Below are 67,376 nucleotides of genomic sequence, written 5' to 3'. Positions count from 1 at the left end.
TAATGCGTATCGACATACTGGAGAATATCCCCCTCATTTAACTTGGCAGAAAATATTACGCTGTTGTTAACAGCCTTGAGGCAGTAAGTTCCATTCATAAGCTCATCTGTCACCTTCCAAGGGGTGAGGACGCTGAGACTCTGAAGTATTTTTGCTCAATGGGTTTTTGAATGAGGCGGAAGAATTTTTGTTCATTTGTTTGTTTGGTGCAGGAGACTCAAGAACATGTGCTGTGCTTGTTGGTGCATGCCAATTTCACCATTGTTCCCCCCCCCCAAGGATGCTGTCTCCCCACACAACCTAAGGTGATAGGAAACTCGATAGCCAGCAGACTGCTTGGGGACTGGCGAGATCAATGCGTTGAGAAGGCAGATGGCATCCCCACGGTGCCAACAACTGGGCCGCGGACTGCCAGTGCTCTCAAGCTGCCTCTTTTTCTCTCCTTGCTCAAGCTTTTTCAAACTCTTGCACTGAATCCTTTTCCAAGCAATCTTCTCAGCAATAGCTGTATTTCCAGCCCTGAGTACCCGGAGCTGTAATAAACAGGGATATCTTCCAGCCCTCTGATCGCATCCAGCATGAAAGCCACACGAACACTAATTGACTCCCTGTGTACTACTTCTGGATGCTTTACATGGGCTGTGATGAACTTACAGGCTTGTTTGGCACCATCCAGATGAAGCAAGTGCACTGCCAGTTGTGCCTCCGGACATCTTTTGCCAGCAGATAATTAAACCTGTGCAAGATGGTCCTGGCGAATAACGATACTCACCTGACCTAGCAGGAGACACAGGTTACGTTTGTTGCAAGATTCATGAACTTTTCAACCTGCTCAGATTCTCCCTGAATAACATCTGAACGTCTCACAAGCAAGAGTGCTTTACCTATGCTGCCACTGGCCAAATGAGGAAGAGGTGATTCATCAACACGTGAACTGATTTAGCACAGGGTGCTAAGTGATGGTGGGACCAGGAAATGAATCTAGCTCGAGTGATGCCTATTAACTACTAACCTCTCTAAATCTGTGTGCACGCAGTCATTGACTACATTTTAGGAGCTTTGCCTCAAAATCAAGTGAAACTGGCAATTTGTCAGCATTTCAGGGTAAAATCAGGTGCTGTTTGTCCTTAGGCCCCATCGGTTAGTCACCCAATAGGACTTTATCATCACTTAAGGACTGTAAATTCCTTACACACAATGTCCCATAAGCAAGGAGGATGGAAAGAGATGGATTTCCCATTGCTGTGACGTACATTTCTGCCAGCCCCTCTGGCAGCTCGGGGGTATTTGAAGAGCTGAAAGCTTCTTTAGATCAATGGGAGCCAAGGACAGGCAGTGGTCATGAAGGCTGCAGTGATTTTAATATGGTGTTATGAAGAGGGAAAGAGAAAGGTGCCTTTCTGCCTCAGCTGAAGGGAGGGTGGGAAAAGTCGGCTCTCTCCTTCCCTAAACGAACCCATCTGCAACACTTCCAGTTTGAATCCAAATACTGTCTGAGGTTTGGGATTCAGCAGCAAACTAGCTCTGAGTCCTTAATCCCAGCGCCTGATGTCTGGGGGTGTTGGGATTTGGAGCTAATTAATTCAGCCACCTGTAATTTTCACTCAGATGTTCTGTCTGCCTCTTTCTTAGATATATCATATGGTTTGGAAGCTGCAGACAATGCTGGCTCTGAATCCTAATCCCTCGTATGTTGTTTTTTTTTTCAATCTTTCCTTCTTTTTTTTTAATGCTTTTTCTAGTTTCTTTTCTTCCATCTTTTTCCCGCAGCCATCTCCCTCTTCTGGTGCCCATTCAAAAATGGAAAACCCCAAATATCTGACATGCAGTGGGTGCTCTGGCTCTGCCCTGTGGGTTCCCTGCAGGGCTGCCTGCACAGCGTCCGGCCCGCTCGCCTGCTTTCATCGAAGCACAAAACATTCAGCGCTGGCCGCTCCTGTTGGGAACAAGACTTCAGGTGATAAATGTTGCAAGATCCAGAAAGCCCAGGAGTGCTGTCCTGATTTCTCTCCCTTGGCAGGAAAAGGATGGAAGAAGAATGAAAAGATAATTAGTTTGGAGTTTTCAGAAATGAAATGGAAAGGTTAGTTCATTGCCTTCTAATGCCAAGTGAGAGCTTGGGCTTAAACTACCCAGGCTGCAAGATTCTGCAGCCAGGGAATGTGTCTTCTTGCTTGCTCACAAAATACCCCCTGCTCTTTTGTTCCTGTAAAAATAATGGCTTGCAACAACTAAAGCTGGAGTCAGTTTTCCCACATCTGTAGAGCCTGGAGCTGCTATTTTTTTATGGCTGCTTTTCATGTTCCATCATTGCCAAGCGAGCCCAGGGGCCCGGCTCTGCTGGGGGCTGCAGAGAGCAGCAGGAGGCAGCAGCCTGCTCGCCCAGCTCTGTGCTGCAGCACAGGGAGGTTGCACAGAGAGATGGAAGATGTCAGAGCAACAAGGAGAAAGGGTGATTGGTTTGGTTCCTTTTCCATCCAGCCTTAGGTGCCTAATAGAGATGCGCTAAACTGATCAATGGCACAAGGCTCATCCTCTGCCCAGCTACAGTTAGTTTTAGTCGGTCTGAATTCCCAGATCTAATGCTTTTACCTGGATTTTATAAGGAAAAAGGATTAGGCTTTGTGGTGTTTCCTAGCTCAATCCCTGTTTTCCCATGCTGTTAAAGATGTCTGCTGATAAAACTTCTCCCAACCCATATTTGTCATTTCACTTTGCATAAGCTTGCATCAAACTTAACGTTGTACAGCTGCAACCTTCACATGGTTTGGAGGTCTGTGTTGCAAAGAATCCTCATTGCTCCTGCCTGATTTCAGGTGTGCCCGGTGGAGTGAGCTGTATGCAAACCCCTCCATTTCCCGCTGTCTTAGCAAACAGAGCCTTATATTCTTGTTTCATGCAATCAGGCAGCAGAGCTATAGTGTCTGGCGCTGGCAGCTGCTCATTAACATTGCCATCCATGCTTGGATCTGTCTTGAGGACTCAGGTGGGGCACTTTGATACCAGCCCTATCAGACTGCTAATGAACATCACCCCTATTTCTTGCAGAAATCTTTCTTTGGAGGGCACGGAGTTGAACCAGGTGGCCTCAACTGAAGGTCAAGGGACATCTGCAGTGGTGGCAGCAAATAGGCCAAAAGGACCCTGGAGCTCATGGGCCACTGCTGTTTGAATGAGATAAAGTTCTAACTATTTAACATTCTTGGGTGTGAAATTAGAATGATCACTTAATCTCCTTAATCTCTGACTACAGGTCCAGCATGGGAATATGGATCTTAATTGGTATTTCCTTATCAATACACTCAAGTTGAGGGATTAAGGATAAGGCTCTTAATGCAACCTGAATTTTTGGAAGATGTCTCTGATTTTAGTGTGATCAAAGAAGCATCGCTGGGGAGGAGTGACGGAACACGAGCGTCAGTTCTCGATGTGCATGTTCTGTGCCCATGCTGTTGGTCACCTGCACACCCAATGTACAGGCAAAATGTCCCAAGGAATCAGTAACACGGGCAGGTAGGAAATGCAAATACAGTGTGGCTTCATCTCCAGGCAGTTTTTCAGGCATTTTATTGGCATGACAGTGCTCTAAACGATGTCCCATAAAAAGATCCGTCACCACGTGCATAAATGCACAAAGGGTTCCTGTTGATGGCTCTATTTTTATTTGTTATTTGAAGCTAAGGGCACGGTTCAAAACTTTGCTGAACAGTAATGATAAGATGGATCCCTTTAATGCATACCAAAACGTGCACTACAACCACACATGGCATCTCCTGTGTCTTCTCCTTAATACAGCATCATGAATTACTGTGCTAACGCCAAACTCTTGCCATCCCATCCAGCAAGGAGCAGCAGGTGTAGTCACCACCAGCTGCTGGCTCTGCCAGGGTGACCTGAAGCAAAAACAGGACGTGGGGATTGCTGTATTTTCCTCCAATTAAGTGCAAACTCAGGGCTCCTTGGAGTACATTAGTGAACAGGAATGTCCTCTGTGCGACACTGCCTGCCAGCACGCATCCGTGTCCATCTTCATTTGCAGTGAAAGGTGGAATTTGTATCTTCTGTGGTAGGGAATGGGCAAAGAGGAGAGCAATAACCAAATCTGCAGTTCTCTGCTGTTGTGGGAGCTCTGCAGATTTGTTCCCTCCCTGTCACCTCCAAGTTGCTTTTCTCCCTTCATTATGTCAGCTATAACAGCATATCTCAGCCCTCCTTCCCCGCTGCCCCTGTTCCCTGGAGCTTTTCCTGCGAGGTTTGTGTATTTCATTCTTTCTTAACTGCATTTATGTCCTCTGCCTGACCATCAGCCCTAGCAGCTGAAGGGATGCGAGGATACAGCCACACATTTCCATTGCCTTGTGCTTTCCTTCGCTAAAGACTCTGGTTCCCAGCACGTCCCTGCAGACCCCACTCGTAGCCACGAGTTAAATTCATAAATTCCTCATAGTCTTTGCTGAGCCTGAGCTGGTGCAGGAGCAGGGGCAGCCGTGCAGCGAGGAGGAGCCAACCCTATCTGTTCTGTAATCATCCCTTTGCAAACGAGAGCTGCACACACAGCCCCAAGAGCAGAGGCGATAAGGCGAGAACCCCCACTTGTTTTCATTTTTCATCACTGTCAAGCAGGAAGATCCCAAGATCTCTTGTGTCAGAGCACATCCGCGCTCTGGGATGTGTCTTCTCTCTGAAACACGTGGTGGTGAAGGCAGAGCCGTACCCAGCGTGTGACTTGCGTTGTGCCCTGCATCCCCGTGCACCAGCCCCTGTGTCCTGCAGGACCATTGCACACAGATTTACAGCAGCACTCCCACCCTGCAGCCGGCAGCAGAGATGTGCTTTCTTCCTCAGCTGAAAGATTAGAAAGAGAAGGGGTTATTTTATCCCTAGGACGCAGAGTGTTGGACAGATGGGAATGGGGACACACGGAGGGACATGAGTGTGTATATTAACAATGTCATTCATTAAGTGAAAGGCAAATTGGGAAAAGCTCTTAACTCCCAAGGCCAAGCAGTATCAAGCAGGTGGCTTGCAAGGGCTTTTGTTGAGTTTATTTATTAAAAATAGATATACTGAGCCAGGAGAAGAGCTGTTCAAACAAAAAACAGCCTCTTTTTCCATACCCTTGTGACTGCCCTAGTGTTTGTCAGATGCTGCTATTTCATTGCCCTCCAAATTATTTACCCTTTTAAATTTTGGATGCAGCAAGAATTTGGAGACCAAAGTCCCCACACAGCGGAGAGCCTCTTGTAGCCAGCCAAAACAAAGCACAGCGTGCTACACATCTAATTGCCAGCAAGATAAAAAAGGAGTTATTTGCACGGATATGCCATCAGTATTCACAAGCACCCGAGCTCGTGCTTCTCAGTGGGGACCATGCCTTGCAGAGAGCTCCAGACATTTCCATCCAGGGAAGCAAGGATCCTATGCAACCCAGGCACCAACGCTGCTCTTGGCAGCACCGTGTCGAGCATCCCGAAATTGCCCTGCTGCTTCGTCCTCCGTGCCCAGCATAACACGATGCTTAATTAAATATCCCATTTTCTCTTCCATGGAACATTGCGGGAATAAATGGAACCCTTGGCCTGGATGAGCAGCCATTCTGTCTGTGGTTATTAGCAGCGGAACGAGCTCACTGCGCCGCAGCCGGGCAGTTGGGTGGCTGCTGTAATGCAGCTGGCATAGCCAGGGTGCAGGGCTGGGCTGGTGGGTGACACACTGACACCCAGTACCGACACGAGCAGTGATGGGCTGTGGTATAGAGGAGCAGTGCTGGGCTCAGCCTGCTTTAAATCGGCTTTTCTTCACCATGTGGCACAACATCATCTCCTGCCCTTACAAACCTGGTGGAGAGCTCTGTGCTTTCAGAGCAGTGCCAGCACCGCAGGGACGTGCACACGGAGCCACGAGTGGCTGCAGGCAGTTCAGGGCACAGCCAGGACGCTGGGGTGCTCCTGGCGGAGCAGTGCGCTTCAGGAGGCTGCACTTAATTAAAACTGCAAGCTGGAACAATTAGCTGGGGCTGAAAATTTCCTACAGCCTCAGCTGTGTCTAACGGGTGTTTTCTAATCTCCCTATTTATCTTATTGTCAACCTCGCTATCAATTAAAACAATTTTCCAGACTTTGATGGGTCCATTCGGAAACGACTCAGATAACAATAGAATCATTTAACTTTTCTTTTGTGAAGCTTAATTTGCCTGCACCTTCTTATCAATGCTCGCCAGTATTAGGAGCAGTTTGTGCTCTGCTCTCCGGGCCGGCGTGTGGCAGAGGATGCGGCTCAGTACCAGCACACCAAGGGCACAAGCATCACTGTGGCGGTCTGCAGGAGCCGTGGTAGCTCCCAGTCGTGCTGACAGTTGCCATCAGCTGAGGAGCAACATGCAGTAGTCTGAGGCCAGGGAACAGCTGAGGTACAGAGCCTTTGAAGTCTGGAAATTGGTTTTCTTCAAAAAGAAAAAAGCTTCCTATCAGCTTGCAGCCGCAGCCACGGGCAGCGGTGGCTTTCTCCCGCAGTCACAGTTCAAATCCAGAGTGAGAGTTAAGGAACAACTGGTGCGTGATGCTTAGTCACAAGGCAGACATAGGTCCATTTTTTGCTGGTCAGGCAAGGGGCACCTAATTGAATTGGCACCGCCGAGAAGCTGCAGTGCCAGTTCAGGGAGTCACAAATTTCCACTGACGCAAGGAGGAACCGCACAGTAACTCAACGTAAGCCATGCAGCCTCTGCCCATGTGTCCCCATGTCCGTGTGTCCCCATGTCCCCATGCCCCTATTTCCCCATGTCCCCATGTCCTCATGTCCCTGTCTAGCTGCCCAGCGGGGAGCAGCTCTCCCTGTGTGCATTGCAGCAAGGCTGGCAGTGCTGGTGCACGTGGCTTTATTCCTGTAATCCAATGCAGACCCTGTTCTTTCAGGCTGCTTCACACAAGGAGCCGGGCAGGCGGAACAAAGCCGCGGTGCCTGCTGCCCTCAGGCAGTGCCCAGAGCTGTGCTGCAGGACAGCAGCTCTGCTGGGGCCGTCCGCTTCCACCTCAGCGTTTGATTCAATCACTGCGAATAAACTGCAGGAAGAGCTGACCTTCGCAGTGACCCCTCCTGCACAAAGCTCGCCTTCCAGCTGAGGGCTGCATTTTTGTTTTTAGCATGAGTTTTAAGCACTCTAATTAAATCAGGGAGCTGGTTTAATAATCCTGGTTGGCTCAGGCAGCTGAAGCCGTTCGTTCACAGTTGCTTTATTAATGCAGCAGTAATCTCCAGGTTGGGAGTTCACCTCCTTGTTCGTTCAGCCAAGTCTTTGGGAATGGGGATAAATGCAAAGGCAGCAGCTCCGCTCCGGCTCTGGGTGTGCTCTGGTTGGGAAGGAGCAGCAGCACCGTGCTCAGAGCTGAAGCACGTGCCCAGTGAGGATGGAGCAAGGGAACTGCACTGGCAGTTTCCATCAGATTTCTACATGAACCCATTTTGTATTTCCACATCACCCGGCAGAGTCCAGCTCCATTAAGTCATGAATCTGAGCTCCTGGGCATCCACTATAGTTAATAAATCTGTTGTCACCTGTTGATGGCTTAAAGCAAGCTTAGCAAAACCCTGACTGTGTTCTGAGTTGGAAATCACACTGTTCCATAAGTCACAAGTTCATGGCTCTGCCTATCGAACATCCTCTGCGCGGCCTGGATTCGAATTTATCATGGAATCCTCCCTGTAAAACTGATGTACTCATCCCGTGACTGATGCTGTTTGCACTGCCTGGGGTGTAACCCGGGAACCACGCGATTCCCACTGACAGCTCCACACATTAACACTGGCACGAGCAAGAGGAGAATCGGTCCCCTGTGTACGTTCAAGGCGCAGAATGAAATGTGCTTCAAAACGCTGCATAACGCACAAGCTGGCAAGCATTCGCGCCGGTTTTATTTCTCTTAGTTCCCTAAACTATATAAAAGCTTGGAGATATGAAAAGAAGAAATACGCATTGCTCAATCTGTGGAAAATATAGAAAAAAATGACTTGGAGGCAGATATATTTTCTCAGATGAGGCTGCTGCTTTCTTAGTGAAATATCTGACATCTCGAGTGCTGCAGAGCACCGCTGCGTTGGCACGGGAGGAGCTGCCGTGATTTACGGCAGCCAATGGCGCGGCCTTTACTGAACCTCGGATCAATCCCTAAGGAGGAAAACAGAGAAGTTGGGAAAGTTGAGGTGTTTTGCTGCGCGTGTGTATTCGGTGAGGAGAACTTCCACAACACGGATAAAGAAAAGCACTGAAATGAAGCAAAGATGAGTAATTGACGATCGTAACTGTGATTATAAGGTGTGATTACAATTAGCTGCACAAGAGCGTTAATCATGAAAATAATTACACGTCAGCTTTTTCCAAAAGAAAAGGGAATGTAATGAAGTGGCCCAAATAGGTGACAAAAACATCCCAGAGGAGTGCAGCGATGGAAGGGAGGAAGGAATGGGGATGCTCAGGGGATGCATCCAGAGGGTATTTGGCAGTGCCTCCGGAGTAAGAGAAGCGGGGAGTCAAGCTCCTAGCTCTAATAACGGGGTGCTTGGGTTGACTGAACCAGGTCTAACACCACTAGAGAACAGGGAGAAAGGGAAACTCAGGGATACAGCAGCTGGACCTGTGCTGGGTTGGGGCTGTCTTTATTCCTTTGTGAACAGCATCTAGGTCCGACCTCTCGTGCTGCCTCTCTTCTCCAGGACTCACTACCAGAGGGCTCTGCTGGCGTTGCACCACAAAATGGGGCTCGAGGCAGACCCCCAGTTTCAGAGACATTTATGCAGCATCTCCTCTCCCGCAGGTTAGCTCAAGCTGGCCGTGCCGGGAGCTTTCTTCGCTCCTTCTCCCCTTTCCCTGCAGCACTTACTCACGGCTCCGGCTGCTGTTGTGGGAATCAAACATTGCAGCCTCCAGTGCGGGTCGTTGTGCCACAGGATATCTGTCAGAAAAACAGCCGCCCATTCTCTTACACACACATCGTGAATTATAAAAAGCTCTCTTCGGGGAGCGCGGGTGGCAGGTCCTGTAATTTATCTTGCATGAAATGAGCTTGTTTGAATGGACTGGAAAAGCCAAGCCATTAATTTAGAATAGCTTCTGGACTCTGCAGAGCTGCAATTCCGTTCTGCATATCCACTGCGGTAAAAATTATGGGATTTTAATACCGTTTCCTTCACTTTCTTCCATTTTGTCCTGCTGCAGGTTCAGCACTGCTGCTCTGAGCGTGCATTGCTGAGCACTTCCTCACCCCACCGCCACGTGTGAGCAATGGAGTGAGTTTGTTCAGCGTAAATCCTCTTCTTTAAACTCATTAAAGTGTGCCGAGCCTCTGTGAGAATCATTTGACAAACTCCCCTGAGTGGCAAAGTAGTGTTTATTACGATTATTATTACTATTATTATTTTTCTCTCAGCTCCATCTGTAATGTAAACACCATTATGTTTTAATTATCTGTTTGAAAAAGAGATTTAGAAGCGAATCTCGCAGGAACCCGGCCAGCATGCACAATGGGATCCCCCTGAGAGCTGCCTGCTGGGTGAGCAGAGGTGGCAGTGATGCTCCAAAGGGAACAGCTCAGCATCACAGCCACCTGCACCACCACCCTGCCCCACGGCAGTGGGTCTGAGCGCTCCAGAAGCATGCTTTATTCCTCTCAGTGCGTTCTCAGCATTAGGGGAAGGAAAGTGCTGGAAAAAAAAAACCACCTCTCTCCACTTTTTGTCAAGAGATTGCCAGCCATCCAGCAAAGCAGGGACTCCAAGGAGCAGCATCCTGGTTGCCATGGTGCCCGGCCTCGGCCCAGTGGTACCCAGCGGGAGCTCCGCAGCTGCACGTCGCCAGCTCTGCCGGTCTGCAGCTCCGCTTCTCCTCCCTCCTCAGCAGCCCTGCCCTGCAACAGCAGCAGGGAGCTCTGCGCTCTGCAGGTTTTCTCCTGCACCAAGGACCGTGTTTCAACGGGCAGCGTTTGGTTTGGAGGGGGACATTTGGACTCACCCCAGCAAAGGAAATGGGAAGGGTGATTCGGTAAAAGAGGTGACCAGCGGGCAAGCAAATGAATTCATGAAGACACTGCCGAGAGAAGAGGCACGCGTGGGGAACGAAGTCAGACCAAAACCAAGACAGAAACAAATTGTTGCGAAACCTGAAAAACATTTCTCTCGCTTCTTAAGCCCGAACTAAACTCGGCTTGGTGACCCCTTTTTCACAGCCTTGCATCAGGACAAACCCACTTGCCAATCCTCCTCCGCAGTGCAATCGCGCCGCTGTTTAATGTTCTGCATTTTCCATGATCGCTAATCTGAGGTGAAGGGCAGAGCGCAGGCTGCTCCCGGCCCCTTCCCAGCAGCGCGTTCCCGCAGCCTGCACAGCCCTCACCCTGCCCTCTGCTGATGCTGATTGCAGCGCCCAGCAATGCACGGCTGCAAACCTCTCCTTCCTGCACTGCAGAGACCTCAGCTGTCCCCCAGGAGAAGCGCTGTAACGTCGTGGGATGGCTTCAAAACCAAAGGGATCCTGGAGATCCGGCACAGAGATCCTCCTGCGCTCTGCAAACCCAGGGTTCCTCTGGGAGGAACGAGGCTGAGAAGACGTGAGATGAGAATATTAACACCCCGGGGTTACCAAATACAAAAAAATTGATTTTTAATAACTCTAACCATCTCTTCAGCTTTCATTAGTTCCTTCTTTGGCTTTATGGTGCTGGGCATGAAGAATATGAGGATTTGAAGAATTAACTGAGTTAATGAGGGCTGATTATTAATGTTCAGAGCTCAATAAAAGAGGGAGAGAGAGAAATAAAACACAAAAAATGAGCTGAAAATACGGGCAATCTTTCATTCCCCCAAAATGAGATACACTGAATTATTGCTATACTTAAGGCTGAAGCACCGAAGGAATGGAAATAAATACCACCCGTTAGCTATCGAAGGACCTGTGAAATTCGCTGCAAGCAGATGTCCAAGTCAGAGGAAGAGGGTGATAATTAGGAAGCAGCACCAAGGAATGCTGCTGAGGCTTCAGGCTGCCCCTTTGGGGCCAGCACACAGAGCCCTGAGCACTGCAAGCAGCTCAGTCCAGTGACAACGACAGCACAGACCTCACAAACAGAAATCCCTGCCTTCCTCCAGCCCAGTGCCCTCACCAGCCTCACCCTCACCAGAAAAGCAAAGCACTTCACTATCTGCATAGAAAGAAATACAGAACCGACTGTCATTGCGCCTTCGCCCTGGGTGGGATCGTCCAGGATTGTCAGGGCTAATGGTAATTGATGTTTCCTTTCACACCTGCTCTCTTTCCTGCTTTATTAAGCCTCTGCAAACACCGCTGTCTCTGGGGAAGCAGTGGGAGTGGAGGAGGAAACCTGTGGAAGAGAACAATTCCGGTTGTTCAGCGCAGCGCTTTGCTAAATTGCATTCAGCCTCTTTTGCAGAGTAATAAAGTGTTGTCTGAAAGGCGGCATGGAGTTTTAATTTTCTCTTTGTCAGTGGATGCTGTAATCACGTAATTAACAAAGAGCAGGAGATAGTCATTTAAAGCAAGCCAAGGAAGCCAGCACACGGAGCAGATGCTTGGGGGAGTGAACAACTTCTATTTGCGCTCTTCCAGAACTGGAGACCTTTTTTAGTTCTTAAAAGACAGAGGAATCACGTTTGGATAACAGCAATGGTTACAAGGAGGAGCGTGCTTTGTTCTGCTGTTTATCCCCTTAAACTTCCCAGTTCCATTCCCCTGCATTGCCCCACTGCAGCAGTGGGTGCTCTATGGGGGGGTCCTCACATCTGAGGTCTCCCCCAACCTCCAGGTTTCTCCCACCCCAGCACTCTTCACTGTATCTATCTGTATTCGTTGGGAGGTGTCTTAGGGTGAGGGGATGTCATCTATCTGCAGGGAAAACTTTCACCCTTAGCAGCCGTTGACCAAAAAAAGACAGTCTGGAGGAAGAGAGGTGCTGGTTTTTATGCAGGAAAAGCCTCCTGAAATCTGGGAACCCAGTAAACAATTACAGCAGTGGAAGGATAGTGGAGATTTAGAGATGCAAGAGCGCTGACAAAGGCTAAGCCTGACCCATTTATCTCCCAGCCCCTCTCAGAATATTTAGCAGGAGCAAAGAAGCACCTCGCAAAATTGGAACCGGTGAATTTCAGCGATGGCCTCCTCTGTTCTGGCTTTTTAATTTCACATCCTGGGGATACTCTCCTCCCTATCCCCAAACGTGGAGTCCTCTTCATCTCCAGAGATACATCACCTGCCTGTCTGCACCTCCACCCTGCTGAACAGGAAAGCTTTTACTTAATGGACATTGCAGCTTTGCTACTTTTAATTAGGAAGAGATTCCAGCCCCCAGGCTGCAGGCAGGGAATGCAGACGGTGGGAGCACTTGGGGCTCGGGGAGTTGGTTTGTGGACCAAAGTGAACTCAGTGAAATATCGCACATCCCAGCGCTGTTCCTCCCGGTGTTTGCTGCTGTGAAGCTCCTTTGATTATCAGACTCCTTTTAAAAGTACTTGTTTGCTTTATACCTCATTAACCGAGAAAGAAATTGCCCAGCAGAGGCCATAATTTTATGGTCCTGACCTGTGAATGCTCTGTACTTATATGGCTTTGAGGAAACCATCAAGGTTTGCAGCAGTATTTATGGTATGATGGTGTTTACAGGCCCCAGCTGAGAACAAGACCTACAGCGCCAGGTCCTGCACAGAAGTTGTGAAGGACATTGCGTGAGGTTCAAGCTCGTGTCTTAAAGCTGAGGGAGTAGGGGGGCTGTGGGGCTGCAGGGCAACACAGGGCTGGGGGACAGAGTGGGTCTGATGCTGCTAACAGGGCCATGGGTATCACGGAGCCATGGGTACCACAGAGCCTGCCCATGAGTGTCAAACAGAGCTGAATGGAGTACCTCATCAAGGCTTCGATGTCTCCTGGGATTTAACAGGGAGCAGCATCCAGATTATACGAAGGTTTGAAACTGAGACCATCAGTGGAACGGCCCCTACAGTCGATGCCTCCCAGTGCCTCATGTAGCGTTTTTGGTGCAGGGCCAAGAAACAGACAGAGACCTCCAACATCTCATTTTTTTCCCCATAAGATCACATCTGTGCAAAATTGATGCCAGGTTTATACACAAGCACGAATGCACAGGCTCACTGGAGCAAGTCCCAGTTCAATAGAAGGGATGCAATTTCTGTGTGCCACACGCAGACCCTGTTCAGGTTCTTTCCATGGCCATCGCAGCCTGCAGTCACTCTTCCAGAGGAGGAAAAGGAACCATCCCCAGCAGCCCCACGTGAGCAGCAGTGCAGAGCCCATGGCTGCCTGCAGCAGTCATCCCTAGCAGCTCCCCAGACTCCTTTTGCACTTCTCTGCTGCAATTCCAAATCAGTCCCCGAGCTGTGGCAGTTTATGAGGGCTTATGCAGCTTATCCTCTGGAACAGACACGGAGGGATAGGAGTCACTTTTCCATAAACTCCATTTTGTTTTTCACTCTATACCCTCCCTGATCATTCTGCCTTTTTAGTTTTTCATCGTCACAGCTCGTCCCACCAGGCTGGAGCCCAGTCTGCACTTCTGTATCACCCTGGTGTGTTCACAGCTCTGCTACTTCCCACAAATGCCGGGCTCTGTATTGTGCCTGGGAAGGGAAATCCTTATGTGCATTCACTTCTGTTACCACAATAGGCGATGGAGCGGCCCTGCTGGAGCTGCCAGGCACCAGGGGATTGTTCAGTACCTGTCCCTTGGGTACCTTGGAGGGATCAACAGCCCTCTGAAAACACAAAGCTGCAGGGAAGGATGCTCATGCAGCTCCTGGAGAACGAGGAGCCCTGTTAATGGATCACTCCCCTGCCAGGGCACGTGTCAGATTCGGCCAAAGCCAATCAGCGCAAGTGGGAGCGCGGGTTGTGCAGGAGCAGCAGATCCCACTGAAAGCCAGTGATATCAGCAGAAAGATTCCTGGGGACTGCAGCAGAAATTGGTCTCAGGTGGAGATGAGGGGTGGAATCACGGAATGGTTTGCCTCGGCCCCACTGGTTCCTTCCAATGCTGCCCAACAGGCGGCCCCAGCTCCGCTCCACGCCTGCACGAGCAAACGTGGGACAGGTTCTTCTGCAGCCAAAGGGTCACGCTCAGATGTAAAACTCGAGTAATGAATTGTTTCCAGATGCACAGCCAGGTCAAGGGAAGGAGTCAGCAGTCCCTGGGCAGTTTTATGATCTAATTTAATTTCTCTACTGTGTCAGTCTGTGGCTCATATAGTCTCTGACATATGGACTTGGCCAAAACCTAGAAATAGGAGTATGTGGGTGGCTGAATAACTCTGGATGAGACAGGAATATAGACTCCATCAGCAGAATGAAATCATCAGCCCATTATTGGTTTGAATTACTTACCTGTACTCACCTACAGTCAGAACTCAGGCTGATATATATCAGCTGAGGATCCTTCCTCATGGCAGCATTATCAGCAGAGAAGAAACTCCTTACAAATGTGCATTAATCATCCGGGAGACGGCATTTGCAGCTCCACGCACAGCTGAATTTTGCCCTGAGCTGTGTCAGCCTGGTCTCCATTTCCAATGGGAGCTGCATCAGCACCGCTGAAGGTAGAATTCATGCCAGCATGGTTCGGAGCAGTGAAACAGATCAAGGTCTAAATACATCCAGGGCCTTCTCTCCTTGCATTCATTTACAAAATTGTGCAAGACACGCCTGCAGTTTGTTTGACACCCCCCTCTGCCTCCAGATGCATGAAGAACGATTCCAGGCTTTGTGCTGAGGGCTAAACCCCCCAGCAAACAGCTGCATGAGGCCACACAAGCAGCAGGGGGGGAGGAACTCAGCTGCGTGATGGCTGCTGAGGTCACAGAACACCACAAAAGCTGTAATTTTCCCACAATTGATTTCCTAAAGATAACTTGTGGTCTGCGTCCAGCAAAGGCTAATTTAAAACGAGAAAGATGAGTCTTTCCAACACACCTTGATTGGCAATTGTGATAAATTCCTATAATTACTATTGACTGCGCAGAGGGTTTTCATTTGTTAAAGATGTTGCTGAAATGACAGCCCAGAAACGGAATAAAACGGGTGAAGGAGAAAGTTGCACAAAGTGCAGAGTTTCCCAAGTAAATCTGCAATGAGCCACTGATGTTCCCTCTCCCTCCCTCCAGCACCTCACTGCTCGTGGTCAGACACTGCTCACTGATGTTGTTCTCTCCTGTTTTCTGGCCAAGTAGTTCTTAACGTGGCCATTCATTGCACAATCCTTTCCAGAGAACACAGAGAAATGCACTTAAATCACATGGGTTTTAGTCATAGGAAAAAAAAAACATTTACAAATGTGAACTATTTCGCAAGTTCCTTTGGTTTCTACCGAGCGCTGGGAAATGAGTGTCATCCAGAAATTTTTCCATCCTCTTGTTTAAGTCACAAGTTTAGCAACGCCGTGATACGTGCGGCAACCTCGCGCTTTGATTTCTGACCCTTCAAGCTGCTCTTGTGTCATGGTTTCAAGCTTTTGTGTTTCCCTTTCTCCCTTCTTAAGAAACCCGGAGGGGTTGGATAGCTTCCTTCTGAAAAGCAAGCTACGTGCTCGTATCCGCTAATTGTTTTCAAGGGAAAAACACTTCGTAAGTCACAGACAGACTGCATCTGTGACACCAATCCTCAAAAGCAAAGAGGAATTGCATTGGCCATGCATACAGCAGCCCCTCAGAGTTATAAATTCTCATTCCCTAAATTTGGCCAGCTGTGTGGGTGTGCAAAGCTCAGCCAGCAGCCGCGTTTCTTGGGGTCAAGAATCACAGAATCATAGAATCACCGAGGTTGGAAAAGACCTACAAGGTGATCCAGTCCAACCGTCCACCTGCTGCCAATAGTTCTCACTAAACCTTGCCCCTCAGCACAACGTCTGAATGTTCCTCCAACACCTCCAGGGTCGGTGACTCCACCACCTCCCTGGGCAGCCCATTCCAAGAAGTGAGTGAACACAAAGCAACAGAAAGGGAAAAGAACAGCAGGTAAAATGAGCACCTTGTAGGATCCCTGCTCATCACTGCCATGACGGCTTGGCTCGCGCACTTTGCTTTCGGGCCTTTTCCCTCCTTGGAGACAGAACACTTAATGATAAAATACCACCTTCGTTAAAGCAGAACTAATATTTAACAGCTGCAAAGCAACCCGCTCACACCGCAGTCTGCTTCTTCAGCAGAGGAGGAAGGGGAAATGTCAAGGGCATGGCAGGTGCTGCAGTTTCCTCCCTGCTCGTGTTTGATGGCCGGCTGATGGGTCGCTGCGTGGGCAAAATGCAGACCCAGTGCTGCATGCATGTGCACAGCTCTGTGCTGCGTGCAAGTCCCAGCGGGCAGCAGCCCTGGGAATACTGGCACTGCAGGAGGACACATCAGCAGATGGATGAGCCAATGGAGGAACGGAAAATCCGGGTGCTTCCTGCAGAAATATGTGACAAAACGCTGGGAACATTTCAAGGAGAAAAGTCACTGCAGTTTTGTGTTCTGTGAGAGCTTTGTGGGCAGAGGAAAAGGGAACTTCTGGCACTGATGGACATTCCTGAACCAGCTCTGCTGGGACCAGGCTGGAGCTCAGCATGGGAATTTCAGTGCCTGGGTTGTGTTCTCAGTGAGTGCCCAGCACTAAGGCCTCCATGCTAAGGAAGGAAAGCTTCCTTTCCCTCTCAGGCCTCTGTTTGACATTCCAAATATCTCCTTCAGCTTCTCACTTGTTTTGGTGAAAATCATGGAAAGAGAGTGGGAAATGGGTCCCGAATCTGCACAGGGAGAGGCACATCCCAGAGCAGTTCCCTATGGTTTGCCACTGCTTTTGGGCAACTGCATCATCCAAGATTCTTCTTCACCCTTCTCTTCTTTCCCAGCACAGCCCTATGGGTCCCAGCAGAGTTGCTCTGTGGATGTCCTATTTTAGGGAACAGCACGATTTGACGTGTGGCTGCTGACAATACTTTGCTAACATTCCCACTGTTCCTAAGTAATTATGACAGTTCTGCATTATAGTCAGACATGTTATTGGCTCATCTCCTCCTCTGGAATTCCAGGAGCATATACACGTCTTCCACATCCACTCTGCATTCCGGCCAAACCATTGCTGCCATTGCAAGAGTAACTGGGGGAGGAGGGAGGTGAGGGAGCAGGAAAAGAAAGAGCTTCTCCAAATCCTTCAGCTCTTCACTTGGACACCATGAGTGAGATATTTAAATACGTTGCCGTGGAAACAATCAAAGAGGGGGTCTTTGTGCATGTGCGAGTGTGTGTGTTTTAGTAATCCCAAAGGGGGTATTTAATTGGAATCAACCACAGCTTTTTAACTGTGTTTTAAATTGGAGAGAAATAAAAAGAAGAAGCTGCCAGAAAAGGAACATTAAATAAAAGGGGGAAAAAAAAAAAAAAAAAAGAGCCCACATGAAACAAGATGGGGGGAGAAAGGGAAATCAAAAGAATAAATTTACTGTAACCGGCGAAGGATTCATTAGGGTTACAACAAAGCTCAGTTCAATTTCCCTCCTATTGACATTAACGAGTTTGATGTAGGTCTGGCCTGAAAGGCAGCGGGGGAGGCTCCCTCCCCCTCCCTGCCTGCTCCTGGGGGCCGAGCAGCTGTCTGGAAATCACTGCACATGGGGGAATGGGGATTCTGCTCTTCCTCCAACCACACAGCACCGAGCGCTGCCCCGGGGCCTCCTGCTCCCCCCCCCCCTGCAGCTCTCGTCCCCCCAGGTCCCTGATGTGGATGTGCCCTTCTACTGCCGATGATTCTGAGATGTTATTTATTACTACCCCTGGCTCGAATGCGCTGGGCTATTACCAGGGTTATTTTTGGTGCCAGCAACAGCCCCTCTGGGCTCGTAATTAGCCATCATCACTGTTAGCGTTAGCGCTGGAGATGCTATTTGAGCTAAAGGACGTTGTTAGTCCAAGAGCAAGTGCGCTGTGAGTAAACATGCTCCAAGAGAGGCCTGGGAGCACTGGAAAGACTGATCCTGAACTACGGGCAGTGGCAGAGGGAGCCCGCTGGTGGTAAGGGAGAGCGTGGTAGGGAGCGGATGAGATCTTATCTCAAAGAGCTGAACTTCATGGTCCAGAAGGTCTTTTCCCATCTCTTGCTCCTGTGTTTTATGCTTTTTGTATTAAAATGAGGTGTCAGCAGGTCGGAATTACAACGCACCGCGCACCCACTCGGGCACACGCAGAGCAGGAGCCGGTTCCCAACCCTTGTGTAGAAAGACGAGATTACATTTGAGATGAATTCTGCACGGACCGCGGTGCCAGGGCCTGCAATGAGGGAAGGGGCAGCAATCCCTGCGCCGAGATCAGGCTCTGCTGGGAGCCAGCCCACAGATGGAGAGTGCAGAGAGGGGCCTCACTCAGGGCCCACTTGGGCTGTTATATTTGGGCACAGCACATTTTACCGCTCTCAAGAGAGGAAACGGGAGAACGCTGCTCAGTCCCACTGCCTTATGAAAGGACTCAGAGCGCAAGTGACAGGAGAAATTACACATTTTGTCATGATTGCTAATCGCCTATTGCATTCATCAGTGCGGCTGTTAGAACCGGGAACCCAAGGGAGGGCAGGCTGCTCCCAGCTCAGGTGCAGAAACCTCTGCTCAATTCTCCCTCCTTTCACCATATCATGGAATCATAGAATGGCTTGGGTTGGAAGGGACCTTTAAGATCATCTAGTTCCATAACACTGAACTCCTTCTCTGGCCTTTCCCATCACTCCCCCCCACTCTTGGCAACTCTTGGCACCTTCCTTGAAGAAGAATAGAAGAAAGAAAACGTATCACTGCAATAGATTTTCCCCACTGGAGCGTACATTAAATGCAAGGCTTTGCTCTGGACCAACCCCATGGTTGGTCATTAACGCACCTCGAGTCAGCAGCATAAAACAATCCTCATAAGTGCTACCATGAAAAATGGTGGCAGAGATCAGAAGTGATCAGAATGCAGACGGGAGCTGCAGCTCTTGGCGTAAAAATGATTAATGAAAAATCCCCAGCACCCTCTCTTCTCTTTGCAGGAGAGGAAGCGAGCGAACTTGACAAGAACAACGGCTCCTCGTGTGAGGAGGATAATAGCAGGAATGATATGTCTCCAGGAGATTCCCAAGGCCTTGTGCACACATAATAAATTGCCCTTGTCACTTTTGGGAAACTTATGAAGAAAGATCGCCAGAGCCAGCAGAAGCAATGAGGGTGAAGAACAAAAGCTGCAGCCCAGCAGAGCCCAGCCTTGCTGGGAGACGCCCCGGCTCTGCTCACCCTTTGCCTCCATTTGCTCAGCGAAGTGGTTTCGAGTGAACAGAAGGAGTGGGGTCTCATGGCCCACAAAGCACCCATCAGTGTGTGGCGGCAGTGACACCAGGGAAGGGGCTGCAGCGTGCAGAGCTGTGGCTGCTAAACCCTGTGCTGGAGAGAGCAGGGGAAGTGCTGCCAGCGTGGCCCTGTGGATGCAGGCAGGGGGCCAACAAGGATGCTGAGCAGAGGTACTTCTTTTCTATCCTCTCCTGGCTGCTTGTATGGAAATTCTCAGGGGCAAGCACTATCTCCCACTGTACGTGTGTATGGCAGCTCAGAATTGTGATCCTGTGAGTCCAAGAGCCAACTGTCAGACCTTATCAACATGTGCTTGCACGAGGACCCCGGTGAGGCACGGAGAAACTCAAAGACGGGGGTGACAGTGGGAAATCTGCTTTCATTTCCTGCTCAGCCTCGAGCTTCCGTGTGACATCGTAAATCACTGGAAGAAAGGAACATGAAGATTGATGGACTTTGTGATGCTCGGCTGGTACTGCCCAGAGCACACAGGGACTGTCTCCCTGCTCCTGGTACATAGCAGGAGAGGCCATGGAGCAGAGATGGGCTCCCTCAGGCAGCAGCTCCAAAGTGAGATAGCTTCCCTCTGAGAGTCATCTGGTACGATTTAGGACCTGCAGATGATCTGTGTGTATTTCTCCCTTAGTGGCTCAGTGTCTGTATGTTAATGATGGGATGGCAGCACTCGCTGGTGGCCGCATTTCCCACGGGCATCCATCTGAACACCTGCTGCAGGTGACTCAGCTGCCCCCCACTGCAACTCAGCTGTGCAGATATTTCCCTGAATGCCTTCCAGGTGCACAGAGCAGATAAAGGCCGGTGCTGCAGCACTGCCTGCCTGCTGGATTTCTGCCCCAGCTCCAGGAGGGGGTAAAATACCCCTTGGCACAATGGAGATGGCCACGGTCAAACAGATGCTACTCATTCTGCTTTGTTGCTCCACGGAGGAAAAATGGAGGGGAAAGGCTTTTGCTGAAGCACCGGCTCTCCCAGGTGTGCATGGGGAGATAACAGCCTGCCGAGGAGGGTTAACTCTGCTGTCAGCAAAACGCGTGGTGTGAAGATGGAGGAAGAGCTTCGTTGCACCTCGTGCCTCTGGGCAGCATAAATCACCTGGAGCCGTGGCAGAGCAGTGTCCCCCACCAGGATGGCTTCACCCAGACACAGCTGCTTACCTGCTGTCACATCCTATTCAGCACTGGCTCTGCCCTCTGCTCCCATGCTCAGCCCGATGCTTGCAGGGTGTCTGCCTTGCTGTGTGCAGCGCTGCAATAACAGCAGCTGGGAGCAGCGGCATTGGTTTGGCCTTTCGTGCTTCAGCGTGATGATAAATAGCTGCCTCTATGGGAGAGTGCTTTGAGTCCCCGGGTCTCATATCTGGCGGTAGAAATTTTCTTCCTGCTCATCTGTTGAAGGCTTCTGGATCATTGGATGCTGTGCCCAGGGCAAAAACCGTGCAATACAACAGGGGCCTGGGATTTCCTGCTCCACTGCTGTGAATAACTGTGAGTTCCTTCCCCGCTTGCACTCAGAAACTTCCCGTGGGGCAGGGTCCCCAGGGAAGCCCCACAAACACCCCCGGGGGTTCACATTCAAACCTTCATGGATTTCACAGCCCGTTAAATGCCCAATCCCTCGGCACTTCCCAGCTCCTCCTGCAGGACCAACAGCTGCGGTGTTGGGCAAGGAATGTATATCCCACAGGAGAAGGGCAGAGGGGGAAAGAGTGAAATATCCTCATCAGAAACACTCTGGAAAAGGAAAGCTAAGGCATGGGAGCGTGTGCAGGAGGCCTGGCTTCAGGGCTGCTTTCCTTCAGCTCCCCACGTGTCTGTGCAACACTCAGTGTACAGAAGTGTGTGCTTTAATTTTCTATCCTGGTTCTGAGCATATTTTTCCATTATTTTCTGCCTTGCCTATGCAAGACAGAACTCGGGATAGATTTAGATACCTGCATTCTATGACTGTACATTTCCAGATGCCACGGGACACTGATTTCATTTGGGTTTCTAATTTATTTGACAATACTATGGAATAATTAGAATTATTAAAGCCAAAACACCCTTTGCTGCCTGTTTCCATTAGGCAAAGCAGCTCAGACTGCTGCCTCTTTGGGGAGGGAAGAGGAGGAGGATCTTTTTTTTTTTTTTTTTTCTTTCACCACTTCCTAATCTTTCGTCCTTCATGACCTTTTTGGGGGGGCTAAAATTAACATTTCTGAAAAAAGAAAAAGAAAGAGGTGGAAAATTGGTCCCTTTCCCCATTGCACCAAACACTGCTGCAGAGGAAAGCCTGCTCCTTTCATAGCCGTGCTATGGGGCATAGCAGATGACATGATCTGCCCTAAATCATCAGCCCTAATGTTTTCCTTCTCTCCTCATTACCATCCCCTCTTTGAAAGAGGAGTACTTCCCATGTTGGTGCAATGCTGCTGTCTCTGCTGGTGGCAATGGGACCCAGGCTGCAGGCACAAGCGGAGTCACCACTCGGAGCCAGCAGCACAATGCTCTGGTTTCTCATGTAGCCCTTCAACTCCTTGACAGAGCAGTTTCTCTTAAGAAAAAAAGAAGAAAATAAAAAAAAACCAAAACACCAAATCCCACAACCCTGGGGCACCACCGAGTGCTCTGGTGAGATCCTGTCTTTGAGATGTTGGAAGTTTTACAGCTGGTTTTGATGGAAGTGGGGATCTGCGGCCTCTTCGTTGGAGTAAATCAACCAACCAAGGGAGAGCTTTTCCAGGGATGAGCAAAGTGATGGAATCCAGCAGCAGCGTGCTTAAAAGGAGATCTATTTCTCACAGCCTAATTTGGAAGATAATTTTGGGGCCTGACCAGCTGCAGCAAATCAGGCCCAAATGATCCTGAGTGTGCACAACAGAAACCAGAGCTTCCATCTGCAGGGAGACCTGTTTGTTCTAAGCAAACCAACAATTTAGAAATGATGCAACTCCGTTTTTTGCAGTTTGTTAATTCCAGTTGTTCGGTCGGGGTTGACCTGGGGTCATATTTTTCCCCCATTCATTTGAGCTGAAAGCAGACACGAAGCCGTCGCTGACTTCAGCAGCACGGTAAGCAGTGAGAGCGGTGTGGAGTTAGAGCTGGGCAGCCCACGCGGAGATGGGAGCTGAGGTTTCTGCCCGAGCATCACTGCCAGGATCCCTCTCACCCCACCAAAGAAACCTTCCCTCCCCTTCCCCCCAGCCCTGCATCGCTGCTCTCAGAGCAAATGCTGAACTCAGGAGGCAAGAGAGGAGCTGGTTTTGAGTCACTTCATTTGCAAACGTAGCGCCTTGTCGTTGTTGCATCTTTAGGAGCCCTGTAGCCAGCATGAGATTTGAAAGCTCTCTGTATTAGCTGCCTCTCCCCTGAGCTGCCTCTGTCCCTATTGAAGGAGCTGCCGGGAGCCTTTGTGCCCCGAACACCCGGCAGCCACCGTTGCGTCTCCATTCACCGACAAAGAGAAGCCTTATCTTCTGATGGACACATCCAGCACATCCTCTGTGACATTTAAATCTCCCTTTGTAGCCAACTCAGGTATTTGTGCTGTTAAAAGAAGACCTTGCAGCCGAGTGATTTCATTACTGCAAATGTTATTACAGTGAAAGCCCGTTTAAGATGTAATGTCATTGAAGGGAAAATATGATCTAGCAGCAAGTGTGGCCTGGTAAAGGGTGCTGGGATCCATCCCCGGCTGAAAGAACCCTCTCAGACATCAGACCCGTTAATGGAACAGCTCTTTTCTTCATCAAATCAAACCAGCCGCTTCCTCAAAGCCCCTAGGCTAGGAAATAAAAAGAAGATTGAAAGGAATCAGGCACCCAACTCGACAACTTTCTATTTGAGCCCCTAAGCTCTTCTGCCCGCTTTAGAAATCAGCACAGGGTGTTGGGGTGCGTAGAGGACAGAAAGCCATTGTGTTAGCAGCAGCCACGGGCCTCGGAAAGACAGCGCTCCGTGTCCGTGCTCACAGTGATTAGATCTGGGTCTGAGAATGCTGGAGAAGAGAAATAATCACAGCGAGGTCCCGGCCTCCCTGCAAGTCAGAGTGAATTTACCGGGGACCTGCCCTCAATTTCCGCCCCGGGCGCTGGTATCATTCCTTTTTTTCTCTCAAGCAGATTTCCCAAAGGATTTGGGATTTGCAAGAGCAGCACCTGAGCTGCTGGAGGCCCCAGTGGCTGCCACGGGGAGCGCACAGCTGGGCACATCTGGGCACAGCTGGGTGAGCATCACACCGGGGCTGTCCCAGAGCATCCCAGGCTGCGCTCCCACCCGGTGCCTTCGAGGTGCAGTTTCCAGCACTGATTGCTGCTGCTCTGAAGAGCGCTTTGCTATGCGAGATAGATGTGACCTTCGTCTTGAAGGATTAGCCTTTAAAAAGCGCCAGGAGCTTCGCTTCGCTAATGGGGATCGTTGCGTCTCAGCCACGCTCCCTTCCAGGGGAGGCGTGAGAAGTTCTCTTCCATTTGACAACCTACTGAGCATTTAAACACAGCGAGCATCAGGTCAAGAGCAAACCTCCCACCGGCTCCAGGAGGGTTCGGGCTGTGCCCCAGCCTACCTGCTAACAAGAGGAGACAAGCTGAAGTGAGTGCTTAGACAGCAAGCATCAGGATTTCACAGCGTATTTTGCCAGCAACTTGGGGGTTTTTTTTCAGCTGTTTTTTTTTTTTCCTGAGTGATTTTTTTTTCTCTGTGCGCTGTAGCAACTCAGATCTATCCCGGGCTGCTCCTGACATTAACAAGACAGCGGATGACAGGCAAAAAGCGTCCACGAGCAATTCTGAGTCTCGCCGCTAAGTAATCATAAACACTGCAAGTTTGCAACAAAGCAAGCAGCTGTCTCTCCCCCTCTGGACAAGGACTGCTTCCTCACAAATTGAGGCTCTGCGGCTTTTACAGCTGTCGGACAATGAGTCTGGAGCTGTTATTTCCTCTTCCTTTCTTTTTTTTTTTTTCTTTTTTTCCCCTCTTTTTTTCTTTCTTTTAATGGAAAAGATCTCAGCGTTGCCAGAACTCGAGTGGCCCCTCCAGCAGTAAATCGATCCAGCCAAGTGATGAGGCTTTAACTTCTGTTCTGGAGTGGGCACAGAGGGGCTGTGTTCCTGCACATCCTCCTGCCAAGGGTTTATCACCTTCGATCCCATTCTTATGGGGAAGCAGACGTCTGTTTGGGGCCAGGAGAGGGTTTAACAGCACACAACTGCTGTCACAGTGCATGGAGAGGTTTGGGAGAGCCCCTGGGATGGTAACCTTGAGCTCTGCAGTTTCCTTCCAGGCTGCCGCAGCATGGATGGAGCCCCAAAAGAAACCTTCATTCTGGTCCTAAATGCAAGCAAATAGAGAATGAAGATTGCTCTGTTACTTCACTGCTTTGATAGACTTGGTACCACGTTGGGATGGCTCAGGAGCCTCTTGCAGACAAATGTTCTGCAGTGCTTTTTGAGGCAGCACAGCCCCAGAACAGCCCATGCCCCAATGCAAGGGATTTCCCTCCCCCATCGGGTGCTCACTGACCCCCACCTGAGCACACAGCTCCTGGGCTGCTCAGTGCCAAGCAAACCCCATTTGTTCTGATCCCTTTCAGTATGCTGCTGCAACGCTGCTCTCACCTGTGCTGCCCCTTTCCATAATGTCTCCTTCTTGCTGTGGCTGCCAGCTAATGGGAGGCTTAATTTTCTGTTGGTATTCTGCAGCTCCCTCTGCACTCTGCACTCTCTCCCTCCTCTGCAGTGGGTCTGCCGAGCAGCGTGTGTTGGATGAAATACCTACGTTCTGGTTGTGATTGAGTGTAATAAACTCTGGCTCCTGTGCCTTCCAGGTGGCTTTTGGACATGCAGCATTTACTGTGTGAAATGATTGATCTCTGATCTTTAAAATGGAGCTGTGAAGTCTACGGTGCATTTGCATGCATGTGGAGTATAAAAGCAGGAAGGAGCAGCTCAGAAACTCTCTAACCCCTGCCCTTTATTTCCTTGGGTTGAGTTTTCCATGTTTGACAATGTGCACGGTGGTGATTTATGTATAACCACAGCAGCCTCCAGTGGTCGGATCTGTGAACTTTTCCAAGCTGCCCTTTCTCGCAGCTTGCTTGTGGGTTTTGCAGAACCCCAACCCCGATTCCTCCCCGCTCTGAGCTCCGTCTAGGAGGGGAGGGACAGCTGGGAGCTGCGGGTGTGCTGCTTATTCTGCTGGGAGCCAATTCCACCTCTAATTGAGCTGAAAGCAGCTGCTCTGCCCTCGCTGCCGCAGGCCTGCTGTGCACAGCAGTTTTTGACAATGGCTGAGATATAGGGATACAGCACTGCCTGTGCCAGCATCCCACCCCTGCTATAGGGCAGCACCCCCTTCAACAGCAGCAGGTCTGCAGCCACAGGATGCAGGAAACATGTGCTGTGCTGCCCTTCAGCTGCCTGGCCCTACAGCAGCTCTCTGCAGCGATGCCCACAGCTCAGGGAAGCTGCAGTGTTCCTCTCCTGTGCCCCCAGCCACTCAGCCTTTGCTTGCCCAGCATTAGAAGCCCTTTGCAGCCATGGGGCTCAGGTATCATGGAGTGACAGAGCTGGCAGGACAGCGGGGCCATGGGATGCCATGGGTGCTTCCCAGGGGGATGCGCTTGGAGGCACTGCAAGCAGGGGAAAGGCTTTCCAGGTTTGTCTCCTAAATTCTCTCCCTGTGCCATGGTGATTTTGATTTTTCAGAACATTCCTGGGCAAGCAAGCGAGGGATGGGGCTGCGGCAACGGGGTGGTCAGAAGGAGGTGAGGAAACTGAGCAAGGCACATGCAAATCACAGCTAACGCCAAGCGGGGCTCGTGCACCCCCCCAGCCTGCAGCCCAGCTCCAGGCTTTGGCTTCTTGACCTCAAGGACAGGTGCTCCAGGAGGGACGCACTGAGCTGATAAATCCTTCCAGGGAGCAAGGAGTGAGTCAGACTGCACTACAACACTGCTGTTTATGGAAAACAAGGGGAGGAGGTGAGGCAGGGAGGTCTGGCTTGTGTCTGAGAAACTTCCCTTATGCAGAAATAGATTGCTGACACTCCTTGCTGCAGCTGCCCAGACATTCCAAACCATCGGAGATGTCATTATCTCACAAGAAGTCACTGGCTTTGTTGGGGACTTCTGGCTGCCTTACAAAGCAATTCCAGTATTATTATTGGAATAAAAACATACCGACGACTAATCCTCTGTTTAAATGGCCAGTAGGTTCCCTACAGGCAACGCTCTGCCAAAGCGTTTATCCACCTAGTTTTATTTCATGTCGGGCTTTTTAAATTCAGATCTCACCTGTTGTGATGGAGGTTGTTGGCACTTCTGTTTAGAAGCACAACTTCGAGACTACTGGGACAGGAATGGGGAGAGGGTCCCCATTAAAGCTGTCCATGCAACAGCTGCAAATTTCCTTGTAGGGCACCAAGCCCTCAGCTCAGGACAAGACGCGGGACAGGCTTTCCTGTGCTGGCAGCATCCCACAGCATGGAAACACTGGCTCAGCAGGGACAGGGCTTCCTGGGGCTGTCCCTGCTGGCACCTGTGCTCCCCTGGGAGTTTGCTGCAGCTAAGCGAGGCCTCTGGGTGCAGCTTCCCCTGTGCTGAACAGGAGCCAAAGGGAGCAGTGGCAGCTGGCAGCACGCCTGGAGGGCAGCGGTGCACAGGGATGCTGAGTTCAACCCTGGAGCTCCTGAGGTTGCATCCTGAGATGCACAACTAAGCAGAAAGTTTTCTGTTTCATTGAAGAGGAGTGCAGGAGGGAATGCCATAAACCTTAGGGTGGTTGTTTGCTCATTGCTTGCAGCGCGTTTCCGTTCCTCCTCAGATTGTTTTCTCCCCCCCCACGCCCCTACTTTCATATTTTTGAGGCAAACTTAAATTGAACAGCAGCACTTCAAAGGGAAAGGAGAACGTTCTGCCTGGGAAATGTTTAACAGAAATACTGAAGCACTTCTGAAATGAACGGTGTCATTTAGAAGACGTCAGAACAAACAGCTTCAGCCTTTTGAGTTTCCTCTTTTTTTCAGAAAAAAAAAAATATCCCTGACTTTGGCATGAACGTGTCAATAGATATGACACAGACATGTCCCCATGTCCCCATCCCCCCCCCCCCCCCAGGGTTTATTTCCCTCACAAATGAAGAAATTGTCACCAAACCCCGGCTTTGCCAAACAGACCCCAGCAAGGGAGCTCGTCAGGGTCAGTGTAAATGTAATGTAATGTAAAAGTAAATGACAGAGCATCCTCTGGAGACGGCTGCAGAGGTCCGAGGTCGGTAACCATGCCACCAGCCCCACTGCATCGGCGCTTTCCTCTCCCCTTCTCCGTCTGCCTGTGGCTTTGGTTTGCTGGAGGAGGAGTGAGAGCAAAGCTGGCGGGAGGATTTCAGTGCTATTGTTGCTGTTGTTTTCGTCTGTGTGGTAATGGGCATTTCCGTGCGCGTGTGTGTGCATGCCTGCACGCGAGTCTGCGTTTGTGTCCGTCTCCCTCATTCCTCCCTTATCCATCCATGCACAGCGTGATATAAACAAACCTGCCTCTGGACATGTCATGGCTTAAAATAGATGTTCATACATCAGCCTTTCCACAGCAGCGGCGGCAGCAGCAGGAAGACATGGCCGACTGGATCTGAGCACACCACTCGTTTCGAGCCGAGACATCTCAGCCCTCACCAAGGTAGAGTAACGGGGTGGGCGTCTCCTCCCTCCTGCGTGTCTGTCTGTCTGTCTCCGGGAGCGTGCTCCGCTCCAGGCAGCTCTCCTGCTGCTCTCCTCCCTCCGAGCATGGCACAAAGGGCAGAGGGGCTCGGAGCAGCCACGGGCAGAGTGGGCTGCAAGCCTCCGGTGTGAGGGTGCCTATGGGGGGAGGGTGGGGTCTGTTCTGAGGACTTGGACGTGGGGCAGTTTCTCTTCCCCTGCAGCACTTCAGGCACAGCACTGTGCTGGGGGTGGGACGCTGGAGGCCAGCTCTGGGCCTGAGGTTAGAGCTGCGTCCCCCCATAGGTATGGATTGCTGGTTTTGCAGCAATAAGAGGGTCTGCTGTTTGGCTCGGCACAGCCTCGTGATGATGACGTGGTTTTTTTTCAGACCCCTCTGCTGTTTGTTTCCTAATGCTGCCCGTGGTGGCATGTGGCTGTGCTGCAGCCAAGGTCACCCAAGGTTTAAGGGCCCGGCACACGGCCACACCGAATCCCTTTTCCAGGTGGGGTTTGCCAAATCTGAATTCCCAGCATGAAGGAGTCCAAAATTCATCAGGGCAGGGGAGATGTGTCAGGGCAAGATCCAGCCCTGCTCAGAGCCGGGGAGCAGCACCGGGGATGAGCGGTGCAGGTGGCACTGACCTCTCCGTGCAATGCCCCAGGCACAGGGGGTGGAGAGGGGGACACCCAGGGGTCTCTGCACCCCCTCTGAGCTCCCCTATGCCCTTGCAATGTTTTCCTCCTGCGCACATTGCCAAGAAATGGCCGGAGGCTTCTCCCTTCTGCGCTGCTGGCTGCCGGCCGGCGCCCTGGGCGAAATGTCAGAGCAGGGAGACGCGATCTGCTCCAGCCCAAGGTCACTGCGCTTCCTCCCCCAGGTCCCTGGGACAAGTGGGCAGCACTGAGCTGCTGCTGGGGCTGCAGTGAGGGCCTTGGGGACATCTTCTGGCCCCCACGCGGCTCAGGGCAGCTGCAAGATGGTGGGAAGGGGAATTGCATGGGGAGATGGAGGGATCGCATGCTCTTATCGGGGGGTTGTGTCAGTGGGACAGCAGGGGAAGGCAGCTCTGGGTAATGCCTGGCTGCAGGGATTGCCAGTGCTCTGCGGGGGTGTGTCCAGGGAGGTTTTCTGCAGATGGGTGACAAGTATCAGCACAATCTAAAGGTCTGAGAGTGGAGCTGTGTCCCAGAGGACCGGCTCTGTAAAATGAGCTTTCTCATCCACTGAAATTAACTCTTTCCCACCCCCAACCGGCCCTGATGTTCAAATGCAGCAGCAGGACTGCCGTGCTCAGAAGGGTTAACCCTGCCTCTCCCTCTCTGCAGGCTTTTGTGCCTGGTCTGCAGGAGTCTGGGCCCAGGCCAGGCTCTGCATGGTGCCATATGGAATCCTCCACCTGTTTGGGGCATTTCCTCCCCAATCCTGGTGGCTTGCCCAGAGCTGGCCGCCTTTCATTGCTTTTGATCACAGGTTGGCAGCACCAGTTCTCGAGCTGGCGTTGTCCCGCTGGCAGGCAAAGCCCCCGAGCCAGCTCAGGAGGAAGGTGGTCCTGTATAGAGCATCTCTTGCCAATATGGCTTCAACCCAAAGTCGTGGAGCTGGAGCAAAACCTCAGCCCGCAGAGGCTCAGCAATCTGGCTGCCTCTCTGGCTTCCCTCCCCAGCCCTGACATTGCAAACTGCTCCCCAGCAGTATTGCTTCTTGGAAGGGAGCGTAGGTGATGCTGTCTCGCAGCAGGAATCGCTGGGTAGCTGCCTGTACACTGCCCTCTCAGCGGGAAGGTCAGGCCAGCCTCTCTACAACAAGGATGGAGTGAGAGCTCCCCGTCCTTCTAACAGCATCTCCACTGCTTCCATCGCAGGACCGTGGGTGGCGGCAGCAGCAGAAGAGACCTCCAGGCCACTCTGCGGCCTTCACGACCCCACAGGTATGCCTTGTGGGTCTCGGCAGCTCCAATGGCTTTCCTGTCCCGGTTCTCCAGGAATGGCACCAGGTCACCGAGCCGGGGCACGCGGGAGGAGCGCAACCACCACCCCATCCTCAGCGTCTTCGAGCTGGAACGGTTGCTGTACACAGGGAAGACGGCCTGTAACCACGCTGATGAAGTGTGGCCAGGACTCTACCTGGGAGATCAGTACGTATCACAAGGGGATGAGAACTGAGGGGATGAGGGATGGTTTTTGAAATGGAGAAGACGAGGAGAGGAAAGTTAGGAATGTGAAGGAGAGGAGGACATGGATGGAAGGAGGAGGAAAGATTGAAGCAGGTGGGTGGAGGTGTGTGCCCATGGGCTGTGAGACTGACTTGAAATTCAAGAGTTTGAGTTCAGCACCTTTCCTTTGCCTTTGGCTTTCTCAGATGGAAATATCTGACCAGGACATTTGCAACTTCTCTTTAATGCGTAACTTTCCTACATTTGCACATCTCTGCACTGTTTCTCCCTCCCTGCAGAGATATAGCAGCCAACCGGCGCGAGCTGGCTCACCTGCGCATCACCCACATCCTCAACGCCTCGCACAGCAAATGGAGAGGGGGTGCGGAGTACTACGAGGGCACGGGCATCCGCTACCTGGGCATCGAGGCCCACGACTCGCCCTCCTTTGACATGAGCCCCTACTTCTATCCTGCAGCTGACTTCATCCACCAGGCGCTGAATGAAGGTCAGTGGGAAAGAGCACTGAGACAGAAGCGGGGAGTGGGGAGGGTGGGTGGAAAGCTGATTGGCATCCTATTGCTAAGCATCCTAGGAAACAAAGCTACTTCCAGCCTGATGTCTTCACGGAATCATAGCATCATTGAGGTTGGAAAAGACCACTAAGGTAATCTAGTCCAACCACCTCCTGGTCTGGATCACCTCCTCCAAAGAGGAGATGGGCTACATTAGAGCCCCAGCCCCACGGGTCACAGCCTCAGCCTGTGTCCAGCGCTGTGGCTGCTCCTGTTCAGACTATTTTGGGAGGTCTTGTTGCACTGGTATCCCTTGCTGAGAGGGGGACCACAGTGCATCACAGTCACGCTATACCCGAGGCCCTGCATCCAGCCCTGGAGGCTGCACACCCGGCCGCAGCACCAGGATGCGCGTGGCAAAGTTGGATCCTCAGTAACTTTTTGTTTGGGATATTCACCCTGCCGTGACACAGCCCCTGTGTTTTGCCCCCCAGGAAGGATCCTTGTGCACTGTGCTGTCGGGGTGAGCAGGTCGGCCACCTTGGTCCTCGCCTACCTCATGATCCGCCACCACATGCCCCTTGTAGAAGCCATAAAGACGGTCAAGGACCACCGCGGTATCATCCCCAACCGGGGGTTCTTGCGCCAGCTGGTCGCCCTGGATAATGCCCTGAGGCTGAAGAGGAGCGCGTGAAGGAGGACGAGAGGGGCTGTGCGGGGCGAGCAGTGATAGATAGATAGGGCTTTCCTCCCGGTGCAGACGCTTGGCAGCTAATGGGTTCCATGCAACCGGCCCCGGTCTCCCCTAGCAGAGGGGGTCCCCAGACATGCGAGCTATTCCTAGTGGTAAAGCATAGGCCCCCAACCTGCAGTCTTGCCACTTAGGTAGGCCTAATGCATAGCCTCCTTCCCAGCCTGCTCGTGCAGAGATGCCTCTGGAGGGAGTCGACCCCACGTTTCAGGTTATTCTTGATCCCTGTTGGCTCCTGGAAGCCTTCGAGGGTTGGTTCTCCCGTGTGGCAGATGTATTTGCCAAGCCAGTCCCATCCCTCCCTCCCAGGAGACTGAAGCTCTGTGTGTTCCTTGTCTCGTTTCCCATTTGTTTTCGATCTGTGTAGCAATGTGAATTAGGTCTGGCGTGTGGTCCCCGGCAAACAAACAGGCCTTTAGTCTTAGTGTTTGGGTGTCCTCCGTGCTTAGTGTTAACCTGTACAAATAAAGGCAGCGCTAAGGAAGAAGTCTGGCCATCCCTCGTGTGCTTTGGGACAGACTTTGTGTTCAGGCTGCGATCTGCTACGGGTGGAAGAGCATCGCCCTGGTGCTCGGGGGTGGGATGGGCACAGGTCCTCCCCGATCCTCAGCCCAAGGCAGAAGGGAGTGATCCAGAGAGCAAAATTGCTGTCAGACTGTGTGTGCTGTGCCCCGCTGTGCGTGCCGTGCCCTGCTGTGTGAGCCGCGCATTGCTCTGTGCTGTGCCCTGCTGTGTGTGTTGTGCCTTGCTGCGTGCTGGCATTGCCCTGGCGCCTCTGCTGGGAAATCGATGAGCAGCGAGGGATGCTCCCGCATTTTGGAAGAGGCTGATCATGCCCAAATCTCCTTTGCATCCCCTGCACAAGGCCGAGAGCCGCTGGGAGCTCAGCGCCTGCAGCACAGCTCCCCAAAGGGCCGGTGCACAGAATCACAGAAGGGTTTGTGTTGGAAGGCACCTTAAAATCCATCCCGTTTCCATTCCAGCCGTGGGTTGGGACATCCCCCAGCCGCCCACGTTGCCCAAAGCCCCATCCAACGTGCGGGACGTCCCGCAGGGATGCACGGGGCTTTCCCCCCCGGCACAGCGCAGGGCTCGGGGCGAGCGCAGCCCGCAGCTTCGGGACTGGGGGCGGCTCCGGGGGCGGCTCCGTGGGCCGGGGCGGGGTTTGAGGGGCCGGGGCCGCTCCCCGCCGCCCGGCCCGGCCCCGCTCCCGGCCATGGCCCGGCGCTGCGCACGGCGGAGCCGGTCCGGCCCCGCGGAGCCGCTCCCGGATGCCCCCGTTCCAGTGGTGCCACGGTGAGAGAGGGGCCGGGGTTTGGGGCGGTCGCCCTAACCGGGATGGGACTGAGGGGTTGGGGCGGCTCCGGGCTGCTTCGCGTCCCAGGCGGCGCCTTCTGGCTCCTCCCGGGGCTCCATGGGTTAGGGTTAGGGTTAGGGTTAGGGTTAGGGCCACGGCCACGGCCACGGCCACGGCCACCGTTAGGGCCACCTCGGTCTTGCTTCTGGTTCACTTCCAGAGCTCCCAGCCCGCTGCTGGAGGAACTTGGGGCGTTTCTACTCGTGCTGCTGGAAATGAAAACCCTTCTCCCACGTGTCTGTGGAATAAACTTATGTTAGCGGAGCCCAGGCGCGGCTCCTCGCTCTGCTCCTGGCTGAAAGAAACTCACAGAAACATGGAACTGTTTGCACATGTGAGGGAGTTCTGTTTAAATGAGAAGTGGCTTATTTTTATGACTAATAGCTGAGAAGCTGCGCTGGGAATTCCACCATCAAAGCTCTGCCTCGGCAACAAAGGCCGGGTTCTTTTAATTTATGGAGGGGTTACAGCCTTTGAAGCTAAATATAATGCAACCAGTGGCTTCCTCTGCTGCAACGCATGGCCTGTGTGTGCTGTGCAGCTGGGGCGAGCAGTGCTCCTGCAGACAGGCAGCCTGCCCCTGTGCTGGCCATGGGTTGCCCTCGTGGGCCGCGTTAATGCTCCTCATCTCAGCAGCAAATGCAGCAGCCCCAGGCACAGAGTTTGCTTTGGGAGGCTCCGAGCGGCCGCAGCTCCCCCAGCTTCCCCAGGCGTGGGCTTTGGGCAGCACCGAGAACAGAGCCCGCCCTTGTGCGAAGGCCAGGACGTGGGTTTAGGACTGGCCCCAGGCATCTGACGTGTGCGTTTTGGCCTTAAGCCCTGGCCTCACAAGTATTGAAGTCAGCGGAGTCTGGCGAAATTGCTTTGTTGCGTGCTGCTGAGGACCTTCGCTAGAACTGGGGCCGTGGGTGCAAATAAACGCGATACCCAGCGAAGAAATTGAATTTTCAATGCAAATAGCCGCACTCCAAATTTTATAACGGAAGGTATGTGCCGTGCTGGCCTGGAACTGCAGCTCCTCTTTGGTATCACAGCTTTTCCTCCCATTGCTCAGCTGTTCTGTGGGGGACTTGGCGGTCCCCAGCCCTGAGGCAGCGACCTTTGTTTCGTGGGAGCTGTCCCCGCTGTGAGCTGCTTGGCACAGGGCAGGCATTTGCAGGAAGCCCATTCCAGCATCACAGCAAAAACGATATGGAAGCTGCATTCAATTTTCTTGATGCAAAGCCCATAGCTTTCGTGTGGGAGTGGAAAGAATGGTTTTATTTAATGACCTGCTGAGTTTTCCATTTGTTTTATTGAACAAGAATTGGGGTGAGGGAGAAGCTGTGCTCAGCACAAACCCCCGTGCCTGCACCTGGCTCACAAAGCGCTGCACAGACCGAGTCACCGCTCCTGCCCGCTGCTTTCAAGGCTTCTGCCTTCAGGAGCAGAACTGGCCCTGGGGAGGCTTAAGCTGGTGGTGTGGGTTGCTTTGGGTTTGGTGCCCGTCAGGCCTTCGCCGCATTAAAACCAGATTTGCTCCGTTCCTCTCGAGCTAAAAATACGAAAGCCTTTGTCAGGCAAAGGGTTCTGCTAATTAATCCCAGCACCGAGTCAGCGCCCACCCAGCCGATAAATTCCGCTGAGGAGGAGGTGGAGGAGCCGGGGGGGTCTGGCTGGGACTGCTGCTCCAGGGCCCATCCTGGTCCCCAGCCGGGACAGGGCACTGCCCGGAGCCGTGCTCCCTTCTGGCCCTCGGGAATTCCTGAGCGCCTTTTTAGCAGGAATGAGCCTTGCTAAGCTGGTGGGTCTAAAATTAGCCCTGCCAGCTGTGTTGCGGCTGGCAGGGACGTGTCAGAGCTGCTCCTCTCTGCTTCCTTCAGTACGGGGCTGTAAGTTACAGCTTCTCCTCTCCTTCCTCGTCTGTGCCCCTGCTGCGTGTTACTGCTCTGCTTGTCCCTGCGTGAGTGGCAGAGAGCAGGGATCGTGGGGACCCAGACCCTGAGGAATGGGTCCAGCGGGGATTGTCCCTGCAGGGCCATTCTGCCTGCACTGCCATCAGAGGAAGAGCCAAATGGGGCTCTGCTTCCCAGCCCTTAGCTTGCTTAGGGGCTGCTTCTGATGCCACAGCTCTCGTGGCAATGGAGCTTTTCACAGGTCCTGGGAGTAGCTCTTGTTTTATCTGGTCTCCTACATGCTCATGACCTGCCACGACTGTTCTCTTTTTGGTCACCTTCGAATGAGCCTTCCTCCATCCCTCAGCAGCTGCTGAGCAGCCCGTGCCCCAGCGCCCTGCACACGCCATTACCTCATTGACTTGTTCCGTGGTGTTTTTTTAAGGAGCTGAGCTAGTTTTTTTTAATTCTTTTTTTCTTTTTCCCCTGCGATCATTTCCAGCAGGGAAAAAAAAAAAGAAATCCCCAACAAAAAAAAACCCTTTCCTATTGTCTTTTCCTGCACCTGGTGGTCTGGAGAGCTGGGAATGCTGGGAGAACAGCAGCCAACAAGCAAATCCTCCCTTTCTCGCTCCGTAAATGAATGGCACATGGGCTATGTCCAGCAATTACAAGAGGCAAAGGCCAGTGGTGGCTCTGCCCTCTGTAGGCAGGAAAACCTTGTTTCCTGCAGCCCAGGTGCTCACCTGGTGCACATCCCTGAGCTGGATGCCTCCTGTCCTTCCCAGTGCATGGATCTGCCTTGGGCACATTGTGCTGCTGGAGAGCAGCTCAGTGTCTGCAGAGATGCAGCAATCAGTGCTGGCACAAGGGGTGGTGCTGCCCCTGCAGAGACCTCCGATTTCCAGCCCAGGAGACAGTGTCAGGGCTTTTGTTAGGGGGTGGGAAGCTCTGGGGGCTGTGTTGGGGGAGGACAGATGGGAGTGAGCAGGAGCTGCACACATCTCCTGCCCTGGGCTGCGGGGTGCCCTCCTACCCTGTCTCGCGTATCCTGTATGGCATGGCAGAAGGTAAGTTTCATCTTCTTCTGTTCTTCACCTCTTCTTCCTTTTTTTCCTATTCTAAATACTGAGTTTTCTTCTCCCCTCCCCTCCCCCCCCCCCAAGGGTGCTCCTGCAGTCTGGGGCTGATTTATACCAGTAAACCCTGCACGATGCCCCCCATCACGTTTCAGGACCTGCCACTCAACATCTACATGGTCATTTTCGGCACCGGCATCTTTGTCTTCGTGCTCAGCCTCATCTTCTGCTGCTACTTCATCAGGTGAGCTGGAACCCTGCAGCACCAACCACTGCTCGGGTGGGGCCTCATCATCCAGCAGCATCCGCAGTGCCTGGACCACTGCATCTCCTGTGCCCATCACTTTGTCCCATTGTACAAACGCTGCTCACCATGAGGCTCTGCCCCAAGGATTGGGGCCAGGCACGGTCCCCTGGTCCCCTGTGGCAAAGCAGGGAAGGAAACACAGGAAGGGGCTCTTGTTTTTCAGGGGACCGCACGGAGCGATGCATTGTGTTGGGCAGGGGAAGGAGCAGTGCTGCACAGGAGAAGGATGTCTTTCCACTCCCCTCCCAGCTCAGAGAGGGCTATTTTTAAACTCAGCAGCAGCAGCTGGCGTTTGTGTGGGCCTGAGTTGTTCTGTCCTTCACTGCAGGATCCCTCAGCCCCACTGCATCCCTCAGCCATTTGGGGGCTGTGGGAGCACACCTCAGTGCCTGGCTTGGGGCAGAAGTGAAGGCTGCGAGAGGTTTCATTCCCCCTGTGCTTTTCTAGGTTGCTTTGCAAGCAGTTCTCCCCTCTGCCTGTCTCGGCCAAGGTCGTGGCGGGGCTGGGAGCTGCTGGCGGGTGAGTGCTGGAAATAGGGAGCTTCCTGCACCGTGAATGACTTCCGAAGGCAAACAATCGGGGCCGCTGGCCCTTAGCACTGCCCGCCGCTGATTCCTGCAGGTGGAGCGGGGCCCCTGGCTCTGCAGAGAGAGGAGCTTTGGGAGGGGGACTTGGGGAGCATCCTGGAACTGTAGCCATGCTGTTCAGATGCACCTCTTGGGGATGCTGTAAAGCTCACAGTGCCTTTTTCTTCCCATCTCTAGCAAACTGCGGCACCAGGCGCAGAGTGAGAGATTCGGGTACAAGGAGGTAAGGCTGGTGGCTGTTTTCTACAGACACCCCCAGAGTTGTGGGGTCGATGGAGGAGGTGGGAGCAGGCAGGTGGGGATGCAGCAGGCTGTGATGCTTCTTGTCCCCAGCTTACCCACCAACATGCCGGGCACACTGCTGTTCTGTCCAGCTCAACCTGCCCCTGCCTGGCTCATTTCAGTGGGGCTCCAGGGCTGGGGCTGTCCCATGGGAACCGGGAGCCCCATTTGGGGTGGCTGATGAACAGGACACATGGACACTGTTTGTCCAGCTTGGATTTTTCCTAGCTCTGTGCTTGCTGCATAGAAACCCACCACTGGGATCAGTCCCAGCTGCTGCTGATACTTATCTGCTGTCTCCTTTTCTTCCCCAGGTGGTTTTGAAAGGCGATGCCCGGAGGTTGAACGTGCACGGGGTGAGCATGGTGCACTCATCCCAGCTCCATCCTTTGGGCTCGGATAGAGCTGGGGCTCCCAGCCCTGTTTGCTCCTGCTTCAGCTCCATGGGGTTGGACAGGGATGTGCCAGCACCAGGCTGGGATCAACAGTGCTGGGTTGGAAATCAGGAAGGAAACCCCTTCCTGGGGCAGCATGGAGCTGGTGCTGGAAATACCCAGGGAAAGGCAGCCAGCAGCGGGGCTTCCCCAGCCACAGCATTTCTAGCAGGAGTGGGGTTGTGCATGGGCATCACTTTGGGTTCCACGCGTTCTTGTTCACCCTCACCCCTTTCTCCCCCCGCTCCGCAGCAGACCTGTGCCGTCTGCCTGGAGGACTTCAAGGTGAAGGAAGAGCTGGGGGTGCTGCCGTGCCAGCACGCCTTCCACCGAAAGTGAGTACGGGCGCGGGCAGCAGGGGTTTCCCTTCTGGGGATTTGCATCCTCCCGTGCCTCTGCTCCGCAGGTGCCTGGTGAAGTGGCTGGAAGTGCGCTGCGTGTGCCCCATGTGCAACAAACCCATGGCGTGTCCGGCCCAGCCCCGCGCCGGCATCGGCACGCTGCTGGACGAGATGGTGTGAGCGGCCCCAGCTGGTTTTCACGGGAAAAATGAAAGCTTAATCCTGAAAGATTCGGGCTCCGTGAGCTGGGATTTGGCTCACGGTGCGTTGCTTTGTTTCGGGGGGTGTTCGCTTGCACCCCGTCCCAACGCGTTCTGCAGGGACCGCCTGGGCAGAGCGTGGGGCACCGCTGCGAGCCCTGTCCTCCCCCCACTGCAATGCGCGGGGCGTTCTGTTCCCCGCCTCCCTACACCCCGGACTCTCAGGCTCCTCCCTTTTGGGGGTGAAATGTACAGGTTTGCGTAACACGGATTAAACAGATGTTTGTCAGGGATGTTTGTCAGTCCGGCTCAACTGCGAGGGCTCGGGCAGGGCAGGAAATACCAGAGCTCTGCAATAGCAGCATTTGAACCCCCCAAATTTCCCCGAGCAAAACCCAAACCGGTCAAGCTCTCATTGCTCTCCCACAACCCAAAATCTACAATAACAAAACACCGCTGCTCTATCTAACACTGGAGCCCTCCGGCGCTCAGATGGGACTGTGCACGTCGTAACACAGGGCGCACACATCACGCAGCCGCGTGCTACTCCCATTCATCATTTGCTTTGAACCGGAAGGATCGGAACGTCTCTCCCAGCGCCCGCCCCTACTGCTGCACCCCTCACCCGCAGCTCACGGCGAGCCGGCGTCCTCTCGCTGTTCCCGTTTTCTTTTGCACCCCTCGGCCTTTGCTTAAGGACACAGCGCGGCTCCGCTTTCATCGCCGCTTTCTATGCGTCTTCGGGGCCGCATGATCCATCGCACCGGCTCCTTATTACCCATGCTAATTTATTCTCACGAAGCCACGCCCACTTCCCTCGTTTACAGCCGTTGTCTGGTTTTACGACAGCAGCGCGCTTTGCGATGGTGGTGCGGTTTACGGCAGCGGGAGGGGGGCGGTTCGCTGTGGGGCGCTGCGCGGCCTTCGGAGCGGTGTAGGCCGCGGGATGGCATGGAGCCTCAGCCGCCCGCCGAGCAGGTGCTCCGGCAGCTCGGACAGCTCCTCTCCCAGAGGCCTGGTGTGGTCACGGAGCTGGGAGCGCTGCTGGAGGCCGCGGAGCCGCGGTGGCTGCTCGGGGCCGGGAGCCCCGCCGCGCTGGGCGAGCTGGCGGCCGCGCTGGGCGCCTTCGCGGCGCTCCCGGAGCGCGAGCAGGACGCGGCTGAGCTCCGCGACGGGGACGGCGCCTACGCGGCCGCAGCTGAGAGAGCGGCCGGTGTTGGCGGTGTGTTCTTGCGGCTCCTCGCTAAGCTAGAGGCTGCCAAGGTCGAGGAATCGCTGGGGCCCGCGGTGGAGCCGGTCCTGCGGCGTGTGATGGGGCACATCTACGTGCTTGCGGTGACGCACCTCGCGGGGGGAGCCTGGACCAGCGCCGGGTCCCGCGCGGTGGCCGAGGAGCTGCTGGGGGCACTGGTGCGGGCCGCGGGCTGCGGGACGGTGGCAGAGCTCCTTCGGGGAAGGAAGGAAGAGGAGGAAGGGGGATTCCCGGCGGTGATGGGGCTGCTGAGGCCGCAGCTGGGCAAGTGAGTGATTGGAACGGGCCCTGGGTGGGAAACACGGGGAGGTTTGGTGGGATTTCATGCAGGGTGAGCTCGTGCTACAAGGAGGGCCACAGAAATTATCCGATGGATGGAACACTTCCCCTGTGAGAGCAGAATAAGAGGGCTGGGGCTGTGCAGCCTGGGGAAGAGAGGGCTCCAGGGAGAGCTGAAAGCAGCCTTTCACTATCTAAAGGAACAGGCTCCTTAGCAGGGTCTGTTGTGATAGAACCAGGGGAAACGTTTTCCTACTGAAAGAGGGGAGATTTGGGCTGGATGGAAGGAAAAAGTTTATTGCAACTTCCAACTCAAACTATTCTATGATTTACTGAGCTCCTGTTTGTATTCCTAGAGACACCTGGAAGCGCAACCCTGCCACCAAGCACGTCTTCTCCTGGACACTGCTCCACATCACCCAGCCCTGGCTCAGCCAGCACCTGGAGCGCGTCCTCCCCCCATCGCTGCTCATCTCAGATGATTTCCGGGAGGAGAATAAAGTCCTGGGTGTGCGCTGCCTGCACCACATCATTCTCAATGTGGTAAGGGAAGGCTCGATCTCCTTCTGGCTGTTTTTTGAAGGAAGGATGGGTTGGATGCCTGTCAAGTTTCCAGACTTCTGTTAACCTTGTAATTTTCCCCCATGTAATTTTCTCCATGCTTTCTCTCTAGTTAAGTTTGTATTTCTCCTATCTGTTGCAGTAAGCACAGAACTCTTTTGTCATTTTTTAAATTCAGGTGAGGCATGTATCAACCTAACAGTGATTTACAGGGCAGGGTATTAAATTAATGCCAGTGGAACTGCAAAGCAACAGCTGGGGTGGCAAGGGAAAGTGGCTGCCCCTGTGCATGGCAGGGTTCAACCTGCGTTTGCTGTGGTCCCACTTTCTTGTAAGCAATGTTCCTAATGTTTATGAGTGTTGTTCTCTCCTGGGTTTGTGAAGACTTTTCCCTTTGCTTAGGTTAAGCGAGCACTGAAGGTGATACTTGAGAATAATGTTCTGTGCTCTCTTTTTCAGCCAGGTGCTGATCTGTGCCAGTTCAACAGGGCTCAGGTTGTGTACCATGCCCTTTACAATCACCTCTACTCACGAGAGGCTCCTCTCATCCAGGTAGGATAGCAGAACTTAATTTTAATCTGCCTTATGGTATTGCATATCAGCCCTATGTGGGGTAGGCAGGTAAAGGCATGAGGAGGCAGAACCTGATGGTTCACAGGCAGTTCAAGCTGTTAGCAGCAGAGACTTGTGGCCAGGGGACAAAGAAACTCAGCAGATTTCAAGAACAATGTCAAAGGAGGTGGCAGCCTTGCTGAAAAGGGCCAGCCAGAGGGGAAGCAGGCAGTAAAAGTCTGTGGGGGGATGCAGCTGTAAGGGCTGGAAATTGTTGGTGCTTTATGTCAGAAGGACTGCCCAGATTTCCTGTCCTGCACCAGGCAGTACTGCTGTGCCTGCTGGACTTGCTGCCGGTTCTGGAGAGAGCGCAGAGGTGGCAGCAGCAGCCCAGGCCAACCTTGCTCTGTGATGAGGTGTTGCAGCTGGTTCTGACCCACATGGAGCCAGAGCATCGGCTCGCGCTGCGGCGGGTGTACGCCAAAACCCTGCCCGCCTTTGTGAGGAGGTGAGAGCAGCAACCACAATCCTGCAGGGCCTTGTTTTGTCCCTGCTATACATCTCCCTCCTCAGTGTGTGCTCTGTGTCAACAGGCTTGGCATCCTGATAGCACGGCACCTGAAGAGGCTGGAGAGGGTTATCCTGGGCTACCTGGAAGTCTCTGATGGCCCTGAGGAAGAAGCCAGACTGGGAATACTGGAAACACTGCAGTGCACCATAGAGCATGCTTGGCCCAGGTACTGGTCTGGGGTGAAGGATGCTGCAGAAAGCATATCCTGCATGGATATTGGCCCTTTCAAAGCCAGTTAGTGTTATCTGAGGCAAAGGCCTTGAAACCTTGAGCGAAAACCTCTCACAGGGAGCAATCACTAGCATGACTTTTCCTGACAAACCTTGCCCAAAAACTAGGTCTTAGTTATCTTTTTCCTGCTCCAGAAGCATAACCTTGGCTAAAAACTAAATCTATGCTCTCTGCGAGGCATAGTTGTGGAGCAAGACTTATGCTGTTAAAGTTACCTCTGCATTCAGGGTCTGTCTTTCCTCTGGCAGGCATTCAGAAAGAGGCATTTTCCTTCAGCCTTGTCACTGAAGCAGTTGTTTCCTGTAATCCAGCTTCACATCTAAATAGCCACTAAGAGCTTCTGCCTGGAACTGCCAAGCAAGTCTGTGACTTCCCCTGGCTCACAGAGGTTTTATAGTAAGGCATGCATGCTCTTTCCCTTTTCAGAATGCCATGCAGGCTCCCTGTGCTGCTCAAAGCCCTGCTGAAGATGATCTGGGATGTCCACACTGACCAGGGCTCAACGCCAGAGCCAGTGAGAGCTGCCTTGCTCCAGAGAGCCACTGAGTGCCTCATCCTGCTGGATCGGTGCTCTGAAGGACAAGTGAAGGTGAGCTGGGGACCCAGCACTGCTTCATCTCTGCTCTTCCCCCTTAAAAAGAAGCATGGTGTATGCAAGAGCCCACTTGTTTCTTTAATCCAACAGTATTTCCACCCACCCTGTTAGTACTTGGCTTAATTGATAAGAGGACCTGATATATAGCAATGGATAATATACTTTGTATTGATTCCAAGGGCAGCTGAGCACATTTGACTGTGCCATACATCTCAGTGTGCCAAGGCACTGGAAACGGATGCTTTTCCTGTTTCAGATTCTGCTGGGAGGTGTGTACAGCTGTTGTGAGGAGAACCGTGTACGGGAGTGCATCAGGAAAGTGCAAGAGAACACGTGAGGCATGACTGAATGTTCATTCTGCTTTTTGTACAGTAAAATATTTTTTTTTTTATTTAAGTTACTTTCTCCTTCTCTTCCTTTGCCTCATACCTCCCCCTCAAACAAAGTCTGCTTGAGTGCTTTTCTAGCCCCATGCAGGCTTCTCCAGCATCAGAACAAAGCAGCAGTGTCCCCAGACCAGGTTCTTCTGTGGAGCAGTCCTAGCTGAGCCTCACAAGGTTGTGGGGAAGTTGGGGATGTATTCTTAAAATCACACTCTATACAACAGTTGTACAGACTTGTTGCAATTGCCTGGGCACAGGACAGAAACCCTTGTCTCCTTCTTAAAAAAAAAAAAAAGTTATTAATCTACAAAATTGAAAAAGCAATTTTTTGATAATCCCGTTTAAAGTGGTGAAAGCTGCAGGAGTTCCAGTGGACAGACCTGGTGTTCTGTCACTCAGCAAAAAATGCAAGTTCAGGAGAAAGTCAGGATACTTTCGTTTTGGAGGCTGGCTCTGTTTCTTCCTCATACTCTATTTCAATGTAGCGGCGTTTTCTTGTGGTCGGTCCTTTCAGAGGAGTTTTCCCTTTAGATTTGGAGTGAGAAGCTTCCTTCTCTATTTCTTCCTCATCTTCCTGCTCCTCTTCACTACTTGTCTCTAACTTATCCATGTCCTGAGAAAGGAAAAGTATCAAAGCACACTGTGTGACTAAGCCTCCACTTTCTGCAAAATTATCTTGTGTATCCAATTCCATTTTATAATTCCTGGCTCCCAGCTGTCTAGCCAGAGGAATTGGGCTGTGGTGGGCACAGTGCAGTCTAACTGTATCATTATATCCCACAAATGTGATTTACTGGCTCTTAGCCCATCACCAGAGCCCCCAGGCTGGCAGAGGTTACTTTCAAACAGTTTAGCTTGACACTTTATACCTGCTGCTGCTTCACTTACCTCAAAGTCACTGAGGTCACTGTCATCTCCTTCCACAAACTCTCTTTTATCTTTGTCCTGTAGGAAACAAAGTCAGAGGTGGGCTGACCCCATCACAATTCACAATGCAGCAGCTGTGAAGGCCACCACCTGCACATGCTTTTTCTGTATTCACCTCATCTGTTCCTCTCACCCTGGCACTAACACTGAATGCTCAGTCTGCAGGTGAATTAGAGCTGTTGCACCAGCTCAAGGGAGGGTTAGCTGTGGTGCTCTGGCTGAAAGCATTACCTCATCATCATCTTCTTCCTTTTCCATGTCAGACTCGCTCTCGCTTTCTGCATCCTGCTGCTGTAGGGCTTTGTCAAAGGCATGAATGGGGAAGTTGTAAATGTCTCCATACTGGAGGGAGAAAAAAAAAAAAACAGATTTTCTCTAAGCCAAGGGAGAAGCAGCCATTGGTGGTAGAGTCATCTGAAGCCTGTACAGTTATACCATACCAGGCTGAAATAGGCACTCCTGTACAGAAAATGAGGGGCTCAGCATTTTGGGAAAGGACAGAGGCAGTAGAAGCAGTTTTACTGCTGTGCTCTGAAGGCAGTGATTCTTACCGTATCCTGCTTCAGTCTCTCCAGCAATTCCTTCTCAATGGCATTATCCAACTGAGCAGCAATCAGGGCTTTCTCCTAAGAGAGCAAAAAGGACCTGTGTCAGTTCTCCCAGAGACATAAGCAACAGAAGCAACAGACAGGAGATGACAAGAGTCATTACCTCTCTCCTCTTCTCTCGCCTTTCAATCTTTCTGCTTAACGGAACGATCTTCCTCCTGCAGGGAACAAGAGCTGCTTAATGAACCTTTCAGCCTCTTGTGGAGCAGATGGGCAAATGCTTGCTCAGAACAACAACTGGCAGCTGTATCATTAGAAATGTGGGTGTAATGAGTTTAGATGCATCTATCTATGCATATTAAGATGCCGTTACATCAGCTTCAGCCAGGTTTATTTAGAAGCCTGCCAAAGCCACCAGGAAAACAGCACGTGCTGCAGGTGCAGTGGAGCCAGGGAAGGGCTCTGCATACAACCTGTGACAGCAGCTCAGTGCGTGGGCAACAGCTTTAAGTCAAACCAACACAGTCACTCTTGGTGTCACTTACTGTCTCTTTAGAGTCAGCTTCCGGATGCGGATGAGGTACTGCGTGATCTTAGTGAACCGCTGCTTGCATTTGTGTCGGATGAACCGGGGCCAGTAGATGAGATTCTCGTCTATCTCCTCCAGTGCTTTCTCATAGTTCTTGCTCAGCAGGACCTGGGGAAAAGGGGAAGGGTTGAATGAAGCAGCAGCCCCAAATTGGGGACATATCTGCACTTGGGAGGAACTCAACTGTCCCCTGCCTGTAGGTACATGACATTAGAGCACGCTTGGTTAGCAGTCTGCTCCTGTCAACTCACCCGCTCCCACAGCCGACGGGGAAAAGGAGCACGCTCTATGGTCTTCATGTACAGGTAGCATCGGCCTATAGAGAAGAACACGACCCCCACTGAGACCTGAGCGTGGGGGGGGGGGGGGCACAGAGCCAGGCCCCAGGGTTACTCCCACAGGATCAGGGCTGTGAGCAGAGGCAGCCCCAGCACTCACCCTTCTCCTCACGGACAGTCGCATACTGGCTGTTGGCCAGCGGGCAGGAGGAGCGGTTGCACAGCCCAGTCAGGTTGTACTCATTGCGGCAGAAGCTCTGGGTTTTGGTCCTGGAAGGAAGAGCTGTAAGATGGATCTGTGCAATGCCTGGGCTCGCTGCCCCTACATCCGCACACACTCACCTGATCTTGTAGGAGCAGAACTGCTTGTTTCCGAGCGTGTCCCAGACAATCTGCAGAGACAAACCGCGGCTCAGCGAGCACCCCGGGACGTTATAACCCCTCCAATCCCTGGACCAAGCAAGGCTGTCACTGAGGGGTCTCCCTTCTGATAGGGCAGGGAGAAGGTGCAGCAGAACGGGAGGTGCACGCCACCAAATTCCCCTCTACCCCTCCTCAGCCATGCTCCTGCCCCCCGATCCAGCCGCCTCCACGTGTTACTTTCCCGCGGTTGGGAGGAACTACCCGGGCCAGACGCAACCGACCCAGCCCCAGGGAGGCCGCTAATTAGCTGCAGCGCGGCCGCCTGGCGGGGGCGGACGGAACCGAACCGAACCAAGCGGCGGACTCACGTCGTCCGAGTGCATGGTGCCACCGAGCCGCGCGGCCTAGCGCGCCGCCATCACCGGAAGCGGGCGGGGCGCTCGAGCGGCGAGAGTCTCGCGGAAGTCTCGCGAGTTTTTTTTTTGCCAGGGTCTCGCGAGAGTGGTGGGGTTTTCATGGCGGGGTTGCGAGGGCTGGGTGTTGCTGGCGGGCAGCAGGCCTTGCGCGCTGTGGTTTCTTCAGCCGGTAGCGGGAAGTTGCAAAGTGGACATGAAATGAAGCTACTCATTGTGATAGGTTGGGATCTCAAACATCCCGTTACCTCATCTCAGCTAAAGGTATTTGTGGAAGTGCTCTGTCACTGTAAGCGCAAGTGAACTCAGTGGCTTTGTTGGCTGTAGCATTGTCTTAAGGTTCAAAACTTTCAGCCTTATATTTAAGTGAATTTCTCAAGAGTCCTCCATGAAGGGTAGAAGGGCAGTACAAGCAGCCTCAAATAGCACATAAGTAGCAAAGCACAGAAGCTGTACCAAGACAACAATGAACTTTTAAAAACTGTTTTCAGGTGAGCATGGAGCACAACAGCAGTACAAGAGCATCTTTATTGGCAGTGACACAGGTGGATCCTGTTGGTACAGAAAGGTTTTGTGCTGGGGATTACAGCAGAATTCTGGAGGAAGAGATGTCCCGAATCTGCTGACTTCATTTTGGTTTTCTCTGGTGCTTTTCTTCCAAAAGCAGTAAGCACTTAAAAGACATTAACGAATGCAACTTGTGTGGGAGAGATGTTGGTCTTATTCCTATTGCATGGACTGACGGCCCAGGCAGCATGGTATCATTTTCTACATCGTATGTTTTTTACAGCTGAGACAGATTTTGAGTGACTTTCCTGGATGTCACCCAGCAAAAGGGTGGCAGAGCTGGGCAGGGAGCCTCAAAGTCCCGGGTGTGTGTTCCCTGATGTGGACTGAGTGGCAGGAGAACAACTGAACATACAGCCCATGTCCATCCTGTGCCCGCAGGTTTTAGGGGAGTCTGGGTTATTCCTGGGTGCTGAGAGATACATTGCTCTGTGAACTTAACATAGCTTCAAGCAGGACGTGCAGCCTTGCTGCTATTCCACGTTTTCTGCCTCCACATCACTGTTGTCTGTGAGAGGGAAATCCCGCAGCGGCTTCTGAGCAGTGGAGCTTTTGGTTTGCATGGGACATTCCTGGCTTAAGATTGCCTACATAGGGGAGAGAAGTGATGCTTTAGTAAAAAATGGCCATTAATTTTAATAATAAATGGGAGCATTGCAAGTTTTAGAGAAAGCCAAAGCAACCAACAACTTTTGCCCAGGAAATACGAGCTGTGAATTGGGAGAAAGACCATAGCTCCAAACTTTTCTGGTTTTGTTGTCAGAGCATTCTTTCCCTTTGTTGAGGGCAGAGTGGAACTCCAGAGAGAGAACACAGTCCCTGGCAAATTTATCCTAATCCCCCCCACACACACAAATCTCTGAATTATCAAGCTCATATACTTTAGGGCAATAAAGTACACTCACTATCTTCTCCTCTTTAGCAGGAGGGCTGCGCAAGTACCAGCAGAGAGGAGCATAAGCAATGTTGGTAACTCCAATGATGACCATCAGCCAGGGAAATCCAATGGCTTGTACAATCGCGCCGCCTGTTGATGGACCTGCACATTTAAATATGAAAAAAGGCTCAGGAGGCAGGAAAAGAGCAAAAGATGCTCTTCCAGTTTGGAGGGGATCTGAAGTCTGCAGTGGCTGTGCTACAGAATCAGTGCCAATTGCTGCCATTGCACACTGGATGGAGGAACACATTGAGAACATCACCCCTTGGGTGGAGCTGATCCATACCAATCGCAAAGCCCATGCAGAAGGCAACATCAGCAATGGCATAGACATTGCCATAGACAGAGGTGTGGCGAAGGTCCACGAGGTAACCCATAAGAGGCATCATGGAGGAGTCCACCATTCCTGCCCAGAGCAAGCATGAGATCATCAGGTGTTACCTTCTCCCAGGGTGGTGCTGGGAATTGTAGAGACTGATCACTTACCTATGGCGAAGCCAAGCCCGCCGTTTGGGCCAATCAGCCCATAAATATTTTTTGCCAGAGGTACCTTAGAGAGGAAAGGGAGAAGGCATGAATGAGGCCAGAAGAGCTCCAAGGTGACGAGGCACAGCATAGTTCGGTGAAACAGATCTGTGGTGCAATCCCTGAGCAGGTCTCAGAACTGCCCTGCAGTACTCACACAGAGCAGACTGATCCCCACCACAGCCATGCCAATCAGGGAGCACAGCCACCTGCAACGAGGGCAGCAGAGGGTGATGCCTTCAGTATGTGCAAGTAGGATCCATGCTGAAATCACCACTGTCCACTTACCGGCCCATTTTGTTAGCCAAGAACCCAAAGAGATTGGTGCCAATGAGGTAAGATATGCTGGCAGGAAGGAATGCCATCCCTAGGGGAGAGAATAAAAGAGAGTGTGCAATCCCTCTGCGAATGCAAGGAATCAGCAAGCATCCAGCATGCATGCTGAGACTAGGCTCCGTGGTGCTTCTCCTTGTCCTCTTTGTCACAGCCCCATTGCTCCTCTGAAGGCAGAGAGAGGCATAGAAAGTGAGCTTTCTTTCTGCTGGGGTGAGAAACTGAGTCACCCAGATTTGAGCCAGCTGTAGCCACCTGCAGAGCTTTCTGTCCCCATCCTTCTTTCCTGTCATCACTTCTTCCTTGTCCATCTTTCTCCCCTTGCCTTCTGCTTTTGGCTTAATAAAGAGGAATAAAATAGCTGCTTGAATATAAAGCTTAGCCCTCGTTATGAGTCAAAAGTCAATATTTGAACTGCTTGCTGATTTATCAGTTGTTTATTTTTAATATACTCTCCTGCTGACTATAGATAAAACACATCAGCTGTATTTCACTATGACAACTTCCTCGTTGAAACATGCAGAATTATATTTAACTTTCTTTCTCCTCTGACTGCTACAGAGCACTGTTAATTCTGCAGGTTTAGTCCAAGCTCTTCTGTTTTATTTATTTATTTTTCTCAGAATTATGGAAGTGCGCAAATGAAAGCATACAAATAACGAAGCTCTTTGGGTTTATGAGAGCTTTTTGGGTAGGGGGCTTTGGATGAAGTGTCTCTAAATGCAGACCACTCCCGAATCTCAGGTACAATGCATCTGGGGGTTTCTTGCTGCCAGCTCACTGCTTTTGCCCCATTTCTGGGTAACTCCAAAGATCCCCTCAATTTCAGCAGTGACCAGAGCAGCTCTGAGTGCCCTGAGGTTCTGCCTTACTCTCACCCACCTGTGCTCCATCACAGAAATCATCCAGAGCTCTTACTGGGACAGATGCTCCTGCCTGACTGGGGATTAACTTGATTAAGAGCTTTCTCAGCTCTGCTGCTCCCAGGTTACAATTCAATTTGGGTTCTAAGTGTAGCCTGGGGCACCCCCCAGGTTATTTCCAAGCCAACTGGATTTTAGAACAATTCGTTTTTGTTTTTGTAGGACAGATAGTGCTATCTCCATATCACCTTTTCAAGGCAGCTGGTAGTTAGCACACACCATCTCTCAATGGCCGTGTTCTACTGAGAGCTGCCTCTGCAAAACCTATCCAGCTGCCATGACTTCAGCCCAGCATGACACTGATCTACTCAGCCTTTCTTTCACCATAATTGCTGTTGTAGGGTGACTGATTCTATACAGTTTTTTCAATAATAGTGAAAAGCACATTGTATAGCTACCACCAAGGACATTTCCAGCTGAAATTGGAGCAGCACACAGCCTGGCATCACTCTGTGTGAGTATGTTTTCTTCCTTTTAAGATGATAGAAGAGATATTCAGCTCATCCCTCAGTGCCAAGCAGGACCTGCTCTGGCCAAACTGCATCAAACTGCTGCTGGGGAGTGAGGACTGCAAAGCAAAGCACCTACCGAGCTGCCATTTGGGGGAGCACATGGTTTGCATCATCCAGATGGGCAAAGTGGGCTCAAGCATGGCCACCCCCATGTTGGAGAAGCAGAGGGCTCCTGGTGGGGAGAGAAGGGTGAAATGTCTGTTTAAGGTTTCTCCTGATGTTGTTTTGAGTAGGAGCAAGGGAATAGAGTGATGCAGGAATGCAGATGTTACCTGCAGCCACCAGCACGTAGGGGTCCCGCAGCAGGGTGAGCACTGGTGTGCCTCTGGCGCTCTGCTTGACATGGGGGCTCAGGGAGCTGCGGGTGGGGGGCTGAGCCACCCCCCACCTGCATCTGCCACAGCATCATGCCCATACTCACCTCAGGGGAGACCTTGGAAGGCTGCAGAATGCACAGCTGTAAACCTGGGGGGGAAACAGTGCTGTTAGCATTGCTCCGAACCACATTTCACTGTAGGTTTTCCTTCAGAGGAGCCCCAGCCATTGGCAGAGCCCCAAGAATGCAAAGATGTGCTGTTGGGGCATCATCCAGAGAGCTGCCAGCTGGGGGACTGCAAATGGGGCATGGCTGAAATGAGACGTGGAAAAGAATAGGATGAAAAAAACGAGCTTCAAACACAGGGAACCTACGTTTCATTTTCCAAAGTCTCTTACATGCTCCATTAAAGATGTCGTACATTACATCTAGGCAAAGATGGTAACTGTGACTGTAATTTAATTAGCTTAATACTTCCCACTAAAAATGTGCGTTTCTGCTATCTGTAATTCTGAACACTGTCGTGGCCTGAATCTGTAACACCGCTACAGAGAGAGAGTAGGGATTGCTGTTCACTGGCAACATCCCATTTCTTTGTATTATGGTGACGAGGCTGTGAGCAGCACTGCGTGTTCCTTCTGCAGAGAAATTCTTTTCAGAGAGCTTGACTGATGTGTTATTTGAGCCATTAAAGCAATCAAGGGGGTCATTAAGTAATGAGGGACTAATTCTTACTGTATTGCTATGTCACGCGTCTGGTGGTGGGAAACATATGGTTTAGCAATAACAGAGTAACTGATGCTGTATTAATTGTGAGAGCCCTGAGAAGTTCTTCCTGAGATGGCTGCATTTTGGTCTTTCCGTGCTCTTTGGTTTATGGTTGGGTTTGTTGTTTGCTTTTTGGTTGGGTTAACTACATGGCTCCTCACCTCCATCCAGCAGGGCTAAGAATGCCAGGACCAGGAAGGGGGAGGCTTTCCCCACGAACTCGTACATCACACTGCCGAAGGGTGCCCCGACTGCAAGGAAAAGGCTGTGTCACCATGCAGGAAGCAACCAGCTTTAACCCAAACCCATGCCTAGTAATGGAGTATTGGAGGAGCCACTGGAAATGGATGGGGAGCAAAGACTGGGGACCCCCCCCCAGGGCTGAACCAAGGATGCTCAGCAGCACCAAGCAGCAAAGCTTGGGGATACTGTGAGTATAAAGCCCCCAGCAGCCATGGGTCCTTACTCAGCACACCCAAGGCCAACCCTCCAAGAGCGATGCCCATGGCGTTGCCTCTCTCAAAGTCGTCCGTGTAGATGCTGGCCAGCATGCCCAAGCCTGGGAGCACAGAGGACCCAAGATGATGACTGAATCCAACTGGCATAGGGCTTCACTGCATGCAGCGAGTCAACACTCTCACCTGCGACCGATGAGAAGGAGGAACCAACACCTTGTAGAGCACGAGCAACGAACAGCAGCATGTAGGTGCCAGAGAATGCAAACACTGTGGAAGAAGAAACACAGCACCCAGCAGAGCTGCACGTCTAAAGCCCTGCTAAGGTGCAGCAGCAACCACTTGTGCCCAGCTGAGTCCTTCCCTCTCCCCAGCTTCCCATGCTTGGGGACAGAGTAGGTGGTTTTCTCCAGTGCTGCTTTCATTTTGGGACATCCTGCTGTGTGTGAAGGTCAAATCAGGGGCAATACTCACTGAGAGTGGAGAGGAACATGATGACGAAGCCAATGAACATGGGAATGTGGTATCCTATCCTGGAACGAGAGAAAAATACGTCTGGTACAGCTATGCCAATGTGTATTGAAGTGTTCTGATGTGATGTTGAGAACTAGTGAGGCTCATTTTGTAATGCAAGCTTGCAAGCCATTTGTAGGCTCTTAAAAAAGGCAAAATTCATTCCTGTTGTGGTGCTTACATTCTCCCCCTTGCTGTTCTCTCACCTAATCCCATCATTATGTGACTGCAGACCTTTGCCACTTGGCTAGCAGGCAGCAGACCCCAGACGTACCTATTGGTCAGCAGCCCCACGCTGGGGTTAACCAGGAGCTGGACGAGGGCCTTGGAGGCAAAGAGCAGCCCCACACGCATGTTCTCCTGCGTGAGGAATTCCTCACCCTGTGGGCAGCCATTGGATGGTGGGGAGCTCATGGGGGGATGCAGTGGCTGCCTGGCGCTGGTCCCTTTCTGCAGCTCCGTAGTGCTGGGGGAGCCCAAGGTCACCATGGTGCTGGTGTCAAAATAGGAGGACACAGGGGAGAAAGGAGGATCTTCCGTGTTTGAGGGAGGTGACCCAGGTTGATGTGGGGCAGCAGAGCTGTTGGCACCTTCATATTCTATTGTATAAAGGAAGGTGGGGATGATAGGCACTGGAAAAAAAAGCCAGGGAGAGGGTTCAGCAGTGGGTTTACTTCATTTTGTGGCCCAGCATGCAGACGAACTGGATGGTGCTAGCTCAGTGTCGATGCTTGGAAGCTCCTTCATGCATCTTTCCCCATGCCTGTCCCCACGGCTGTCTCATTGCCCGTCCCAACTGCTCTTCCCTTGCCTACCCCCACTCCTGTCCCCACGCCTGTCCCCAGCACAGGCTTCCAGCTGCCCGCAGCCATCCCCGCGGTGCGCATCCTACCCACAACGGTCAGCAGCATGTTGTCCAGCAGCAGTGCGACGAACACCACCGCCAGCGCCAGCCCCCGCGATGCCCGGGCCTGTGCCAGCCAGCTCCGGGGCATGGGGACAGCTGCCGGGGGCATTGCTGGGGCTCAGTCCCCTGGCTTCACTCTCAGGACCAGCGATGTCCCGCGACCTTGGGAGAAGATGCTGTGGGTTAGCACCTGCCTCAGGTTCTTGACTTCTTCTTATCTCCTACATGAGCTGCGCGCTGTTCTGAGGAGCGGGGAGTTCCAGCTTTGCCCTCAAAGACTCCGCTTTTATCCAGCTCACATTTAACACTGCAGTCAAGAGATGGAGTGCTCCCCAGCCCTTTTCCATTCTCTTGAGACATCTTGTCCCTGCTTCAAGCAGCGTGTCAGTCTTCCTTCAAAGACTCGAAGCATAAATCAAGCTGGTAGCTTATCTGTGCTAATCTCTACATCTTGTATTCCGTGTTTGTTCTTTGGAGATTAAGTTGGGTCTCAAAGGGAATTTATTCACTTTGCGTGTCTTTTCATGTGACCTAATAGAAATGTCATGGCAAGATGCAAGACTTAAAAGCCTAACGTACAGGATTAAGGTTGGGGCTTGTTCGATCATACCGAAGTATCAATCAGAAATTTGTACTGAAACAACCGACCAATTAGCATTTGAGTTCCTATAATTTGTAGCTGCTTCAGCAACAAAGCAGCAACATGAGCAGAGCAGAGCCTGAGCTACAGCTGCCTCCCACTCTCCTGTGGTTTCCTGAGATCCCAGGCAATGACATTTATCATTTTCTTCATTAAAAAAAAGAGCAAAACCTCCAAACCCTCTATCATCTCATCCGAGTGCCATGCAAGTCACTAACTTGAAAAAGAGAGATGGCTTCTCATCGTATCCCCAAGGAATAGCAAAGGCCAAGTAATAGAATTAGTGCAAGAGAATGGATATATTTATGTATAAATCAACAGGGAGAAAAAGTAAAGAAGCAAGGATAATAATGAGAAGTAGGCTGAAGCTGCCCTGAATCTCAAAACCAAACCCCATCCCTCCCAGTGCAAACCTGTTGCACGGAGCACAGCGACAGGACCCTTACCCCTGGATGCATCCCAGCGTGTGGAGCTGGCGGTGGAGTGCTGCGGAGCTGCTGCTCCCAGGGAATTTATTGCAGCTCTTATCAGGAGAGGGTATGAGCATCTGTCTTCCATGGAGATGTAGTTGCGGCCCTGCAGCTCCTCCTGCGTCAGAGCAGGATGGGGGACGGGGGCTCCTTTCCGTGCGAGTCAGGATTTCATAGAATCATAGAATTGTTTGAGTTGGAAGGGACCTTAAAGACCATCTGGTCCAACTCCCCCACAATGAGCAGGGACACCCACAGCTCCATCAGGTGCTCAAACCCCCATCCAGCCTGACCTTGGGTGTCTCCATCTTACACTTGTCTGGGCAACCTGTTGCAGTACTTCACCACTCTTATCATAAAAAAATCTTTTCCATACATCCCATCTAAATCTCTCCCCTCTTTTGCTCTGAAACCATTTGCCCTTGTCCTATCACAACAGACCCTGCTGAGGAGTCTGCCCCTTAGGAACAGGGTGTCCGGGGGGTGGGGGAGGAGGGGTCACCATCCCTGGAGGTGTTCAAGAATTGTGGAGATGTGGCTCTGAGGGATCATAGAATCATAGAATGGCTTGGGCTGAAAAGGACCTCAAAGATCATCGAGTCTCAACCCCCCTGCCAAGTGCAGGGTCGCCAACCACTAGACCAGGCCGCCCAGAGCCACGTCCAGTCTGGGGGGATGCGCTTAGTGGGCATGGTGGGGTGGGTTGGGGTTGGACTTGGTGATCTTAGCATTCTTTTCCAACCTCAGTGATTCTTTCATTCCATGGTTCCGTGGTTCTATGATTCTATCTGCCATCGAAGCCATTTGCCCGGCTTCTGCGTGGCCAAAACCCACAGGCAACAGCACGAGAAAAGCGCATCCCCTCTGCTTAACACCACGAGGGCAGAAGCTGAAGTCTTTAAGTACATTTCGTGAGAACTGGGCATGCAAATCACTTTCTGACCATCCGCAGAGCTCCGCTCCCACCTACCGGTGAGCTCAGGCCCGCTCAGCCAGCACTGTGCTGGGAGCTCTGGCTCCTCCAGGCACAGAGGAACTCGTGGTCATCGCTGCCCTCCCCTTGTCCCTGCAGAGCCCGAGGTCAGGGCAGCGTCCCACTTGGCAGCCAAAGGAGACTGCAGTGCCATGCGCCTGCATTGGGAATGCTTGCTCATTCGTGCTTTGGAAGCATTTCCATGCGTCCATCAGATTTTTTTCCAGGTGGTTGACTTCCTTTTAACCATTTTTTTTTTCTTTTTTAACCCTTTTTTTTTTTTTAACTCAGCTTTTAACCCACGGCAACCAGTTCTCCTTGGGCAGCTGCAGAGAGTTGGGGCTGTGCTCACTTTGGGTTTTCCCTCGCTCCCGCAGCCCTGGGCTCTTTGTTGCTCCTCCAAACACGCACAGCTCTACAGTGGCTCCTGGGAAACGCATCTCCCCAGCACTTCAGTGTTAGCACAGAGAGAGATGGAACACGGTTTTGTAACATCAAATCCACCTTCCTGCTGAGCAGGGAGAGCAAACACCGATGATTAAAATTTAACGTGTATGAGGAGAGAAATAATCCACAAGGAAATAGAAGTTGACACACTGATGGTTTCCTGGGGAAAAAATAATGCATTTACAAATAACCCACTGACTATATTTTTTTTATTAAATTAAAGGTTTGGTTTAGTTTTTCCTCTTTCCCTTTTTCCCCATTTTTCCTTTTTTTTTTCTTTTTCTTTTTCCTTTTCCATTTCCTATTTCTCTTTTCTCTTTTATTTTTTTTCTCCTTTCTTTTTTCTTTTTCATTTTTCCCTTTTTCTCTCTTTCTTTTTTCTCTTTTCTTTTCCTCTTTTCCTTTTTCCTTTTTCCTTTTTTCCTTTTTCTCTTTTCTCTTTTCTCTTTTCTCTTTTATTTTTTTTCTCCTTTCTTTTTTCTTTTTCATTTTTTCCCTTTTTCTCTCTTTCTTTTTTCTCTTTTCTTTTCCTCTTTTCCTTTTTCCTTTTTCCTTTTTTCCTTTTTCTCTTTTCTCTTTTCTTCTTTTTTCTTTTCCCATTTTTCCTTTTTTTCTCTTTTTCCTTCTTTTTTCCCCATGTTTCCTTTTTTCCTTTTCTCTCTTTTCTTTTTCGTTTTTTCTTTTTTCTTTTTTCCTTTTTCTCTTTTCTTTTCCTTTCTTTTTTTCTCTTTTCTTTTTCCCATGTTTTCCCCACTTTTTCCTTTTCTTCTTTTTCTTTTTCCATTTCCCATTCCTCTTTTCTCTTTTCTCTTTTGTCTTCTTTTTTATTCTTTTATTTTCTTTCTTCCCTTTTTCTTTTTCTTTTTTCCCTTTTCCTTTTTCCTTTTCCTTTTTTTTTCTCCTTTCTTTTTTCTTTTTCATTTTTTCCTTTTTTCTCTTTTCTTTTTCCTTCTTTTCCCTTTTTCTTTTCTTTTTTCTTTTTCGTTTTCTTTTCTTGTTCCTTTATTTTCTTTTCATTTTTTTCGTTTTCTTTCCCTTTTACCTCTTTTTAAAAAAAAATTCCCCTTTTATTTTTTCCTTTTATCTTTTTTCTTTTGCCTATTTCCTTTCTCTTTCTTTTTTTTTCTTTTATCCTTTTTTGTTTGTTTGTTTGTTTTTCCCTTTCCCTCCCCCCTACTCCTTCCCTTACCCTTACCCTCTCCCCTTCCCCATTCCCCCCCCCCGCAGCACCCTGGCCAGCTCCCTCCTCTCCCTCCGTACGGGCGGGGCGCGGCGGCTCTATATCAGCGCATGCGCAGCAGCTCTCCCAGCTGGGCAGCACACAAGATGGCGGCGGTGGCGGCGGCGGCGCGGGGGATGGTGAACGGCGCCGGGTTCGGTGGGGCGCGCGAGCAGGCGGCGGCCCTGACGCGGGATTTCCTGTCCCAACCGCGCCTCAGTGAGTGCGGCCGGGAGCGGGGCTGCAAGGAGCAGCTTGGGGCGGTGGAGAGGCCTTTCCCGGCCGTTGGGCCTCCCTGGGCCGGAGCGGGGCCGTGGGGCGAAGCCGTGGGTCGGGCGGCCCCGTCCGTGGTTTGCGGGAGGGGTGGGTGGAGCGGGGATGGGAATGGGAGAAAGCGCCGTGTGCGAGAGGGGCTGTGGGGCTGAGTGGGGGGTAAGACTGTTGGAAAGGCGCTTCTGTTGGCCTTTCTTTGCCCTGGGTGGCTGCTGTGAGCGCTTTATTTTGGGCCATCGGATGTAAAATCCAAAGGAACTATTTCAATTCCTGCCCCTCTTTCCCCACACGCACCCCTGGTGCCTGCTGCTCTGCTGTGCCCCGAGTGCCGGCTGCAGGCAACGCTGGCACTGGTGCAGATCTGAGTTTTTATCTGCTGTCTCATTGCTGTCGGGCCCAATGTGAAAAACATCGCGTTTCGCTTGCTTTTTGGTTATCCCGGAGCAGGACAATTGGTGCAAATGGGAGCTCTGAGTCTCTCGAGCCCCTTTCGAGGGGAATTGGTGCTTTCTGGTATCAAGGACATCGTTTCCTCGTTGATGAGGCCGGCCCTTCGCTGCTGATTGAGGAAGAAGCGCTCACGAGGCGGTCATGGGATGGGACGTGTTGCTCAAGGGAACATTTTCCATTCCTGCAGCCCTCGTGCTCTGAGAGCCCTCTGCAAAGCCCAGGGTCCATGCAGGTGGCAGAGCCTTGTACTCTGGTGACAGCCATTTCAGGGACCTGTGCCACATGTCAAGCTATTCAGCAGGATTTTGGTAACTGAGACAGTGGGAGTTCTGCCTTAGATCGCTTTGTTCTGCTTCCTCCTGCTTTATCTAACGCGGTGTTGATTATCGCTGCGAAGAGATTATATTGCAACAGTTCAAACTGTTGGCTTAAGTGCACGTTGTTGATAGTCTATACAGCATGAGCTGCCTGTGCCAAATTGAAACGCTTCTGCTGTGCCCAAGCCAGGTAACTCCTGGTAGCTCGCTGTTGGTGGGATTTGTGCCCTTTCCCTCTGCAGTGGGTGCTACTGTGTCCTGTTCTGCACAAGGCTCCACTGGCTCATTTTTCCACTCAAGGGAGAAGTGATTAATAGTCCCTCATGGTCATTGCTCCCTCGTGACCCTGATAAAGCTTTGACTCAGTGTTACTTCTGTCTGTGGGTAGGTGATGTTAAGCTGTACTGCGATGTCACGTGTCCCTAGGGCTGGATTGTTTGCTATGTTTCCACTGCTTTTCTGCTGTGCTGATAGCACAGTAATGAATGCTAATTTCTGGGCACACAGGTACTTCAGAGAACGATATATAGTGCTAATAAATGGGCTGCTGATGTTTCAGGCTTGAGCCTTATGGTGAGCTGTAGTCATGTAGGAGGTATCTTGGGGTAACCCAAGAGCAGGAGTAGTTTGGCTAAAGTGGACTTCAACCTTTCGTAGCGTAGCCCATTGGCCTTTTCTAGGAGACAGGAAAGGAATGGAAAGGTTTTGTCTCAGTAATATTTTCAGTATGCCAAAGAGATGCAACTTAGCATAGAAGTTCTGATCAGCTTTTGAGTGCGAGTCCTGCTTGAGTGGCTTTCCTCTGGGTCGTTGCAGTGTCATGGGGCAGGACGCTTCTGTGGTTTAAAAAAGAACCACCAAAAAGGGAAGTTCAGAGTTGGTGTGAAGGTTGTATCTCCATTTGTCGGACACAAATTACAGTTACAACCTGTGACTACTTTATCGCATGTTGCAGTGGTTGTTGTCTCTGCTTTGTGAATATTTTGCAACCGTGTATTTCTTGTTGTTTAAAATGACAGCTTTACATTGCAGCGGAGTTTCTGGTGGCAGCATTCTGATGATCTCCAAATACAGGCTTGCAACAATGAATTTCTAGAGGACAGGAAAATGGCGTGATTGTAATCTCAATGTTACCTTGACTGATTTGCAGCAGTGGCAAAGAAGGTTGGCAATGCAACTCAGCCCCTCATCCTCCTTGTGGGGCTCCTAAGAAACAGAGGACTACAGAGCTCAGCCCCACATCTGCAAACCTGAGACTGATGACAGGAATTGAAGCTTTGAAAACTGCGTATGGGGAATTTGTGGTGTTCTGAGGAAGTGTCTGATCTGTGGCTCTTTCTTCCAGCTTATAAAACCGTGTCTGGTGTGAATGGCCCCCTGGTTATCCTGGATCAAGTTAAGGTAAAGATGAAGAATCTTAATGAATGAACCTATCGAGAGAGATTTTGCAGGAAAAGCTGAAAAAAGGTTAAATGTTGGCTGTTGTGAAACTCGTGCATCTCCTGAGCAATTTAAGTACAGGATTGGCTTCTGAAATAAATGAAAACGAAGAGCAGTAAGGCTGAAGGGTTGCACTTATGTCAGAAGAAAGGGATGAGTAGCTGAGACTGTTGGGGGAAAGAAAGGAAACACTGTTCTAGTTCTGCCAAACAACTCAAAGTGTTGCCTAAACTTAAATAGAGAAACATGCGTAATCATTTTGGAATGATTTTTTTTCTGACAATAAAATTATTAAGATGAATGAAAAAAGCCCTTAGGTAGGTGCTAAGCTAGGTTTGCCTGAAGCTGATGCCTTTTGTTTCACAACTGTTGTTCTGAGCTTTTAATGTTTTCCATCCTCTTTCTTCCTCGCTTCCAGTTTCCCAGGTATGCAGAGATTGTCCACTTGACCCTTCCTGATGGCACCCGAAGAAGTGGGCAAGTTCTGGAAGTCAGTGGCTCCAAAGCTGTGGTTCAGGTGCGTCTGGGGACCAGGTCATCTCTTGATGCCACAGAAAAATACTTTGTGGAGCAGCATGTCTGAATTATCAGCTGTTTTCTTATGCATTCTGTTGGCACTAGAAGTTAACAAAAACAAAGCTACTTATTCCAAGTTAAAACGGTATGAATAATTCTAGACTGAAAACTGGATTAAGGAATGACTTTCTTTTTCCTGTACTCCCCTAACACCCTGATTAATTTGCAGCTAGATAAAGGGAATCATGCTGGGTTTGTACAATATTAGGATCAGGATCAGCTGCTGTGCTATGTGTATGTAGGTATTTCTCCTAAGCCACTGTTTCTTGTTAATGCTAATTCTTATCTGAAGAACTTTACCCTGCTGGCAAAGGAAAACACTTGAGATCAAAAGAATGGCACTGGGTCTGTTGGTTGCTGCTGATATACCTCATGAATTTGTTAAAGTAGGTTTTGATGTCATGCTTCGTACCAGTGAGCTGCTTTTGAAATCCTTTGCTCACAGGGGACTGCCTTGTTTTTTCTCCCCTGTGGCTGATCAAGTTCTCAAGCTGTGAAGCAGCATTCTAGTGCATTATTTTGCAAAGCACAATATTTGCTCCATCCTGGTTGTCTTTGTGGTTTTATTTTTAATCCCCCTGCTGTATTTACAGGTATTTGAGGGAACTTCAGGTATTGATGCTAAGAAAACATCTTGTGAATTTACTGGGGATATTCTTCGAACCCCCGTCTCTGAAGATATGCTTGGTGAGCACTTGCCTCTTGCTTTAAAGAATGAGTAGGCTTATCGCCCACTAACTTATTTTCTCAGTGACTTTCACTTCTATTTTATTGCTGTTTCTTGTAGGCAGAGTATTTAATGGATCAGGAAAACCTATAGACAGAGGCCCTGCTGTTTTGGCTGAGGACTTCCTTGACATAATGGGTACGTTCTTAATCTCTTTCTGGCATAGAGGTAGAAGAAAATAACTCTTAAGTAATACTTGGAACCTGATCATGGAAATCTGTGTAGATTCTTAATTTTATAGCCTCCAAAGATTAAAAAAAAAAAAAAAATTAGCAACCTGAATGTGGAGTGCTAGAGTCTTGGGACCAACAGAAGGTTCAGATATGACCAGGCACACCTAAAGATTTGGAGGCCTAAAGGTCTGGTTTGCAGCTTATGACATGAGCCTTGGGTTGCTGCTCAAAATCAGTGGTAGTTTGAGCAAGTGTTGAATAATGTGTCTTTTCTAAAAACCTGACAGGTCAGCCAATCAATCCCCAGTGTCGAATCTATCCAGAAGAAATGATTCAGACTGGCATTTCTGCGATAGATGGCATGAACAGCATTGCCAGGGGGCAGAAGATCCCCATATTCTCCGCTGCTGGTTTGCCCCACAATGAGGTGGGTGTTCAGAGCTGTTCTTAAAACTGTTGAAGCAGTTTGCATTTCACCAGGGTTAAAAAAGTGAGGAAGTTAAATTCCTCATCAAATGTGCAGATGCTCTAAAGGTTTTTTTTTTTTTCCCCCTCTAGATCGCAGCTCAGATCTGTCGCCAAGCTGGCTTGGTGAAGAAATCCAAAGATGTGATGGATTACAGTGAAGAAAACTTTGCCATCGTGTTTGCTGCTATGGGTGTAAGTCAAAAATATGAAGTATCTAAGTGCAGAATGCTGAAATCTGGTCTGAAACTGATGCTTGAATTTCATGATTTAGGTGAACATGGAAACTGCTCGGTTCTTCAAATCAGACTTTGAGGAAAATGGGTCCATGGACAACGTGTGTCTGTTCTTGAATTTGGCCAATGACCCAACGTAAGTAGTTAGACTAGTCAGTAACCATCTGTGTTGGTTGGGAAAAGCTGAAAAGAGCAAATAAACTAGAAGCCGAAGTCTCAGTGTTGATCTGCAGATGTCATGTTGACATTTTTTCAATTAAGAGGAACATGAAATGCTGGTATTCCAGTTGGTGCATCTTGCAGATTCTTCAGAGGGTTTTAATGTGTTTGTAACTTCAGACTGTTCCTTTGTGGCCTTGAAGTACCTGTCATAACTATGCCACGCTGTTCTGTTTCAGCATTGAACGCATTATCACACCTCGTCTCGCTCTAACAACGGCAGAGTTCTTGGCATATCAGTGTGAGAAGCACGTGCTGGTCATTCTGACAGATATGAGCTCCTATGCTGAAGCTCTGCGAGAGGTTTGTGTCTATTAACTCACATGCTGAGCGTTGCCAGCAAGGGTTCGTAGTATAAAGTGAGAATGCAAATTTCTGCTCAAACTGTTACCATTAGTATTCCTTACAATGTTCTTAAATTAGCCAGTAAGGCTTTTAGTTACTCGTTGCTCACCTAGAATTATGGTTGGTAGTTAAAGAGCTATTACTGTTTTTCATAGCTGAATTTGATTCATGACATCCAGCAGTTTAATATTTCTGACTTGCCTTGGTAACGGTTGGGGTGACATTTCTCTCTATAGGGGTTTACGTGTCTGTATCTCAGTGTGACTTGCAGGCAGAGGAACTTTCAGTGTCCAGTGTAGATTAATTAGAGGAGATAACAGGACTGTCAGAGTGCTCTTGCCTCTTGGAAATTCTTTTCTCAATCCTCTCAGGTTTCAGCAGCTAGAGAGGAGGTACCTGGCCGTCGTGGTTTCCCAGGTTACATGTACACTGACCTGGCTACCATATATGAGCGTGCTGGGCGTGTGGAAGGCAGAAATGGCTCAATTACTCAGATTCCTATTCTTACCATGCCCAATGACGGTGAGTTACTTTCAGTTTTTTAATAACTAGTGCTTTAAAGGACTCCTTCAGTGCAAGCTGCCTTATTTGAAATGTACAGCAAGATCTGGGTCCTGTGGCCTTCAGGTTTTCATTTGGTGGTGCAGTTCTTGGCTGCTGGCTCAGTATCATTAAGAATGTTTTGCCCTTTCCCAGACTTCAGGGCTGTTCTGTAGCCCCATGACAGGAGAGCTTACAGCTCTAGCATAAGAGCACTTAGTGATATATGGGAGTACTCACTGATGGCATTTTGCTATAGAAGTCATTTAACTGTTTGAAAAAACTGGCACTTCACTGCTAGAAAGGATATAAAAGGCCTGAAAACTGTCATTCTTTTTTTTTTTTTTTTGAAAGATATTACTCATCCTATCCCTGACTTGACTGGATACATCACTGAGGGGCAAATCTATGTGGATAGGCAGCTGCACAACAGACAGGTGTGTACCACAGTGGTTGGAACACATTTAAGATCACTTCCTTTTTAAATTATTACTGATTTTTTTTTTTCCTGTTTCTTTCCTCAGATTTACCCACCTATTAATGTACTGCCCTCCTTGTCTCGATTGATGAAGTCAGCCATTGGAGAGGGCATGACCAGGAAGGATCATGCAGATGTATCCAACCAACTGGTACGTGAAGACCTCTTCAGGGAAGGAGAGGCATATTTCATACACACCTCTCACTAATCAGCAACCACCTGGGTGCTCTGCAGCCCTCTGAGTCACCTTCACTTGATTCTCAGCAGCATGAAATGTGCGTGCTGTATGATATAGAACATCTAATGTTCTCAGCAGTTGCTGCATAAATTGTTCCTTCCTATATTAGCCCTAGGTTGAGTCATTCTTACTCTATTGGTCAGTGTGTAATATGATAATGATGTTGGCTTGAGCTATCTCAGTGACCTCCACTGTCATCCTTCCAAGCAACCACCTCAATTGCTGTTAAGCTGAGGATGTATTTTAATTACCAAGATAAAAGCTCCTCTGTTTCTGTCCCTTCTAGTATGCCTGCTATGCTATTGGGAAGGACGTGCAGGCTATGAAGGCTGTAGTCGGTGAGGAAGCTCTTACCTCAGATGATCTTCTTTATCTGGAGTTCCTGCAGAAGTTTGAGAAGAACTTCATTGCTCAGGGTAAGTGGCAGTTTCAAGAGCATCACAGTACACGTTAACACCTAGAAGGTCTTGTTTTGAGATGTCCCTGCTGCTGAGGCACTTTCCTGCCCCATATTTCAGTCTGTGGTTGATTTCTGTAGGTCCTTATGAAAACCGTACTGTTTATGAGACCTTGGACATTGGATGGCAGCTTTTGCGAATCTTCCCCAAGGAGATGTTGAAGAGAATTCCCCAGACAACACTGGCTGAATTCTATCCTCGAGATTCAACTGCAAAACACTAGCCACAACTTCATCTCCAGCTCCTTGCTCTGTGAAATGCTGTTTGTTTTCTTTTTTTTTTCCCATGTGTTGATGTTTACTTGTCGCCCTTATAATTAAAACCAAGAATAGGTGACATTTGTGCCAGTGTTCCGATGTACACTGATACCAGTTTTTAAAACATCCCTTCCTCCAAAGCCTTGGATCTTCAGGAAGACCTTTAGGCCAGCTCTTACAAATGTGCAATAGCTATTGTTAAGCTTTCTTTCTTGTTTTTTGAACTGGACCTTTTGTAGGCATTTCAAAGGAATGTCTGAGGATTACCAGAAACTGCAAATCTTTAATTTCAAACCAGGAGCACGTGGCTTAGAAAACGTGAAAGAGTAAATGAGACTTAATGTCCAAAGCATCTGCTCGATCTGATCACGTGCAGCTGCCTTGCTGCTGGTAGAACAGATGGCTCTCTTCTGTCCTGCTGCTGTGCTTGAAGACCAGGCTAATATGTGCAGAGTGTGGTGCACGATGGCATATCTCTGAAAAGGTGCAAGTCGCTGATTTAACTGTGGTTTAAAATTCTTACAGATATGCACAAACTGAGGACACTAGTGAGCACGCTAAGTGCTTTTCTGCTAGCAAGGGGTCATTGCAGAGGTCACAGGCCAGTGGGTCTCTACCTGAAGGCAGCATGTTATGGCTCAATTGCTGCGTTAAAGGTTCTAAATTGTACCTTGAAGTTTGCAAAGAAAGATTCCTACTTAACTTTTCTTTTTTTCTTTCTGGAAATGCCAGAGATGTGTGACAGCAGCTAAGGAGTTCTGAGATCAGTAGTGTCCCAATGGTAAGACTGAGTAATTCAAGGCTCCATGCTGCTACTGAAGGGGGTGATATGAGATGGAGAAAAAAACCTCTTTATGCAAGACACAATTGTACTGGTGGGAGGCCAGCTTTTAAAATGAGTTGGACTACACAATGCAACAGGAGAAAGCAACCTGGTGTATGAATGGGTATTTGAATTCTGCAATGAAGCATGCTCTAGGTGGCGCTGGGTCCTGAGTCGTGTTTGGAGCTGTTGTGGTTTGCACTCCAGGCACAGATTTGGCTAGCCAGGAGAGCTCAGCATTCCCAAACACTGCGAACTTGGCTAGTCTCTTCAGTGTTATTTCTTATTTTAAATTGGTTCAGACGAGGCTCAGAGCCCAGTGCTGGCAGGCTTGCTGGCTTTTTTTTTTTTTCCCAGGCTTAATGTAGTCTAAGCTCTGGTCTAGCTCACCAAAGCATGTTGCACCTCTCTGAACGCCTTCAGTGCTTGTCTAGGAAGGTGCTAACGTGACTGGAACGATAGCGTGCTAATTCCAGCTTTCCCTGGTGTTTCCTGTGTGCAGTTCTTCCTATGGTTTGTTCCGTGTTCTCTGTAACTTGGACGCAATAGTAACTTTATTCCAGTGCATTCCACTCTAAAGCTGTGTCAAGTCAATTTCTTTCTTGAGGTAGGGATGGGAGGCTGCAAGTGTTGGCATGAGAATACTTTAATGTAGAGAATATCTAAATAAATTAAATATATGGAAGGTGTCGAACAAAACAAACTCCTGTTCTTCTGTGGTTAGAAACAACTCGGGGTCATTCTGCAATGGCAGAGCTGTCCTTTGCCACCGAGGTTTCTGTTTGCACAAATGAAAATGCTCTATCATCTGGTGAGAACAAACACTCCAGCTGCCTGCGGCGAGGGCCACGGGAGCCACATGCCTTGCTGTTACTGGAGCTGGTGGCTTTCGGGGATCAAGATCTGGCCTTCAACTTCAGGCCTGGATGCTTTGTGCTGCCGAGGGGGTGGCTGTTGCAATCACTGTGTGATTCCACGTCTCCACACCAATCTCAGTTGGTACTTCGTGCTGGAGGAGACTGGGAAACCTCCTTGAGAGACTTCTTAGAAGTGATCTTAAGGGGTATGTTGACTCTACGCTTTCTGTCTGAGTGGTGCTACTGAGGGCGAGGGGGAGCTGTGCCCTGGGTGTGTTTATTCTGGTTTTCTCAGGTACCTTTTCCTATTAACTGTTCTACTGTGCTGCAATTCAAGCTGCTGCTTGTGCGGAAGCACAAGAAGTCCTTGAGGGTAGATGAAGACATTACCTCACTTCTTAAAAACTCATTTAACTGTCCAGGCTGGTTCTGATGGTTGGTTGTGTTGTTTTTTTTCCCACTAGGAGAGACACCAAGTTAGAAATCCCACCTCCTCAGCATTAAGAATGGCTTTGTAATTATTCCACAGAGTTTGAGAGAGATTCAGTACTACAGAGGAAGGGAAACGTAGCGTGCTAAAATCATGTCTGATGGCTTCAGAAAGGCTGGGATCAAATCTCAGTGTTTTCCACGCGCTCAGCAGCTCAGCTCACGGTCACTTTGTCTTGAGGGAGAGCCTGCGGTTAAGGCACGCGAATAACCGCATTAGCAGAGGGCAGCAGGCTCTGAAAACACGAGGAAGAGGAGGAATTCCAAAGTCCAGTGAATTCCTGAGATCCTTCAGTGGTGGCGAGGGCTGAGGACAAAGGTTGAGCAGCATTCCTGCGGGCTGGGAGCCGAGCAGCTGCCTCTCACAAGGTACCTGCAAGTATGTGCACGGGTAACGTGGCCCCTGGACCTTGCAAACACTGCAGAGCAAAGCAAAAGGAGTTTTGCTGTTACGCTCGCTGCAAATCGACTCTACTACTTTGCAGCCAGCGGGAGCAAGGGGGGGAAAAAGAATGAGCTGTGTCTGCTCTGGCACAGGGCTCAGGCATGAAGGCAAGCCTTCAGTGATAGCGTGGTTGGTTCAGGTCAGACAAAGGTTTGGGCTGAATGTAAATAGTGAGGGTGGCTTTGTGCTGAGGATGGAGCAGCTGCTGGGTGCAGCTCGGCCCCACGGCCGTGCCGTGGCACTGCTTGCCTGGTCTGCTCCTGCTGCAAAGTGAGTGGAGAGGGGATGGAGCAAGCTGCTGCCTGGCAGCTCCAAGCCAGCCCTGTTACTGCACTCCTGAAGAGCAGGGCTGCTTCGGACCCTGCACCACCTGGAAATGGTTGTTTTGCTGTTAAATAGTCAGCGGTGCAAAAACTGCTTCAGAAATTATTGGCCCCGCTGGAAGCAGTGCTCACAGAGCTGTGCTTTTTCTGGTTTGCTTGGTTGCCAATGCCTGTAAACGCAGTGAGTTTCTCAACAGGAGGGTAGGGCTGCTCTGCCTTCTCTTGGCTTTGAGAGGCCCATGGCTTCGTAAGGTCAAGGGCTGTGCTTGGAAGCACCAAAGCTGGGTGCTCCTCAGCTCTGACCTGGGTTAGTTCAGGGTGACTTCTTGCTTTAATGGGCTATGTTTGCCTGGCAGAGCTTTGGTAGCAGTCTCCAGTTTGGATTTGCCCCCATGCACAGCCAGGCTGTGCTAGGATGGCCAGAGCCTGCTCTATGGGCAGGGATCCCCACCTTCCCCAGGAGCTGGAGGAAACCAGCAGGTCCTGCAGACCGGCAGCTCCCAGGTAGCAAATGGTGCAGCAGGACAAAAATAGTTCCAGCCTCAGGCCCTGGGAGCAGGCTGGGGCTTGCCATGCAGCTATTTTAGCACCGTGCAGCTATTTTAGCACCGTGCTGAGAACAGAGCCCTTCCTATAGGTTAAAAGAAACAATGAGAGGAAGCAAAGAGGCGCTTGAGACATGAGGGGAGAGGTGTCCTCGTGCTTTAGGAACCCCCCCAGGGGCAGCGATGGCCGTCAGAGCCGTCCCTGCAGGTGAGGGATGCTTTGCGTTTGGAAACAAAAGAGCTGAACAAACAGCCCCGTATTTCACGGCGCGGTGACAGCAGGTACCACGCGAAATGGGACGTGCTGATCTCCCAGCTGCTGCCTCGGCGCATTTACACAGTATTTTCCATTTTATTTTTATTCTTTTTTTTTGGTCATGACTAATGAGGACTGCCTGGGGGTCCCATCCATTCCCCCTCCCCCCCCGGCTTCAGCCGCAGCCCACGACAGCTGCTGCGGAGCAAACAGCGCCCGCTGCCCCTCGGCCGTTCCGCTCGGAGCGGCAGATGCGAGGCAGGCCGGTGCGGGAGCTGCTGCGGGGGATTTGCACATCAAAAGCAGCTCTGCCTCCTCGCCCCGTGCGCGGGGCGGCTCGGGCTAATTGCTCTTTCAAAGGCAGCTCCGCTCGTGTCTCTGCTGGGATGCTGGGTGTGAGCGAGCCCTCCCATAGCGGAAAAGTGGCGTAGTGGCACCGGGGTGTTAAGGAAAAAAAAAAGATGTAAATCGGCTTTC

The 67,376-nt window shown here is 50.8% G+C and overlaps 6 protein-coding genes across 8 annotated transcripts; 4 read left to right on the top strand and 2 right to left on the bottom strand.

Moving 5' to 3' along the window:
* On the top strand, positions 27,562-31,948 carry DUSP26 (dual specificity phosphatase 26). Its single transcript, XM_021375101.1, has 4 exons — positions 27,562-28,019; positions 29,905-30,177; positions 30,495-30,703; positions 31,205-31,948. Exons 2-4 carry the CDS (start codon positions 29,999-30,001, stop codon positions 31,402-31,404), a joined length of 588 nt encoding a protein of 195 aa, XP_021230776.1. The 5' UTR covers positions 27,562-28,019; positions 29,905-29,998; the 3' UTR covers positions 31,405-31,948.
* Positions 32,645-38,549, top strand: RNF122 (ring finger protein 122). 2 transcript variants are annotated; one of them, XM_021374992.1, is made up of 6 exons: positions 32,645-32,757; positions 35,859-36,015; positions 36,843-36,888; positions 37,262-37,303; positions 37,637-37,716; positions 37,788-38,549. In XM_021374992.1, exons 1-6 carry the CDS (start codon positions 32,733-32,735, stop codon positions 37,900-37,902), a joined length of 465 nt encoding a protein of 154 aa, XP_021230667.1. In that variant the 5' UTR covers positions 32,645-32,732; the 3' UTR covers positions 37,903-38,549. The 2 variants fall into 2 exon arrangements, with proteins under 2 accessions (XP_021230667.1, XP_021230666.1); XM_021374991.1 differs by having other exon boundaries at positions 37,634-37,716.
* TTI2 (TELO2 interacting protein 2) lies at positions 38,781-42,359 on the top strand. The gene is made up of 7 exons (XM_021374988.1): positions 38,781-39,442; positions 39,810-39,996; positions 40,474-40,566; positions 40,890-41,074; positions 41,160-41,303; positions 41,795-41,957; positions 42,220-42,359. The coding sequence occupies exons 1-7, from the start codon at positions 38,874-38,876 to the stop codon at positions 42,298-42,300; spliced, it is 1,422 nt and encodes a 473-aa protein (XP_021230663.1). The 5' UTR covers positions 38,781-38,873; the 3' UTR covers positions 42,301-42,359.
* On the bottom strand, positions 42,355-45,523 carry MAK16 (MAK16 homolog). Of its 2 annotated transcripts, XM_021374990.1 has the most exons (11): positions 45,420-45,523; positions 45,031-45,080; positions 44,849-44,958; positions 44,662-44,726; positions 44,367-44,518; positions 43,985-44,039; positions 43,825-43,899; positions 43,505-43,615; positions 43,235-43,291; positions 42,727-42,959; positions 42,355-42,624 (listed from the first exon to the last, which is right to left on the bottom strand). In XM_021374990.1, the coding sequence occupies exons 1-10, from the start codon at positions 45,432-45,434 to the stop codon at positions 42,771-42,773; spliced, it is 879 nt and encodes a 292-aa protein (XP_021230665.1). In that variant the 5' UTR covers positions 45,435-45,523; the 3' UTR covers positions 42,355-42,624; positions 42,727-42,770. The 2 variants fall into 2 exon arrangements, with proteins under 2 accessions (XP_021230665.1, XP_021230664.1); XM_021374989.1 differs by having other exon boundaries at positions 42,494-42,959.
* On the bottom strand, positions 46,138-53,506 carry SLC18A1 (solute carrier family 18 member A1; the record flags this gene model as incomplete). Its single annotated transcript, XM_021374713.1, is given in 17 exon segments — positions 46,138-46,618; positions 46,937-47,070; positions 47,255-47,374; positions 47,455-47,518; positions 47,651-47,702; positions 47,782-47,860; positions 49,338-49,433; positions 49,534-49,594; positions 49,683-49,726; positions 50,507-50,596; positions 50,812-50,904; positions 50,987-51,070; positions 51,275-51,333; positions 51,588-51,945; positions 52,206-52,382; positions 53,307-53,349; positions 53,351-53,506. Coding segments are annotated over 17 exon segments (1,824 nt in total), but the record flags the coding sequence as incomplete, so codon positions are not given.
* On the top strand, positions 56,030-64,687 carry ATP6V1B2 (ATPase H+ transporting V1 subunit B2). The gene is made up of 14 exons (XM_021374948.1): positions 56,030-56,188; positions 58,355-58,410; positions 58,868-58,966; positions 59,619-59,712; positions 59,813-59,890; positions 60,213-60,352; positions 60,484-60,585; positions 60,665-60,762; positions 61,025-61,148; positions 61,562-61,712; positions 62,085-62,167; positions 62,255-62,359; positions 62,733-62,862; positions 62,985-64,687. Exons 1-14 carry the CDS (start codon positions 56,041-56,043, stop codon positions 63,125-63,127), a joined length of 1,551 nt encoding a protein of 516 aa, XP_021230623.1. The 5' UTR covers positions 56,030-56,040; the 3' UTR covers positions 63,128-64,687.

This window comes from Numida meleagris, chromosome 21, assembly GCF_002078875.1.
Source record: "Numida meleagris isolate 19003 breed g44 Domestic line chromosome 21, NumMel1.0, whole genome shotgun sequence".
Lineage (NCBI taxonomy): Eukaryota > Metazoa > Chordata > Aves > Galliformes > Numididae > Numida > Numida meleagris.
The sequence above is the reverse complement of the archived record's forward strand: the minus strand, read 5'-3'. Positions and strand labels throughout refer to the sequence as shown.

Bases quoted from the DNA above. Each gene is read 5' to 3' on its own strand.
- TTI2 (XM_021374988.1), top strand. From the start codon at position 38,874: ATGGAGCCTCAGCCGCCCGCCGAGCAGGTGCTCCGGCAGCTCGGACAG. The intron at 41,304-41,794 runs GTACTGGTCTGG...TTCCCTTTTCAG, and splicing joins ATAGAGCATGCTTGGCCCAG to AATGCCATGCAGGCTCCCTG. The intron at 41,958-42,219 runs GTGAGCTGGGGA...TTCCTGTTTCAG, and splicing joins GCTCTGAAGGACAAGTGAAG to ATTCTGCTGGGAGGTGTGTA.
- DUSP26 (XM_021375101.1), top strand. From the start codon at position 29,999: ATGGCTTTCCTGTCCCGGTTCTCCAGGAATGGCACCAGGTCACCGAGC. The intron at 30,178-30,494 runs GTACGTATCACA...CCCTCCCTGCAG, and splicing joins GGACTCTACCTGGGAGATCA to AGATATAGCAGCCAACCGGC. The intron at 30,704-31,204 runs GTCAGTGGGAAA...TTTGCCCCCCAG, and splicing joins CCACCAGGCGCTGAATGAAG to GAAGGATCCTTGTGCACTGT.
- ATP6V1B2 (XM_021374948.1), top strand. From the start codon at position 56,041: ATGCGCAGCAGCTCTCCCAGCTGGGCAGCACACAAGATGGCGGCGGTG. The intron at 58,411-58,867 runs GTAAAGATGAAG...CCTCGCTTCCAG, and splicing joins TTATCCTGGATCAAGTTAAG to TTTCCCAGGTATGCAGAGAT. The intron at 60,763-61,024 runs GTAAGTAGTTAG...GTTCTGTTTCAG, and splicing joins AATTTGGCCAATGACCCAAC to CATTGAACGCATTATCACAC.
- MAK16 (XM_021374990.1), bottom strand. The intron at 44,040-44,366 runs GTAAGTGACACC...TGTTCCCTGCAG, and splicing joins AAGCTGACTCTAAAGAGACA to GAGGAAGATCGTTCCGTTAA. The intron at 43,292-43,504 runs GTAATGCTTTCA...TGTTTCCTACAG, and splicing joins AGGAAGAAGATGATGATGAG to GACAAAGATAAAAGAGAGTT.
- RNF122 (XM_021374991.1), top strand. From the start codon at position 32,733: ATGCCCCCGTTCCAGTGGTGCCACG. The intron at 32,758-35,858 runs GTGAGAGAGGGG...CCCCCCCCCAAG, and splicing joins CCCGTTCCAGTGGTGCCACG to GGTGCTCCTGCAGTCTGGGG. The intron at 36,889-37,261 runs GTAAGGCTGGTG...TTTCTTCCCCAG, and splicing joins AGAGATTCGGGTACAAGGAG to GTGGTTTTGAAAGGCGATGC.